Consider the following 71,012-nt stretch of genomic DNA (forward strand, 5'->3'; position numbering starts at 1 on the left):
ATCAGGCGGCGAGGTCGGCCTCCGGTGTCGCCGGAGTCGGCGTGCGCGGGCTTGACGGGGCCTCTGTGCTTGGCTACGTGGCTTCTGAGCTGCGGGCAGTCTCGGCGACATCAACGGCCGGGCTTGGCGGCGGCGGCGGCGTGTGCGTGGGCGTCGTGGGCGTGGGCGGCGTGGACGTGGGCAGCGTCGCCGAGGGAAGCTGGTCCAGGATGAGGCCAACGTGCGCCCTGTACCATGCCTTGACTGCCTCGTCGGTGCTCTGGAGCATGTCCGCCCCGCCCAGCAGGAAAGCCAGGTCGGTATTCCTCTTTTTCGCGGCGACGTTGGTCCGGAGTAGGTCGAGCTTGACGGCGTTGGTCGACATCAACGCCGACCAACGCGCCTCGGTCTTCTCTTCACGAAGGGCGGCCCGGACCTGTGCGTCGGCGAGGTAGTGCTGGATGGACTCCTGCACGCGAGTTGTGGCCGCGTCGGCGTGTTTCCCCTTCTTGGCACCTTTGTTGCCGTCCGGCTGCCCATCTGACACGCCCGGAGCCGGCGCGTCAGGCTTGTAGGTCTCCTTGGCCTTCTCGAGGGTGCGCCGGACTTCCGCCCACTTGTCACACTTGTTAATGCGCTTGTAGACGTGGATGTACTTGAACTCGGCGTCGTTGTTGCCCTGCCGATACAGGCCGAACATGCGTAGCAACTGCGCGGGGACGAACAAACAGTTGGCATGTGAACGGCGAAAAGAGGCAGGAGACCGGCGTAGCATACCTGATCCTCAATGCTGGCGCCGCTCTCCGGGCGACCGACAACCTCCTCGACGATCCCATGCCGTTTGTTGCACGCCCCCTGGATACGCCCCCAATGATTCGCCATCGCCTTCGCCCCGCGCTGCATGTAGACGCCTTTGAAGTAGGGGTCGATGAGCTTGCGCTCGTCGAACTCGGCCTTGATGCGCGCCCAGTACGTCTCGATGCTCTAGTTCGCGCCGGTGGTCGGGTCGAGGCAGACGACTTTCCATGCTTCGGCGAGGCATTCCTCCTCTTTGGACGCCCACTTGATGCGCGGCTCTGGCCTGGCCGGCGCCTTCTTCTTCTTGCGCCCCCTCGCCAGCTCCTCGTCCTCCTCCTCGTGCTCCTCGTCCTGCTCCTCCTGTTCCTCGTTGCCGTAGACGTAGCCGAGCTCGCCGTCTATGCCGCCGCTGAGATCCACTGTCTCGTTCGCGGTGAAACCGGGAGACGCGGCGGCCGCGGCCGAACCTTCCGCGATGATTTCGTCCATGTCGGCCTCGGTCTCGTCGGCGCCGCCGAGGTGAGAGAAGTGCATCGTGCAATGGCGAATAGGGGGCGTCGGGGAGGACGCGTACACGGACGGCGAGTAGTTGTATGGAGGGTACTGCACGCCGGCAAAGGCGGGCGAGGGCGTGCGCTGGGCCGGGTGGCCATGGGGGAAGGCGACGTTCGGGTTGAACCCACCATGTGCGTCCCCGTCGGCGTAGCCCGGCGACCCCCAGGGCGCGTACTGCGCGTGGTTGCCGGGGGGGATTCATCATCCCTGCGCGAGCCGCCTCGGCCTCGGCCTGGTCAGTGGCAGCGGCGCCCGCAGCCGCGCACGCCGCGTTGTCACGGGCCTTCTTGGTGAGGGCCCTGTTCCGCCGGTCGGCGGCGACGGCCTCCCGTCGCTGTACTTCCACCCTCCAATCGGCGTTTGACATGCCCGGTGACTTGGACGGCGGCGCCCTCGGCTTCCTCTGCTTCGGCTGGGCGACGGAGGCGGTAGCGGTTGCCGCGGCGCGGGGGGTGGCATACTTCTTCAGCGGCATGGCGGCCGGCTGGGAGGCGAGCGGGAGGGAGAATAGTGGGAAGAAAGGGGCAAATGGGAGGGAAGTGGGGGAAAAGCGGGAAGAAACGACGGGAAGAGGTGCTCGACTCGCTGACAGGGCGGACCCACACGCCCCTTTCGCTTGTGCCGGTGCCCCAGGCGCCCCCCAGGGCGCCGGGTTCTGCCTGGGTCCGCCGACACCAATTTCGGCCCGAGCCGGCGAAAAACGGGCTTCTGGGGGGGGGGGGGCGACTGGGCCATTTTTTCGTTGTCGGCGCGGAAAAAACGCCTGGGGAGGGCCTGTTGGGGGCGCGGCTGGAGATGCTCTTAGTCACGGTTTGTAACAAAACCGGCACTAATGTGATCATTAGTGCCGGTCCCACCGGTTAGGGGGCGAAGATCATTAGTACCGGTTCGTGCCACGAACCGGTAATAAAGAGGTTGTTGCAGTCTGTGGTCGGGCTGGGACCCCACCAGCACCTTTAGTACCGGTTCATGCCACAAACCGGTACTAGAGGTTTCTACTTGATTCATTCTGCAACGGTTTTTTAGTCACACCTCACTCCGCTAACAGAGTTTTTACCACCTTAAATATGTTACTTCTCAAACTATCACAACCACTTGGTCTTCATTGAACTCTATGTGTAAAATTTGTGGCCACAATATGAGTCTTCTCTGGTTTCTAAAAACCGGTGAGGACTCATATCGTCAATTTAGATTGTACACAAAAAGATCATTGATGATCAATATATTTTTGATGCATTTCTCTGTAGTAGTAGCGCGTTTTGGCTGAAAGGCGGTACTGATTAATGTATTTTTATGTATATTTTTACATGTTTACACAATTTTATTAACTTATTATAACTCCGAACTTTTTCTGCGTTCAGATGCACAATTCAAATCCACGTCATCAACTTTCAACCCTTTCTGACATAACTTTGACAATGTTTTGAGAGCTAAATGACCGTGAAATTGAAAAACACTACAAAATAAACTCTGAAAAGGTTAAAACTTGGAAAGGTATCATCATTTCACCCGCATATCATGTGCAAAAAAGTAGAGAGGGTTACAGCAAAAACTAGATACACTTCGTGTACAAACTGGACAATCTCTTTCGAAGTATCATGGTTTTGGACGAAAACTCATCTGTTACACCGGTTATTCAATATTTTAATAACTTATTACAACTCCGGACTTTTTCTACGTTCAGATGCACAATTCAAATCAACGTCATCAACTTTCAACCCTTTCTGACATAATTTGCTATTTTTGATGCATTTACTGATTTGTTTTGTGACCCAAATAACTTATTACAACTCTGGAGTTTTTCTGCGTTCAGATGCACAATTCAAACTATTCAAATTTAAATACAGCAAAAAAACTACTCAGAAATAAATATACAAACCACAAAAGAAAAAAAACTATACAAAAAAAGTTATTTCCACGCTGCCCAGTGAGCCTGCTCGGCTTTAGGTCTGCTTATGTAGGCCCATAAGGCCTAGCAGACTCACAGGGTAGCGCGGCAAAGTTAGGCCCAGAGGCCTGCATTAGAGAGGAGCTCGAAGGAACAGCCGCGACTGGGTTTATAAACCAGTGTGGCTGCCCTTCGCTCGGCGAGGTGGGACTAAACATTATGCACCGCGGAAGTGGAGCGCACCCACTTTAGTACCGGTACTAAAGGGGGTTGCTTCCCACCGCTTGGCCTAGCCAAATTCAACCTTTAGTACCGGTTCCTGACTCCAACCGGTACTAAAGGCCTCCCCTATATAAGCAGCACTTATGAAAATTTCAGTTATCATCTCTGTTCGTCTGTTCGTCGTGCCCGTCCCGCGCCGCCCCCGTTGCCATCGTCGCCGCCCCCATCGGTGCCCCGCCCCCGGCCGTCGCCGCCCCCAGCCCCGTCGCCGGCCCCGTCGCGCGTGTCCCGTCGGTGCCCCGGCCCGTCCCTGTCGCCTCGCATCGCCGGTCGTCTCCCCGCTGTAAGATCGATCGACCGGCGCCCTGGCCGGCTCCTTGCCGCTCGCCGGCAGCCTCTTTGCACATGCACACACGCGCACACACAACACACACACAAATGTTTTATGTCAAATGTTAGATTATATATGAATCAGATAATGTTAGATGAGTTAGTTTTTTATACCTTTAGTTATAGATGAATTTATATTAATATTAGATGAATTAGATATATATTAATTTTAGGTATATGAGATTTGATCATCTAATTAAAATTTTAGTATATATATATATATAGAACTAGCTACTTTATTTTTAGTAAGAAAATTAATAGAACTAGTTTAGTTGAATTAGTTGAACTAGTTAGTTGAATTAGTTGAACTAGTTAGTTGAATTAGTTGAGCTACTTTATTTAGGTATATTTTTAGTAAGTGCTTAGTTGAATTAATTAGTTGAACTAGCTAGTTCAATTAATAGAACTAGTTTAATTAGTTGAATTAATATAACTAGTTAGTTTTTTATACTTTTAGTATATAGAACTAGCTTCTTTATTTTTAGTAAGAAATTAATAGAACTAGTTTAGTTGAATTAGTTGAACTAGTTAGTTGAATTAATTAGTTGAGCTACTTTATTTAGGTATATTTTTAGTAAGTGCTTAGTTGAATTAATTAGTTGAACTAGCTAGTTGAATTAATAGAACTAGTTTAATTAGTTGAATTAATATAACTAATAAGTGTTAAATGTTTCACCTATGAACATAGGAAATGTCATCTGACGACGAAAATGATTTCATTATGTGCGAAAACTGCGAAGACCAACGCGGCCTGTGCGATAGAAATTTCCTAGTTGATGATAGGTGCTTCAACATCAAGCTGGATGAGACCTTCAAAGTGGATACAGTAAGTCACAACGACAAGTCTTTTTTCGTAATTAAGCATGACTTATGCTTCATTTGCTTCAACTTATTATTTTAAATTTTCACTATTCTACTAGTGTATCCCCTGTCATGCAAGAATTTTTTTTCTTAGATAAGATAGATTTCAGTCCTAACAAAACTATAGAGATAAAGAGAGTTTACTTGAAGACCGAGAATGGTTATACCTTCAACATCAAATTATACAATCAAGAAACCTACACCCATTTTGAATGCAAAACTTGACAAACACTATGCAAGGCTTATGCATTTGAGCCTGATATGTTTATCACCTTTGATTTTCGTCCCAAAAATGATATTGAAGGTAATAAAGACATTTGGGTCGATGTGCAGATGCCTCCAGTTCTACCATTATGTGAGTTTCTCAATTATATTTATGTCTTCGATATTGTTTTTTCAAAAAAAGTTGACAGCTAATTTCTATTGACAACTTATTTCCATTCAAGGAAACATTTCCAGCGCTTGGTAGACAGGACCGTCCACTGTCCTGGGGTTGAACTAAACTGCGAGGACATACGTCATTATGTTTCATGGCTTGAGGATCTTGATACTGTCAAGAGAAATTATTTTCATGAATTTGAAAATCTTAGTACTCAAAACGTGCGACCAATAGTGATCATATTGAACTACGATCACATCTATTTAGGAAAGATGGTAATATTTTTACTATTTTTCCTCAGTGCATCTTTTGCATACATTATTTTTTAAGCTAAACTTCATTGCTAAGTATGTTACTATACGATGTTCTTCAATAGGGACTCCCGATGAATATTGTGCCTCAGTGGATCGAGACTAAAGGTCGCACGAGAATGGTTAGCTTACGGCCAACACATCCTATAATGCACTTTAGTGCATTCAGGATTTCTAATAACGAGGAATGCTTAATAGTGAAAGACTGGAGCAAAATTGTCCACGATCACAGAGAAGTACTAGGGGGCAGCAATCAGAAGCACAACCCACGATCAGGAGACAGGTTCATCTGCATGCTCCAATACGATGAATCAGGAAAACTATACATGTTCTATGCTATTTTACCTGAGAGAGAGCAGCAGGAGTGATTAGCATGCTCTTAGTACTTGTCCTCTCATGTCCGTGTTTTTCGTCCTGAACTTAATCTCTCAAAGAGTGATCGATTTGCTTTTGTGGTCTTATATATGAACGCTTATAATCATGACCATGTTGAACTCGATGATATCTTTCCTTCTGGTATAAGTGGATGTTTCTTCTTTAAGCTAGTATTGGTGGTGATTAGATAGTGGTAATAACTATGATGATTAAATAGTGCTAATGACGACTATAATGATTTTTAGCTAGCTAGTATACCGTTAACTTGTTGGTGATGATATATGATGCAATAGTTTTTATACTAATATGATGATGATGAGTTATTATATTATTTATGAAAGAAACCGTAGATTAGTTTCAACTGGATATGGATCCTAGCTAGCTAAGTGATCAAGTATATGCCATATCCATACTTAGCTCATCTAATATAAGTGATCAAGTAATTAATATGGATATGGCATATATACTTTGATCACTTAGCTAGGATACATGCATGCATGCATCCAGTAGAAACTAATCTACGGTACTTTCATCTAATGATTTAACAACTCGTTATAATGTAAAAACAATCTCTATTTAAATTGAAAACGCAAAACTAAAGGAAAAATAAAAAATAAAACTAAAACCGCCCAAACATTTAGTACCGATTGGTGTTACCAACCGGTACTAAAGGTCTCCCCGCACCCGGCCCCGGTTCGTGCCACGTGGTGGCACTTTAGTGACGGTTCGTGCCGAACCGGTACTAAAGGGCGGGCGACCTTTAGTCCCCACCATTTACTGCCGGTTGAGGCCCTTACGAAATGGTGCTATAGCCCGGTTTTGCACTAGTGCCAGTCGCATCCCGTACAGGCCGAGGCTTTCCCACAAAAAAATTCGTTTGCCGCTCTAAATTAGTCTTGAGTCACGATTATCGGGTTAAGAGCATGTGTTATTTTCTCTTCGGTTACAACCCATGGGCTCTTTTACTAGTAGTTTTCATTACAATAGTTTAAGCAAACGACACAGGATCCCTTACTCGGAGTACTACATATCAGCCACACATAATTCAACTGCTCTCTCCAGCTAGTAGTGTAGGCAACACAGGCAGAAGCCCAGCAGAAGTTATTTTTTACCTGGAGTTACAGAACTAGAGGAGCCCCAAGATAAGAAGAGTGGCCATTATTATCATGATAATGAGCGGCACCTTCGCCGGCGCGGGCGCACCCGCTGCCTTCTCGGGCGCCCCCGCTGCCTTGTCGAACGTCTCGAACGTCAGCACGCCGCCGCCGTCACTGTGGATCTCGTAGGTCATTTTCCTGCCCGCCTGGAGCATGCTGCCGAGGACCGAGCCCTGCACGTGCTCGGTCGACGGCATTATGGTGAGGCACGTGTTCCCATCGTCAGAGGCTAAGAAGTAGTTCTCCACCTTGAGCTCCATGGCCGCGTCAGCGCCGTCGAACAGGAGCGCCAGCGTTGGAACCTTGGTGTTGGCAAAGTCCTCCGTGAGGAAGCACAGCTTCCCATCATCGTCGTCTGAGGCCTTCACCGGAGCCACGCCCTCGGACTGGACCCTGCTCATGAGCTCCTGCCTCACGACCCTGTACGCGTCCTCCACAAGGTAAGTGACGGGAAGGAAGGTGCTGAGAGACACCCCGCCGGAACGCGGGATGTCAAAGGTCCCCGCCGGGATGGCGGTCAGGAGCTTGTCGTCGACCTGCACACCGGTGAGATTGACGTAGTACCAGTAAGGGTTTTGTAGGTTTTTGGTTTTTGTGGCGGCCAATAGTGGCGTGCTGCTCGTGCCCCTGCTCCCCGTAGTCGTACTCGTCGCCTGCCCCGCGGCCACGGTGGCATCGTCGTCGGTGGCGCCGCCCCAGCTCCAGCTGACGAAGCTCTTCCCGCCGGCGTCATCGGGAGGCGCGATAAAGTAGGTGAAGCTGGAGATGTTGAGCTGCGACACGAGGGACAGGGGCCCCCTGCTGAAGCCGGCGAAGCCAGAGACGCCATCGAGCTCTGGCAAAGTGATGTCGCCGCTGCAGCCAAACACCATGCCCGGTACGTCCGTACGTCCCGGTCCGGTGACGTTCCCGAAGCTGAACGTATCGGTGGCGAGGAAGCCGGACATATAGCCCGTTCTATACCTGCAGATGTCGTCGCCGGTGCAGTTGTGGTAGCTCATGCGCTCGCAAGTTTGGGTGGCGCAGCCGACCTCCACGAAGGATTTGGAGTCCGCGGGACGGAACGTGGGCGTCGGCGGCGGCGAGAGCGTTTGGCACGAGGGGCAGGGTTCGCACTGCGCCCAGGTGAGGTCGCTGTTGATGTCCATGATGACAGGGAGGGTCTGCTGCGGCGAGCTCCCGACGGAGAGGTCGAAGATGAAGGGGCGGTAGCTCTCCCCCGCCGCGCTGCCCGTCGGCTGACCGTCCTTGCGCTGGCCGAGGCGCCGCTGCACCCTCTCTTCCATGTCATCCTTGACGGACTTGTTGGTGACGAACTTGCCGGTCTTGGGAAATGGTCCGACGGCGGCCGATGAGACAGGCGCCCAAGCCAGAGGAAGGAGAAGAAGAAAAAGAAGTGAAGCTCCCATTGCTGCTCTCACTGCCACGGCCATGCCTGTATATCTCTACACTGTATATACCTACACAAACTAGCTACTCCTATTTATACAAGGTATACTGGCTAGCTACCTAGTGGATGTCGCCCAGGCATAAACTATCGGCATATCAATACATATTATACTACTCTCTCCTTTCCTAAATATAACTTTTTTTAGAGATGTTCAATTAATAAAGACTGCATACAGACGTATATTAGTATATAGACATATTTTAGAGTGTAGATCCATTCATTTTGCTTTATATGTAGTCGGCATTTGAATCTGAAGAAAAACATATATGTAGGAATGTCTAGTGGGCACTCGACTGAATTGAGTTTTTGGTTAGTCAATTTTTCATCGTCGTAGGATAGAAAAGGAACAGTCGGGTCTCCATCTTCTACCTGGTGAAAATCTGTTCGTCGTCTTCCCCGTGATCTTGATCCTGTATCCAAATTAACTATGCATTAATTGCGCATTGTAGACACTGAAATGTGACGAGGAAAGCGACGGACGAAACAACTTGTGTGTTTGTCGGTATGGCAGCAGCATGCGTAGGTAGGACCGTACGTACGGGAACCATGGCCTTGTACTAAACGTGGCTTTGTTGGACAGCAACGAAAGTGTCCCTACGCATGCATGCAGGTCGTTGGAATACAAAAACCTAGACAGCATACACAAACCAAGACATTGTAAATATCACCGGGAGCAACTCCAACGCGTCGACTTAAACGGACCCCCACTTTGTCCGCCTTTTATTTGTTTGGATTGGCCCGTCCGCTCCGCGTCCGCCTTGTTTTTGTTTTGGGTCGGCCGTGCGCCCAACACGCACGATCCATTTTATGTCCGCGCATTAATTTAAAAGGCCCCCCTGCCATAGATGCCACAAAGTTCATGCCGGCACCATGCCAGCGGCCGGCATACAATGTCAGCCTACATAAAACCACCACGCAGTTCATGCTGACGCACTTGCCAGCGGCCGGCGCGCATGCCAGCACACAAAAAGGGACGGGGATTCGACCACGCCATCTCGGTCGTGGTCATGCCAGCACACTTGTTGCCTGCATACAAAAAAGGGCGGTGCTCTCCGCCGTAGATCATTACTCGTCGAACTTGAGCATCTCGGCCTGCATCTTCTCCAAGTCGAACCATGGCCTCTTCCTCGGCGACACGGTGTTCAGATCAACCTTCATGATCTCCACACCCATCTTCATGCTAGCGAGCGCCACTTCTTTCGCCTTGGTCTTGACATGGGCTGCCTCGATCTCAAACATCGTGGCTTGCTTCGTCTCCTCCAACTCAAACATCTTGGCTTGCTTCTTCGCCTCCATCTCAAGCCTCCTCCTTTGGATCTCCATGATGGCGTTCATTTGCTCTTTCTTGTCTTGTCGGTGCTTCTCCTTCCTCAAGTCCTTTTTGCTCATCATGCCCTCCACGGTTGCAAGCAAGGCGATCGACGTCGCGTCCCACTTGGCCCCTCCTTCTTCGAGTTGGTCTTCCCCGCCGACCGGGCCTTCTCGCCGTCGCCTTGTTCCTCCACGGCTTCCTTCCCCCCACACGCCAAAGAGGGTGGCATATTTCGCCTTGAACTTCTCCTCCCCGTTGGTGATCGTCCAACAATGGGAGAGGTGGAAGGACTTGTCGTCGTGTTGAACCTTGAATGCCTCCAAAGCTTGAAACACCTATAATTCAAACCAATCAAGCATATGGGCAAAATGGACATGCAATCAACAAGAATGGGTGGCACAAAACGAGAATGAGAGGGCATCTCAAACCTCGGCCAGTTGCAAATGCAATGGATCCAGGAGTCCGGAAAGAATTGCACGGGTGCCGAGGTCCACGGTGCTGTAAAGTTTGAGATGGCTGCTGGCAGGGGCCGATCATGAGGAACACCAGTGTGCCGGTGAGCTCGGCATGGAACCACCGAAGTCCATGGTTGCACCACGAAAGAGACATAATGGCAGCAAGCTTCAGGAGAGACACCAAGGTACTCTACTAGCTGACAGTTATAGTATGCTAGCTCCATGGTGTATCTGTAACTTGTAGCCCATGTCAACTTCACCCAAAAAAATTGTGACCGTGCGATAAAAGGTTGCTACTTAATTATCGCTATTTGGCTTTTCTTTTCCGTTATCTGTTGCTTCGATCAAATGTTGATGGTCTTCTATTTAGTCAAATTAAATGCTATGCATCTACCTCTTGGTGCCAAAAAACGTCTTACATTATGGGACGGAGGAAGTAGGTTACTGTCATAAATATGCTATGATTTATTTTTCTTCGGCTTCATATTGCATATGATATCTTCTTTTGTTGGGAAAATAGTGTATGAAATATAATAGGAGATCCATCTATATAGATTACTTGCATTGAATGGCATATTTAACTTTTACTGTAGTGGAAATTGATTATGCAAAGTGATTGTTGTCATTAGTGTCCTATGTGCTTTCTACATTGACTCGGGTTTTTTTTTTCTGAAGAAGGCATCTCTCATACTATAACTACTTTTGTAGCTAGAAGAATTTGAATTACCAATGTTCATCTTTAAGGCCAGCACTACCGCCCACGTGGCCAGCGAATTCAACAACTTGAGATATTTGAAATGGGAAGAAAGAAATGCCTCATGTCAGTATGTCACCCATGTTCAGAGTAGAAATTCATAAAAAAAAATGACATTTGTAATGTTAATTTTTGAAGCATGATAGCACATGTCACCCACCTACAGTCCCACCCGTAGCTTGAGTTACATGTGTTAGACTCAAACACCTAACCTTTTACTTTCTTCTCAAAAAGAAAACTAACCTATTACTACATACAAATATAATCGAGACATATTTCAACAGGCAACGATGGCTTTGTTCGTCCTGCCTGAGCCAAGTAATGTACGTCGTCCAACGACCTGCATCCATCCTGCACGTGCACGGACCACTTCAGTTGCTACATGGGTAGAGTAATCGTGAGTAGTTTTGTCGAACAAAACCGCGGTCGTTCAGTACAAGGCCATGGTTACTCGTACTCTTACGTACGGGCGGTCCTACCTACGCACGCTGCTGATATACCAACCAACACGGAAGTTTCCTCCGTCGCTTTCCTCGGCGAGCTGGGTTATCCGGTGCGCACATTTCGATGTCGACAATACGCAATGCATGGTTAGTTGGAGAAAATGACGGGTTATTTTATTCTGTTTATTTTAAGCTGGGCGTCACCCATGCATCACCCAGTGTTGCCATTGCCGATGCCCTCTTGAACCCATCAGATCGGACCCAGCGAGTATTAAAAAAAATGAAATCTTAAGTCGAAGGACTATATAAGCCTTAGACTTTTTTCCATCAATTCAGACCGCTGCATGAACTGATTATGTGCATAAACTTGCAAGTAAGAGGTTCAAGATCCAAAACTCAGTGAATGCAATAATTAATTGCAGCCAAATGAGGGGAGCTTTGACGTATAAGTGTATTGCCCACATTTTCTTATCAACATGTGCTCATGGATGAACTGGTTAGTTGCATAAACTTGCAGCCTGCCCACATGATAACCTCTAAAGGAGCATAGACGGATCGTACTGGTTTAAAATTGACGAAATCACATGACCAGTCAGAGAATAAACGTATGCTTCCATTGAGAGAGGGACTCACGGCGCTAAACCTGGGATTTGATCTCTGATATCGGGGCACAAGTTGAGTCCACCACGGAACGGATCAAAACCTGAAAAATAATCGCATGTGTTTCATCAAGGCGTCAATTTTTCACTGGTAGGGCGGCAGGCATTGTGTTTGTACTCCCTCCGTTTCTAAGTACAAGTCTTTGGAGAGATTTCACTATGGACCACATACAGAGCAAAATGAGTGAATCTATACTCTAAACTGCATCTAGATATATCCGTATGTGGTCCATAGTGAAATCTCTACAAAGACTTATATTTAGGAACGGAGGGAGTAGATAATAATGTCGACGTCTTGATATATCAGTCTTGCGTAGCGACGATATGAACGATGATTTGAAAATCAGCCGGCATGAGCTAGCAAAACCAGATAGTTTATGCCCGGCGACATCCACTATATAAGTAGCCTGCGACAGTATATTCATACGACTACCATAGTATAAATAGGAGTAGCTAGCGGAGTCAGTGTACATATATGTATATACAGTGCTTATATATACGTACATACAGGTATGGCTGTCGGAGTTAAGGCAGCAATGGCGGCTCCACTTGTTTTTCTTCTTCTCCTTCCAATGGTTCCCGCGCACGTTGTCAAGGAGATCCGTAGTAGAATCAACAACAAGTCCACCAAAGATTACATGGAACAGAGGGTGGGCCTACCGGACGTGGGCCAGCGGGGCAAGGAGGGCCAGCAGACGGGCAGCGGGGCGGCGGACATCTACGGCACCTTCATCGTCGACCTGTCCTTGGGGACCTCGCCACAGACTCTCCCCTTGGTCATGGACATCACCAGCGACCTCGTCTGGGTGCAGTGCAAACTCTGCCCCTCGTGCAAGACGCTCACACCGCCGACGACGCCCGTGTTCTTAGCCGACTCCTCCAAATCCTTTGGCGACGTCGGCTGCGCCAACCAGACTTGCCGGATTATGAGGGACACTGACTGCCCGGGAACCGACGACCTCTGCATGTACAAAACTAGCTATATGTCCGGCCGCCTCGCCACCGAGACGTTCAGCTTCGGGACCACGCAGGTTCCGGGCGTGGTGTTTGGTTGCACCTGGTCCGTCACCAGTGACATCACTGTGCAGAACCTCGACGGCGCCTCGGGCTTCGCCGGCTTCAGCAGGGCCCCCCTCTCCCTCGTGTCGCAGCTCAACATCTCCAGCTTCACCTATTTTATCGCTCCTCACGATGTGGTCCCACCCGGCAAGAGCTTCGTCGGCTGGAGCTGGGGTGGCGCCAACATCGACGGTGACGGCGTCGGGGTGCAGACGACGATTACACGGAACAGCAGCACACCCCTGCTGGCGGCCACAAAGAACCAAGCCCCTTACTTGTACTACGTCAATCTCACGGGCATGCAGGTGGACGGCGAGCTCCTCACCGCCATCCCGGCGGGGAGCTTCGACAGTCACGGTGGGGTGTCGTTGAGCACCACTCTTCCCTACACCTACCTCCCCGAGGCCGCTTACAGGGTCCTGAGGCGGGAGCTCGTGAGTAGGATCCAGGCGGAGGGCGTGGCTCCGATGAACGCCTCGGTAGAAGGAGGGGCAGGCGACCTCGACCGCCTGTGCTTCCTCACGCATCAGTTTGCCAACGTCAGGGTTCCAATACTCGCGCTTATGTTCGATGGCGCCCACACAGCCATGGGGCTCAAGGTGGAGAACTACTTCTTCGCCCAGAACGCCGGGCGGACGTGCCTCACCATACTGCCATCGGCCGACGGGCCGGTCCTGGGCAACCTGCTGCAGGCAGGCAGGAAGATGACCTACGAGATCCACGGCGATGGGGGTGGCGTGTTGACGTTTGAGACGTTCGACACGGCAGAGGGCGCGCCCGCCCCGACAAAGGTGCCGCTCATGATAATGGCCACTCTTCTTCTCGCGATGCTCCTCTAGTTCTGTTTTACTGCCACTAGCTCTACGTAAATAAACTCTCGGTGCTGGACGTTTGCATGTGATCGCCTAACGTATGCACAACTTCAATAAACTTTCCATTGTAATTCCCTAGTAGATTATCATGCAGAACTTAAATAAACTCCCCCCCCCCCCAATTTCTCTAGAATACAAATCCTATGGTTATGTTCTCTCAGTCCATGAAATTAGAGTAATTAAGATTTGTTAGATGCACGTACTGTATTGATTGTTTAACTGTTATCCGTATATAATCATGTATCGCCGTTCAGGACGTCGCCGATACGCTGATATGCCAGATACCACTTAGATATGGGTATCCCAGAAGTATCCCATTTTTTAATTTAAAAAAAAGAAATAAAATGCCGATATGGTTGGGACACGCGCGACATGTGTGGGACACAACGAGTCGGCGACGCAACCGAGCGCAGCGCCGAGCGAGCCCAATAGCCCACGAACACACCAGGAACGATCGAGGCCTGACTCAGGACAGCCGTCGACGCCAGCAGTGGATCACCACCGCCGCCGTCACCGCCTCCGCCGCCTGTAGTGGCTCATTGTCGCTGACCCGACTGCCTGGAATCGCCTCTCTACCTCGGGTCTTCTGCTCTTCTCCGCCGCCGCCGCAAGGTGAACTATTCCCCTGAGTCCTGATGATGTACTGATGTGTAGTTGATCTGTTGATGTTTGCTTGGCTGCTGCTGGCTTCTGTTGATGTATCATTGATACGTTGATGTAGGTAGTAGTAGTACTCTTTCATAATCATTGGTGTACTGTAGTTGTACTTCGATCTGTTGCTGCTTGCTAATCTAGTAATGTTGGTTGGATAAAATCATAAAATTTCTTGCTAAGGCTGCTGCTTGTTTATGTTTGTTGGATAAATTGCTTGCTAATGTTGCTGTTGCCGCCTATTGCTAGGGAAGGAGATACAAGTGTACACAATGGCATTTGCGGGGAGTGGCATGGCAGCAAGCCAATCTTCACTCGGTGGTACTGCAAGCAACATGGAGGTTGATGGTGTAGGTGAAGAGGCTGTGAATGGTGTTGTCAATCCGAAATATCCATTCTCAAAGCATGCTGCAAAACTAGAAATTTATATATGCTTGCCGTATCGCCGTATTGCTGTTTTTAAAAATTGTCATATCCCGTGTCGCCATACCCGTGTTGGCGTATCGGTGTCACCGTATTGGTGCTTCATAGCGTATGACTATATACGGAATACATGCCTATATTCTATTGATGAATTGAAGTTAGTTTTGCGTCGCCCTAGGTTATAACTATTGCATGATGAATGTCATCTGACATAATTATCCATCATTGATCCAATGCCTACGAGTTTTTCACATATTGATCTTTGCTAAGTTACTTTTGCCGTACTGCTGTTACAATCACTACAAATCTATTACTGCTACTGTTACTATTGTTACCGTTACTTCCATACTACTTTGCTACTAAATACTTTGCTACAGATATTAAGTCTTTCAGGTGTGGTTGAATTGATAACTCACCTCCTAATGAATATTCTTTGGCTCCCCTTGTGTCGAATCAATAAATTTGGGTTGAATACTCTACCCTCGAGAACTGTTGCGATCCCCTATACTTGTGGGTTATCAGCCCCCTTCGAAGTATTATATGGACGGAAGTGCTGAACTCCTCTGAATTGGTCAGAAAATGGGGAATGGTCACTCTTATGTCCGGATATTATCCAGCATGCGGAACAACAAGTCAGTGTTATTCGCGAGAATCTGAAGATTGCTCAGTCTCGTTAGAAGAGTCAGTATGACCGTCATCACAAATATATGGTCTATCAACCTGGTGAAAAGGCTTATCTTCAAGCCACACTGATGAAAGGTGCTCACCGCTTCGGGATCAAGGGCAAGCTAGCTCCTCGCGACATCAGTCCATTCACCATTCTCGAAAGACTTGGAAAAGTGGCATATCAATTGGAATTGCCGTCGAACCTTTCTCAGGTTCACGATGTCTTTCATGTGTTAGAGCTCCGCCGCTGCTTCAAGGACCCCATCCGAGCATTGGACCATGAAATGCTTGAGTTGCAACATGATCTCTCTTATAAAGAACAGCCGCTCTGCATTGTCGATCAAGCTGAACGTCATACCCGTTAGAAGGCGATCAAATTTCTTAAAGTCCAGTGGTCAAACCATTCTGAAGACGAAGCTACTTGGGAACGCGAGGATCGTCTTTGTGATGAATACCCCGTATTGTTTCCGTCTACCTCCTAAATCTCGGAACGAGATTTTTGTAGTGGATGAGATTTGTAACGGCCGGATAATTGAGCTACAGTGATCCCCTACTAATGGTGCCATGTCATCACAATTATTGTTGCTAAATCTCACTTTGATTCAAGCACAATTCAAATTCAAATTTAAATTCATGTTAAATATTTAAAGTTCTCAACATGAAAACTAAATTGTTCATAGTGTGGCAAATAATCCATAGATAATTATGGTGGAGAAATCAAATTTTTATAAAGTACTTAAATGCCCAAAAATAATTAAAATTGGGGCTAAATCAACTATTTAATTCTCTTTTGAAATTTATAAAAATCCAAACTAGTTTATTTAATTGCCAAAATTATTGTGGCAGTGGACTAAATTAGAACAATAATTTAGGTGCTAATTTTGTAATTTTTATAAAACTAATTTGTTGCAAAAAGAAATAGAAAACAAAACAATAAAAAAGAAAAAGAAAAAAAGGAAAAGGGGAAACCTCCCCTCCTGGGCCACTTGGCCCGGCTGTCCACCAGTCCAGCCCACTCCATGTCGTCCTCCTTCTCTGTTCACCGGGGGGGGGGGGTGGTGGGGGTGGTGGACATCACCGATGCTCGCCACGGCCCCGACCATCGCCGTGGCGGCCATCCAACGAGTCCGCCCCCGCCTACAAGTACCCAGGGCGCCCCGTGGAACCCTAACGCAACCCCCCCTTCCCCTCGTATCCCCATCCCCTCGGTCACGATCACCGGCACCAACCTCTGCCCGCCCAACTAGTACCAGGACAACAACGTGGGTAGGTGGTGCAAACCCGCCACGGAGGCACTTCGACATGGCCCCGCCGTCCTTCTACAAGCTCTCCCAAAGGGTTGCCAGTATCGTGCCCGTTCAGTTCCGCCGCGTGCCGTGCGAGAGGAGGGGCGACGTCCAGTTCAGCCGCGTGCCGTGCGAGAGGAGGGGCGACGTCCAGTTCAGCCTCATGGGGAACCCATACTGGTTGATGCTCCACGTCAACAATGTCAGTGGCAGCGACGACGACGTCATCGAGATGGTCGTCAGGGAGAAGGGCGAGCAGTGGGTGCAGATGACGCAGAACTGGGGGATCACATACCAGGCCTTTGCTGCGCTCGACAAGTCCGTGGGGGCTCGAGGTCAGGATCACCGGCGGCACTGACCGCAAGACCTTCATCGTTGGCGACGCCATCCCGGCCTGGTGGGGCCCCGGCCTCTGCTACCGGGGATGAAACAACTTCTGGTAGATCCATTCACCGGCCATTCATCCATGGCCACGATATATATTCCTACCTTACATTTTTTTTTTAGAATCCTACCCTACATACTTCGGTTGACCATCGATGCTGTTTGCAAGTGTTTTTGTTTCAGTAATTAATTAATCTCTTCCTTGTGTCCTCAACTTCATTTTTGTCCACTGGAGCTATCCCCATGACGTATATCTCTGTAATTTCTTGTACAATTCTTAGAGCTTGATTTGTTTCTACCCCATCTTATGATGCTCACGGCATCTTCAACATGGACCCTCAAATTCAAATAGTCCACAAGTTGTCCGGACGTCGGGAGCTGTCCGGATGCCCTTTGCCGTCCGTATTTGTCCATGCACGCGTCCGCTTGTCCGTTTCCTCACAAACTAGAAACAAAACTGATTGACATGCCTATATACTAAACAAGACATCAAGATATCCGATCAATCCCAACAAACGTATGCGTGACAATGACTGGCAGAGCGACAACTGTACAATCTTTTACGGTCTGGAGTATGAGCAAATGTAGCCTGCTAGCATAGGTACCCGACAAACTGAGAAAAGGGAAATAAGAAACCGATCAACATAATACATACATGAGTATCGTTGTATGTCTTCTGCCAGTACTTTCGGCACTTCGCTATGATACAGTCAAAGAGATTTAGCAACCAGGGAATTTATCATTTTGACAGAAAAAAATGTGGACGCATCCGTGGCTGTATGGACCGCACCAGCTTACGCGGCCTCGTCGATGATCGCAGCCAGCTAGTAAACTGGCATGGGCTTTAGCTGGATTTGTACTGGTCAGTATACTGTTTTCTCACCAGCCTCCCCTACAAAAAATTCTCTCACCGAGCCACCTAGTTTCATTATGCACAAAAATCTGAGAGATCTGAAAGATCGACTATGGATTAAAATTCAGGGATGGATTGAGCAAACTTTGTCATCGACTGGTAAGGAGGTACTGGTCAAGTCAGTTGCACAAGCAGTACCAGTTTTCTCAATGTCATGCTTCAAACTACCTAGGGGGCTATGCGAGCATCTAAATATGCTCATCAGGAAGTTCTGGTGGGAAAGCAAAGAAGAAAAACGCAAGCCAAATTGGGTCTCGTGGAAGGAAATGACCCAACCGAAAAGCATGGGAGGGGTTTCAAAGACTTTAAATTGTTCAATCTTGCTTTGTTAGCTAGACAAGCATGGCACATATTACATAGTCCAGACTCACTTTCAGCACGAATTTTAAAGGGGGTCTACTTCCCAACAACACCCTTCCTAGATGCAACAGTGGGTAGCCACCCAAGCCAAGTCTGGAGAGCTATTATGGAGGGAAGAGAACTGATGAAACAAGGACTTATAAAAAGTATTGGTAATGGTACTTCCACCAATATATGGACGGAGAGTTGGATCCCACATAATGAGATGATGAGGCCTTATGGATGTAAATGTGATAACCCTCCAACACATGTGTCACAGCTCATTGACCAGACTACGGCAACATGGGTTATATCGTTGCTGGAGCAAACCTTCCTGCCAATAGACATACTCTCCCCGTTTCAAAATAGATGACCCAATTTTGTACTAAAGTTAGTACAAAGTTAAGTCATCTATTTTGGAACGGAGGGAGTACTTGCCAATGTAAGACAATAAGTTTTGGGGAACCAGCACAACCCCCTAGGGGTGGCTTATCTCATTATATATAATGGTTGTGTTACAATATGTACCATATACGTACATAGGTACAGAAGCTATACATAGTCTAACACCCTCCCTCAATCTTAGCCACTTTCTAAAGAACTGAGAAGGGTAAGATTGCGCCTACAAGCCTCAAACTGTGGCAGCGGTAAAGGCTTAGTGAAGATGTCTGCAAGTTGATCCTTAGATGAGATAAACTTGATCTGGAGTTGCTTCTGTGATACACGTTCCTGTACAAAGTGATAGTCAACTTCAATGTGTTTCATTCGGGCATGAAATACTGGATTTGCAGAAAGGTATGTAGCACCGATGTTATCACACCAAAGAATAGGAGGCTGTGGTTGAGACAAACCCAACTCCTGAAGCAAAGACTGCACCCAAATAATCTCTGCAGTAGCATTAGCCACAGCCTTGTACTCAGCTTCAGTACTGCTACGTGACACAGTAACATGTTTCCGAGCACTCCAGGCGATCAAATTAGAGCCAAAGAATACTGCATAACCCCTCGTGGATCGCCTGTCATCTGGGCTACCAGCCCAATCTGCATCAGAGAAGGCCGAAAGGACCCGAGAGGAAGTCGGCCGAATATGCATACCAAATGTCAGGGTGAACTGAACATAACGAAGAATGCGTTTAACAGCAGCCCAATGAGTATCTCTGGGAGCCTGAAGATACTGACAAACCCTGTTAACAGCATAAGAGATATCTGGTCTCGTGATCGTCAAGTACTGAAGTCCACCAACAATGCTCCTGTACTCTGTGGCATCCGCAGGAGACAAAAGCTCACCATCAACAGCTGTTATCTTGTCGGTAGACGACATGGGTGTGGTGGTCGGTTTGCACTTCAGCATGCCAGCTCTCTGTAACAACTCCAAGGAGTACTTCTTCTGCGTAAGGACAAGACCAGTAGCACGAGAAGTGACCTCAACTTCAAGAAAGTAGTGAAGCTTCCCAAGATCTTTGACCGCAAAATCAGCACCAAGAGAGCAGACAAGAGCATCAGCAGCATACTGAGAAGAGCTGACAAGGATAATATCATCGACATATACCAAAAGATACATAGTGACTTCTGGCTTCTGTAGAAGAAATAACGAAGTGTCAGCAGTAGACGGCACAAACCCATGAGCACGAAGGGCAGAGGCAAGGCGGGCATGCCAGGCACGAGGAGCTTGCTTCAAACCATATAGTGCTTTGGAAAGACGACAGATATAGTCAGGACGATCAGGATCAGAGAAACCAGGCGGCTGTTTCATATAAACTTCTTCCTCCAAAAATCCATGTAGAAAAGCATTCTGCACATCAAGTTGACGAAGTGACCAACCACGAGAAACAGCAATGGAGAGAAGAAGCCGAATAGTGGTAGGCTTGACGACAGGACTGAAGGTGTCCTCATAGTCAAGACCATGACGCTGCCGAAAACCGCGAGCAACAAGTCGCGCTTTGTAACGCTCAATAGATCCATCAGAATGCTTCTTCACTTTGAATACCCATTTTGAGTCAATAACATTTACCCGTGGTGGTGGAGGAACGAGAGTCCATGTCTTGTTACGAAGAAGAGCATGAAACTCCTGCTCCATAGCCTCTCGCCAATGTGGAATGCGCAAGGCAGCCTGATATGAGCGAGGCTCAGAAGATGGATCCGCAACAGCAGCAGCCAAACAAGCAGCCAACCAAGCAACCGTACCATCCTTACGTTCCTTAGGTTTGAAAATGCCACTGCGACTGCGTGTATGTGGTCGGGACACAGGAACCACCGAGGTCGACGGAGCAGCCTGCAACGGGCTGGAGGACGGCGGCGTTGACGAGTCAGCCGGTGACGAGGAGCCAGTCACGGTAGCCTCGGACTCGGTTGGCGAAGAAGGCCGACCCACCGGCGAAACCGGCAGAGAAGACGAAGCAGCTGGCGACTCCGGCATCACAAACCGGGCCGATGGCGAGCTCGGCATAGTGGGCCGTGGCGCGGCCGGTGTCGCGGGCCGATCCGCTGATGAAGGCGACGTGAGGACCCGAGCCGCGGGCGAAGACGGCGTGACGGGCCGAGCCGCAGGCGAAGACGGCGTGACGGGCCGAGCCGCGGGCGACTCGGCGGCCGCTGGCGAAACGGACCGAGCAGTGGAGATGCTCGGCGCGACGGGCTCGTCGGGTGACCATGCATGGGCACGCGAATCGATGCCATGCAACATAGGGCGATCGACGTGCCCACCAGAAGACGACGATGATGATGGTGAATCCTCCAACAGCTCCAAACGAGCTCCACGTCCGGTTCCTGCACCATGGTTAGGTAACAGCAAAGGAGAGTATGCAACATCATCAAATTGGTCAGAAGCAACAGAGGATGAATGCAGAGATGGTGGTTCGACAGTGGACACAGGAAGGTTGGCAAAGGGAAAAACATGCTCATCAAACACGACGTCCCGAGATATATAGACACGATTAGTGGGAACATGAAGACATTTGTAACCTTTATGAAGAGAGCTATAGCCAAGAAAAACACACTTCTTAGAACGAAACTCAAGCTTGCGCTTGTTATATGGACGAAGATGCGGCCAGCAAGCACACCCAAATACCTTGAGAAAGGTATAATCAGGTTGTTCATTAAGGAGAACCTCAATGTGAGTCTTCATGTTTAAAACACGAGTAGGAGTACGGTTGATGAGAAAGCATGCAGTGGTGAAAGCATCACTCCAAAACCGAAACGGAACAGATGCATGGGCCAAAAGAGTAAGACCAGCTTCAACAATATGACGATGCTTACGTTCGACTGAACCATTCTGCTGATGTGTATGTGGACATGCTAAACGATGAGCTATCCCAAGCGACTGAAAGAAAGAGTTGAGGTTGCGATACTCGCCCCCCCCAGTCTGACTGAACATGAACAATTTTGTGCTTGAGAAGACGTTCAACATGTTTTTGAAACTGAACAAAAATATCAAACACATCAGATTTGCGTTTAATAAGGTAAAGCCAGGTAAAGCGACTATAAGCATCAACGAAACTGATATAGTAATTATGACCACTGACAGAAGTCTGAGCAGGACCCCATACATCTGAAAACACAAGTTCTAAAGGATGTTTCACCTCACGACTGGACTCCGAAAAAGGAAGTTGATGACTCTTCCCCTGCTGACAAGCATCACACACTGCTACATCTTTATGACTAGACAAACTAGGAAGCTCATGACGACGCAAAATATGACGGACAATAGGTGTGGCCGGGTGACCAAGACGAGCATGCCACTGTGACGGAGAGACCCGGACTCCACTGAAAACACGAGCGACACCAGGATGCTCCAGACGGTAGAGCCCCTGGCACAACCGCCCACTAAGAAGAATGTCCCTCGTGCCCCGATCCTTAATAAAAAAATCAAAAGGGTGAAATTCACAAAGCACATTATTATCACGTGTGAGTTTAGGAACTGAAAGAAGATTACGGGTCACAGATGGAACTCGAAGAACATTGCGAAGCTGAAGACTCCTATTGGCATGTCTAGTGAGAAGAGATGCTTGACCAATATGAGAGATGTGCATACCTGCTCCATTGGCGGTGTGGATCTTGTCGGAGCCATGATAGGGTTCACGAGTGTGAAGCTTCCCCATCTCGCTGGTTAGATGCTCTGTCGCCCCAGAGTCCATGTACCAGTGTGGATCGATGGAGTAGGACTGAGTGTGTCCCTGTTGCTTCTGCGGCGCGGGACGATCAGCCATGGCGACCTGACGGGCATTGTTGCGTGTATCTTTGTCGTCATTGCCAAGACCAAGGAAGCTTCGCTGGAAGCGCTTATGACACTTGGAGGCCCAGTGCCCATCGCGGCCACAAAGCTGACACACACGTGGACCGCCAGCCCCCGGTAAGGTCGCAGTAGGTGGGGGGCCGAGGCGGGCGACGGTGGCAGCCCCAAGGGAGACCGGGGTGATGAAGAAGAGCGGCCACCCTTGGTGGCGGCGTTGGCCGAGAGGGAGCCAGTGCCCCTGGTGCGGCGAGTCTCGACCCGTTGCTCAGTGAGAAGGAGCCGAGAGAAAACCTCGTGTGCCAGCATGGGTGTCGAGTTGCCCCGCTCGTTGATGATCTCGACTAAGGCATCATACTCCTCATCAAGACCATTGACAATAAACGAGTTGAACTCGGAGTCGGTGAGGGGCTGTCCAATGGAGGCCAATGTGTCGGCGAGGCCCTTGACCTTGTTGTAGAACTCAGTGGCAGTGGAGTCAAGCTTCTGACACTCTCCAAGCTGACGACGGAGTGCAGAGACACGAGCCTGGGACTGCGCTGCAAAGGTGCGCTCAAGGATGGTCCAGGCCTCATGAGACGTCTTCGCGAAGACAACAAGGCCGGCAACTGCCGGCGAGAGCGACCCCTGGATGGAGGAGAGGTTCGCCTGGTCCTGCCCCGTCCAGACGCGATGGGCCGGATTGTAGACCGGACCGTGCACGGTGTCTACCAGCGCGGGTGGGCAGGGAAGCGATCCGTCGACGTAGCCTAGCAGGTAGTGACTCCCCAAGAGCGGGAGAACCTGCGCACGCCAGAAGATGTAGTTGTCGGCGGAGAGCTTGATGGTGATGAGATGACCGAAGTGAAACGGCGGCGGCGAAGACAATCCCATCGAGGAGGCTGCCTGGGGTGCAAACACCATGGAGGCAGCCGGAGGCACCGAAGCCGATGCGGGAGGAGGCGGGACCGCAGCCAGGGCGGGCGCCGCAAAGCTCGCGGCCGGTGCGGACGCCGCAAGGCCCGCGGCCGGGGCGGACGCCGCCAACCCCGCCAGCGGGGCAGTGTGATCCGCTTGCGGCAGGAGCGGCGGGACGACGCCTGCGGAGTCCGCAGCGGACGGCGGCGCCGCGGTGTGGACCACGAGGTCACGCCCAAGCGAGGGCGCCGGCGGCGTGAAGGCGGCGGCGGCTGCGGCGGCGGTGCGGGTATTAGGGTTTAGAAGCGGAAGCGATCGTAACCTAGCGTGATACCATGTAAGACAATAAGTTTTGGGGAACCAGCACAACCCTCTAGGGGTGGCTTATCTCATTATATATAATGGTTGTGTTACAATATGTACCATATACGTACATAGGTACAGAAGCTATACATAGTCTAACAGCCAATGACGAGGATTCCTCTATGTACAAGAAATGTTGGGGACTTCTGGGTCTGGAACTTCGAAAGAAGCGGTAATTTGTCGGTTCGGTCAGCCTATTCAATGTTAGTGGCAACACAAAAGCGAAGGGAAGCATGGCTTGAAAATACGGCAGGGTCGTCAAGCTTTGACGCAGACGCTGGCAGTTGGAAGATGCTTTGGAAAACAGCTGTACCCTCTAAGATACGTATGTTTCTATGGAGGCTGTTCAAGCATTCCATACCGACTGAAGATGTCAGGGCCAAGAGAAACATGACAACGTGCCGGCCGCGCTGCTCTGGGCGGCCAGCGCCTGCGGCTACATGGGTTACCGCAACTTCCGCCTTCTCATCGACCAGGGCATCATTCCCCTCAAAGGTATCCTCCTAGCTATCCCTGCAATGCAAATTTGATTGTCTCAATAACTTTTCTTTTTGCAGATGAAGAGCAACTGACAAACGGGTTCATGGACATGCCGGTGGACTGGGCGCTTGGGATGAGCAAGCACATGCGGCTGAAAGACTTCCCAACCATTCTCCGCATGACAGACCGCGACGACATCGCGCTGAACTTCAAGCTACACCATAGGGAGCGTGCGGAGGCCGCGGATGCGGTCATCATCAACACAATGGACGAGCTCGAGCAGCCAGCGCTCGACGCGATGCGCGCCATCATACCGGCCATCTACACCATCGGTCCGCTCAACTCCCTCACCGGCCAAATCGTCCCCTGCATGGACCCCCTGCACAAGGTAGGCTCCAGCCTCCGGAAAGAAGACCACATCTGCGTGCAGTGGCTCGACGGCAGGAAGCCCCGTTCCATGGTGTACATGAACTTCGGGAGTGTAACTATCATGAGCAATCATGAGCTGGTGGAGTTCGCGTGGGGGCTGGCCAACAGCGGCCAGAACTTCCTCTGGATCATTAGGCCGTACATCGTGAAGAGCGAGGCCGCGGTGCTGCCCCCTAAGTTCTTGGAGGCCACCAAAGACAGGGGACTCCTGGCGAGCTGGTGCGACCAAGAGGCGGTGTTGAGGCACGATGCCCTATGTGTGTTCCTGACGCACTACAGGTGGAACTCGACGATGGAGGGCCTCTGCGGTGGCGTACCGATGCTGTGTTGGCCGTTCTTCGCCGAGCAGCAGACCAACTGCCTATACAAGTGCCTCGAGTGGGGGGTGGGCATGGAGATCGGTGACGACGTGCGGCGGGAGGTGGTCAACGAGAGGATCAAGGAGGCGGTGGGTGGGGAGAAGGGTAGGGAGATGAAGAAGAGAGCGGCAGAGTGGAGGGAGGTAGCTATTAGATCCAAGGTGACATCGTTGAATAATCTTGACTCACTCATCAATGATGTGTTACTATCCGGTAAAAAGACAGTTAGCAGTTCTTCTTAAGTACCAAAGGTGATGGGATAGTTTGGAACGTCACAAGTAATGCCCACAGCGTTTTGTATGGACCTTTGTAGATATGGATTGCTTGCTATTTCTCGACCACGCATTGTAAAATGTTTCTTCGTTAGCAATAACAATAGGTGAGAAGCTCTAGGCGAGGCCCTAAAGTTGTTTATGTGCTTGAGCAAAGACTAGGCCATGATTCCATGTATGCTTGGGCAGTGGCGGACCTAGAGCTTGACCACGTGGGGTGCCATCCTTATCACTCACGACAGAAACGCCATGTATCTCCCGCAAAAAAAAAAAAGAGCTAGAAATGCCATGTATGTAACCACGGCACTCCCACTAGATCCGCAACTATGCTTGGGTACAAATTCTTCAGTTCCCTTTCAGAATGAAACACTGCAATAATACAGTGGATACCAACGGCCAATTCATGAAATATATGATAAGAGCAATTGAGAGTGATAGCTGAACTACCACACCTGTTCATTAGTACTCTCTCCGTCCCTTAATATCAAAACGTATTTCAAGCTAACAAGTCTCATAATATAATCATAATAGAAGAAATTTTTTCAAGCTATGTTAGCTTAAAATCATTTTTATCCCTACAAGGCCATGCACATTAAAATGTAAACATGTACTGCCTGCTATACCATCTTGGTTTGAGCTTCCGGCTGGTGGTTCCTGACACCTAATTGAAATACAAGTACATAACAGGAACCAATTGAGAGATGCTTGAGCTGACAAACTTAATTTTTTTAGAATAAGTTCAGCTAGCGATCAACATGCATTATAGAAGTACTCTACGCGGCACACGTTAAACTAGGAAAACACATGTACCTGGTAGGGCCTGATCCCAACATTTGAGGCAGCCGGTTCAAGCACCCACGGTGGCCCGTCTAGCATCCCCGTGGTGGTCGATTCTAGGAACGGTAGCACACGCGGTGGCCCCGCATTCCGCCGTCGCACCTCATGATCACCGTGCACGTGGTCATGGCTGTTGAAGCACGCAAAGGCTGCGGTTGCAGCACCGGACATCACCCGTCGTTGCATCTCTGATGGTCGTCGACGTAGACAGCATGATCGTCGTAGCAGACTAGTTGCTGTGGCCATGGCAACCGAAGAACAACGGTTTGAGGCGCGCGAGGAAGAGAGGTGCTTGCAGCAGCAGGATGTCATCATGGGGGCCTTAACCGTCAGCAGCATTCTCCCTACCTACCTCTGTTGGCCGTCCTTCTTCACGAAGGCGTTCCAGCTCAACAACGCCATCTTTGCCGAGTAGCAGCCAAGGCAACGGAAGTGCCCTGTTTTTCGTGTGACAAAGACAAGACACATTTTTTCTGCAATTTAAGTATATATGTGTTGGGTCATTATGACCGGCCACATATTTTCATGCTGAATTTCGTCTGTCAATTCTAGACGTGTGACTTAAGAAATACACTAATGACTCATCCCATCGTGTGTCTAATGTCTGAGATCCAATCGTTCTCAAACACATTGCTACAAAATGTTGCTTGCCGAACTTCCTGCTCCGACTTCCTAAAAAAAACCTTCTTGTTCCGAGATTCCTGCGAGATTAACTTGATGCTTCCGATGAAGAGGAGCATGGATTGCATAGATAACATAGGAATAAAATAATGCCAGTGCTGGGAAAAGACAATTAGACCTGAAAGCGCGGATGGGCGACCTTTATAATAGCATGTTATTTTTAGATAATCCGTCCATGCTATAACAACAAGGGCCGTCCTACGCATTGACCGGGTGATAATCCTAAAAGACCGACTGCATGGGCTGCCGTTCGATGGAGCCGTGGACAACCGTCTGATCGCCTTCACGTGAGCCGCTAAGCCTTAGCAACAAGGCTCGTATTGCGCTCAACACTTTGCAAGAGAAGTCTTGTTGCAATCCCTGGACATGTTTTGTTTTTGTTTTTCTCCTTCCCTACACCTATCTGATTAGCTCACCAAGTCTTCGCATTGCGCTAAGCGTTTTACAACATGAGCCTTGTTGCAATCCCAAACATTATACCTTTTTTTTTCTACGCGACTGTTGTCGGATCTGCTTGGTGAACCTTTGCAGCAAGCCTCATGCTGTGTGCAGTGCTTTTCAACACGAGCCTTGTTGCAATTCTACAGACAGTTTTTTCTTGATATGCCTTCTGCGATGTGGTTTCTGCGCCCGCATGTCTTGCAACAAATGCCATGTTGCAGACGGCTCAATTAGGGGCACGTGGCGTGTGGACAACATTTCGTGTCGGATCGACCAGTTGACGGGAAGTGTTTCGGTAACAACAAGTCTTCTTTCCAAGCAGGTACAAATTTAGAACTTAAATGTGCAATACTTACGACACATCTAGATGTGCTTTAGCAAAACTGACAAACTTAACGAAGTGGACGAGTTTTCCTTCCCTATAACGGCAATATGGTACTGGCAATGAGATTGTTTCATTTCCTACAATGCACATAATGAGGCGGTAATAATGTGCATGAAGTATCCTGCTACATAAGGCTAGTCATAGTGGGAGTAACATAAGTAGTAACATAGATGGCACATAAGCAAAAAAGATGACGTGTCATGTAATTAAAAAGAAAAGAGACAAATAGAGTAACATAATATGTTACTATCACATAGCGGTTTTCAATACAAAATGAATTTACAAAGCAATAAACGAAGATATGCATGTTACTACACCTATGACACTTCCCACTATGATGGTAACATGGACTAGTAACATATGTATGTTACTAGTCTAAGTTACTCCCCACTATGACAAGCCTAATATAGCTGATTTATTCAGGTGTTGTCCACGGCTAATCATCACCAAATCAACTCTTCCATGGAATCAATGATAGAATTCCAGCGAACACCACTAGTAGTCATCAGAGCGTGGCGATGTAAGCGTCGGCAAGCATCTTGCCGAGCCGGACCTGGGCCTGTGTGGTGAGGTGCGTGATGTCGTTGGCAAGGGGGAGACCCATGGCGTCCACATACTTGAGGTTCGGCAGCCGCACCGCCCTCTGCTGCTTCCTTACTAGGTCCAGCCACTTCCCCTGCTTCTGAGCCGTCGCGATCCCAACCTACAACAAGATTATTGATGTTTTTGCTCACAGGGTTCACAGTGGAGATAACGCAGTCGGAGCAGGGGACCCATGCATGGATGCAGTGTAGCGACGGACCTGGATGACGAGGAGGTTGGGCATGGCGAGGTCCCGGCGGACGTCCCGGACGAATGCCTCCATCCTCCCGGTGTAGGCCATGGCGTCCTCACGCCGCATGGCGTCGGCCTCCCCCTGGAACCACAGCAAGGCTGCGATCCTGCCGGTCCCTGCGCCAGCGACACGGGCACGGGTCACCATCCGCTCGTACATCTCGGAGCCGCGGGACCAGTTGGCGATGGGCGTGCCGCCCTGCGCGCAGGGGACTAGCCCCACGACGGCGCCGCGCGGGCAGGCCGGCGCCCGGAGCAGCCCGTGCGCGAACGGCATCGCAGGGCCCACGCCCACCACGTTGCCGACGTCCACGCCGGCGTGCAGCGGCTCCCGGGCCTCCTCCCAGCGGAGGGATGGGGAGAGGCGGAGCATGCGCGGGGACGGCGCGCACTCGGGCGGCACGACGCCGTCCCAACGATTGCCCACCGTGGCGCCGCCCCGGCCACCCATGTTGGACTGCCCTGCCAGGATGAACACCAGCGTCGGCGCCCTCTCCGCGCTCACCGTCACGGCCGCCGCAAGCAGCAGCAGAATGGGTAGTGCTCGAGGGAGCATCGTCGCCGCCGCTGGCTCCATGTCCCGGCAAGGTCCAAGGTCCTAGCTCGCTGCTCACTGGCTGCCACTGATTCGCAGACTCGCAGTACTGGATGCCCGGAACGCATCGTTGGGACTGGATACATAAACACGGGAGCGCTCAATTCGCCATGGCGTGCTATGGCCTTTGTTTTCTTGTCCGGGAGGGAGTGGCAGTGGATCGCATGTGTGTTTGTCATGGGTAAACGCGCTTCACTCGAATCAGGCGTCAAATGAGTTGTATGCCTGTCTCAAGTTGGACTGGACTGTACAACATCACAAGACTAGTACTCTCCGTGTTTATTTACTCCGCATATTAGCTTTGATCAAAGTTAAGCTTCGTAAACTTTTAAAAAAATAATAGACAAAAATATTAACATATACAACAACAAATCAATACCATTAAATTTATTATTGAATATATACTTTCACATCATATAGATTTTCTATGGTTGCAGCTCCTCCCACGCTGGTCGCAACCCCTGCTTTCTCTGGTTCCAGCAATAATAGACGTCAGTTGTAGTATTTGACGCTGCTCGTTGCAGCTCCACTGTGTGCAGGTTGTAACCCTACTTTACCTGATTCTAGTAATAAATGGCAACGGCAGCAGTACTTGGCTCATTCGTTGCAACTCTCTTGCGTGCCGGTCGCAACTTTGCTATATTCGGTCGTAGCATCCCATGCAGCACGTCGCCGCCTCGCAAACTTTCATAGGGATACAGCGCCTCGCAAACTTTCATCGGGATACGGCGCCCAGAGTTGCAGGGCCTAGTCCCAGCATTTGGGGCAGCCGGTTCCGGCACGTACGGTCGCCCGTTCTAGCATCCCTGTGGTGGTCGATTCTAGCAACGGTAGCACACGCGGTGGCCCCGCGTTCCGCCGTCGCACCTCATGATCACCGTGCACGTGGTCATGGCCATTGAAGCACGCAAAGGCTGCAGTTGCATCACTGGCTGTCACCCGTCGTAGCATCTCTGATGGTCGTCACGTAGATAGCATGATCATCGTAGTGGACTAGTTGCCATGGCCATGGCAACCGAACAACAGCGATTTGAGGCGCGCGGGGAGAGAGGTCCTTGCAGTAGCAGGGTGTTGTCATGGGGGCCTTCAACGTCAGCAGCATTCTCCCTACCTACCTCTGTTGGTTCACGAAGGCGTTCCAGATCAAAAACGACATCTTCGCCGTGTAGCAGCCAGAGGCAACGGAAGCGCCCTGTTTTCCATGTGACAAAGATAAGACGCAGTTTTTCTGCAATTTAAGTATATTTGTGCTTGGGTCAATTTGACCAGCCACATGTTTTCTTGCGGAATTCCGTGTGTTAATTTTGGGCGTGTGACTTAGGAAATACACTAATGACTCATCCCATCGTGTGTCTAATGTCAGAGATCCAATCGTTCCGAAAGACATTGTAGCACAATTATATAATAGTGTTGGTGTTCTGAAACACACTGCTATAAAATGTTGCTTGCCCAATTTCCTGCTCCGACTTAAAAAAAAACCTTCCTGCTCTGAGATTCCCGCGAGATTAACTTGATGTTTCCAATGAAGAGGAACATGCATTACCTGGATAACACGGGAATAAAATAGTGCCAGTGTTGGGAAAAGACAATTAGACCTGAAACCACGGATGGGCGACCTTTATAATAGCATGTTATTTAGATAATCCGTCCATGCTATAACAACAAGGGCCGCCTAAGCGTTGACCGGGTGATAAACTGATAATCCCAAAAGATCGATCGCATGGGCTGCCGTTCGATGGAGCCGTGGACAACCGTCTGATCCCTTCACTTGAGCCGCTAAGCCTTTGCAACAAGGCTCGTATTGCGCTCAGCGCTTTGCAAGAGAAGTCGTGTTGCAATCCCTGAACATGTTTTATTTTTGTTTTTTCCTTCCCTACAGCCATCCGATTAGCTCACCAAGTCTTCGCAACAAGTTTCGCATTGCGCTCAACGTTTTACAACATGAGCCTTGCTGCAATCCCAAACATTATACCTTCTTTTTCTGCGGGATAGTTCTCCGATCTGCTTGATGAGCCTTTGCAACAAGCCTCATGTTGCGTTCAATGCTTTGCAACACAAGCCTTATTGCAATTCTCCAAACAGTTTTTTTTGATACGCCGTCTACGATGTGGTTTCCGTTGCGCCCGCATGTCTTGCAATAAATGCCATGTTGAAGACGGGTCAATCAGGGGCACGTAGCCTGTGGACAACATTTCGCGTCCGATCACCGGTTGACGGGAAGGGTTTCAGTAACAACAAGTCTTCTGCAAGAAGATAGGAACTTAACAAAGCGAAGAGTTTTCCTTCCCCGTAACGGCAATATCATACTGGCAATGAGATTGTTTCATTTCCAACAAATGCGCATAACAAGGTGGTAATAATGCGCATGAAATACCCTACATAGTATAGCTGATTTATTCAGTTGTTGTCCACAGCTAATCATCACCAAATTAACTCTTCCACGGAATCAATGATAGTATTCCAGCGAACACTACTAGCCATCAGAGCGTGGCGATGTACGCGTCGGCGAGCATCCTGCCGAGCCGGACCTGGGCCTGGGTGGTAAGGTGCGTAATGTCGTTGGCGAGGGGGAGCCCCATGGCATCCACGTACTTGAGGTTCGGCAGCCGCACCGCCCTCTGCTGCTTCCTCACCAGGTCCAGCCACTTCCCCTGCTTCTGCGCAGTCGCGATCCCAACCTATGACAAGATCATGGATGTTTTTACTCACAGGGTTCACAATGGAGATTAATGGAGTCGGAACAGGGGAGCCATGGATGTAGTGTAGCGACAGACCTGAATGACGAGGAGGTTGGGCATGGCGAGGTCCCGGCGGATGTCCCGGACAAACACCTCCATCCTCCCGGCGTAGGCCAACGCGTCCTCGCGCCGCATGGCATCGGCCTCCCCTTGGAACCACAGCAAGGCCGCGATCCTGCCGGTCCCTGCACCGGCGACGCGGGCGCGGGTCACCATCCGCTGGTACATCTCGGAGCCACGGGTCCAGTTGGCGATGGGCGTGCCGCCCTGCGCGCAGGGGACGAGTCCCACGACGGCGCCCCTGGGGCAGGCCCGCGCCCGGAGCAGCGCGTGCGCGAACGGCATCCCGGGGCCCACGCCCACCACGTTGCCGACGTCCACGCCGGCATGCAGCGGCTAGTGGGCCTCCTCCCAGAGGAGGGACGGCGAGAGGCGCAGCGTGCGTGGTGACGGCGCGCACTCGGGCGGCACGACGCCGTCCCAACGGTTGCCCACCGTGGCGCCGCCCCGGCCACCCATGTTGGACTGCCCTGCCAGGATGAACACCAGCGTCGGCGCCCTCTCCGCGCTCACCATCACGGCCGCCGCCGCAAGCAGCAGCAGCAGCATGGGGAGTGCTCGAGGGAGCATCGTCGCCGCCGCTGGCTCCATGTCCCGGCAAGGTCCAAGGTGACGCTGGCTCGCTCGACCAACTGGATGCTACCGGCCGGCCTCCAGCTAGCTACTCACTGGCTGCTACTGATTGGCAGCACTGGATGCTTGGATCGCATCCTGGGGGGGAGTGGATATATAAATACAGTAAGGGCCAATTCGCCATGGCGTGCTATGGCCAGGGAGAGAGTGGCAGTGGCATGTGTGTCTCGCACGGGCAAGCGCGCTTCACTCGAAACAGGCGTCAAATGAGCCAGCTCAACTTGGATTCCACTGCACAAGAGCACAAGACAACTACAGTGCACTTTTTATTAATATCTGACATAAAAAGACTAGTACTGGTGTCGGACGAACCAAAAGGCAATGCTGTCTAAGGTTTTGGCTACCAAATCCTAGAAAATTACCGAGGGACGGCGAGAAACACGGTAACCGTGGATACCAAAAAATATCGTTTAAAATTTTCAAACAAATTTCAAAATCAATGTTTTCCTGTACTACTACAGATTGGGAAAAAAAACTCAGGCATTTCTGAAGCTAGATGCTAGCGCAGTGGCAAGGGCACCGTCATGGTTATCTGAGTTTTAGAGTTCGTTTCCCTGCTTGGCGTCAGTTTTCTTAACAATATGCTAGGAAACATGCCGGTGCATTACAACGGGAGGAAAATAATTTTCATGTCCTTAGCTCAGGCCTCATGGACTCCTTCATTGCAACCATAAAAGAAAAGCAAAAAAAAGCAGTTGTTTTTACAATTCCATATGTTTTTTGTATATAGTTGTACACAATACATCGTAAGGGATATCCACAAATAGCACTACAAATATCCATCAGGTTTGATAAGGTGGTATTGCATTAGAATTATTAAATTTGATTATGGTTGTTCAAGAGAATATTGGTCTATAACTAATCCATATGTTAACCTCAACTAAATTCCAACTTAGCCATTATCATATCAAAAGTAGATTTAATTACATGAAACCTCAAACACATGGTGAGCAGTTCTAAGAGGTAATGAAACACTTATGTTAAATTGCTCATGTGTTTTCGGAAATGTGAATATTTTGGTGAGTAGTTTTAAGACTACATTAATTACTCGTCCTACCATGAATGTTTTGGGAAATTGCTCATGATGGCGACCATGTTGGCAAACCTTATGGACAGGAACTCAAGGTCTACAATGTCATCTCCCTCTCCAATTTCGCTCAATGTGTTCATGGTCCCGGTCCGGGCACCACCTTATTTTTATTTTTCCCTTGCTGATAAGATTGACTTGTTGAGCACTTTATCTAACAAATGATTCAGGTATGGTCAAGTTAAAGGTAAGAAAAATAACAAAGTATAAATGTATCTCTGGATCTACAGAACCATACAAATGACATGCATGTGAGCATCTAGACAACTGCTAAGACCGTCGACTATGTGGCACCGCTTGAGAGGAAGCTGTGCGCACGTTTTCATTAAAAAAATGTAAAGTCCTCGCCTCCGTCAAAAAAAAATCTAAAAAAAATCCTCATCTTCATCTAAAAAAGAGGTAAAAAGAGAAAAGGAAAATTTACCACACCAGCCTACCAGCGAGTGCCACTTTGCTTAACCCTCTATTTAAAAAAAAAACAGAGGGCCTCATCTCCATCTAAAAATACATATTTAAAAAATAATCCACACGTCATCTAAAAAAAATTGCAAAAGATTTCTCTACACGTTATCTAAAAAAATTGCAAAAGATTTCTCACCACGGCCAACCAGCTTGCGCCACGTGGCATAGCTGGTTGGCCGCCCTTCACGCGTAGCTAAATGGTTTTAATTTTCACTGCATATCTGCTGCCCTTCTACCTGCACTTGCAAATAGGCAAAGTTTTGATGAAACAATCAATTCAATAGAGAAAAATACATACGGCAGCACCGGTTATGCCCCACTTCAGTTGTCTCCACGCAGCCGCGGACACACACGACGGCATCGCCTGTTTCCGCCAGCTCGCATGGATGCTCCACTCCACGCTCGCCAGCTTGAAACCCATCCACCCTAGTAGCACGGTTGGAAACTAAGCATTTTTCTGGTCAGATTACATATATAAATTATTTTAATCCGAGTTACGGTTACAAAGTTATAGCACGACCATTTTAACATAATCTTTGTAAATAAAAAAGACAAAGGACCTAAACGGGCTGAAAAAAAGAGTGAACCGGGCATATTGCAGGTGAACGCGGAATACTAATCAGAGCCAAGTTGAGGCAAAGCCCAACAAATGTAGAGAAAGAAGAGGGACTTAATACTAGACCATGAGTTATTTAAAGTACACCAGGGGTCCTTTTATAAAAGGTACGACGACGGATAGGCAGAAGTTTTTTTTTACGTTCTTTTTATGGGAGTAGGTATATAAATAGCCTTGATTGAAACGGTAGACAAGTCCATGATCTGCCTAATCCAGCTTGCCCATCAAGAAACTTCGACTAGTATACAATGTACATGTGTCAAAGAAAGTCACCATCATCTCATATTATCTTTACACTATCAGATCATATCAATCCTTTTTTTTTTGACACTGGAGCAACCGATCAGTACCACGCTCATATTATACGACTATTCACAAAGAAACTAAAGGCCATTGACTAAAAAAACTAAAAAGAATTCAATCTTTCTTGGGGAAGAAGCAGCAACACCCACCGTCTGAATTCTGATTACAGTGGACATGAAGAACAACTCGCCGTTAGACCCCTATAAGTACCAGCGTGTTAGTTTGTTTAGGTAGGCAAGATATCAGCAAGCAAGCAAACCAAAGCAAAGATAAACCAGAATCTGCAAGAAAAAGCAAAGCAAAGATGGCTGAACCGGTTAAGCTCATCGGCACATTGGTAGCCCATTCGTCCACCGCACCGAGGCCACGCTGCGGCTAAAAGGGGTGCCCTACGAGCTGGTCCTGGAAGATCTCCAGAGCAAGAGTGAGCTGCTGCTGAAGCACAACCCCATCCACCAGAAGGTGCCCGTGCTCGTTCACGGCGGCCGAGCCATCTGTGAGTCCCTCCTCATCATGGAGTACATCGACGAGGCCTTCGACGGACCGCCTCTCCTGCCGGCTGATCCCTACGCCCGTGCCATGGCCCGTTTCTGGGCTCAGTTCCTGGAACAGAAGGTGATCTCCTATATCCTCCTACTGTCCATACAAGCTAGCCGCAATCTTTTTGGTTTTTTTTTCGAAAAAGAGGATAATTCCCGGCTTTTGCATTGAGCGATGCACACACCCACCTTTATTAATTATAGCCGCCATCTTTTTGTGAGCATCTTTTCTAAAAAAATTTGGTGAGCATGCACTTACCCAACATACACTTGATGGCCATGCAAGCAGTGCGCGAGGCCGTTCATGCTGGCCATGTGGCTGGACGCTGGCGAGGAGCAGAAGGGGTTCGTGAAGGAGACGAAGGAGAACCTAGCGCTGCTGGAAGGGCAGCTCCAGGGGAAAAGGTTCTTCAACGGCGACTCCATTGGCTACCTCGACGTCGCCGCCTGCGGTCCGGCTCACTGGATATACGCGATGGAGGAGGTGACCGGAGTGAGCTTGATGGGCGAGAACGAGTTCCCTGCTCTGCGCCGCTGGGCAAAGGAATATACCGAGAATGAAACCGTGAAGGAGTGCCTGCCGCCGAGGGAGCAACTGGTCGCCTTCCTCAGCGCGAACAAGGACAAATACAAGATGATAGCAAACGCGATGCTCCATCAGTAGTAGCAACTCGATCGGTGCAAATGCAGTGTGCCAGTATAATTATGCATGTTGTGTGCTAGAATAAATTTTTGGAATTGCGATTCCATAATCTACCGGGATGTATTCTTATGTGTGTGTATGGCATCAAAAATTATGAGTGCTTAATATTGGTGCTATATACTGCTTCGGCTAAGATTTGACCATACTATGTGTAAAATATATATTTGGAGTAATTGTGTTGGATAGTAATATTCAAAGAGCAATCATATGTTCAAAATTACATAAATTTGGTAGTTTCCCAGTTACTTATATTTTGGACAAAAAGAACTACATTCAACAGGAATATAGATCCTCGTGGTCAACTTTATGTACCGTGTGGCACGCAGCCGCCTCCTTCCCTAACAAAAGTTTAGGATTCCTCTGCCTTCCGTCGACGCCATCGCCGATCCGCCTCGTCTCCGGTGGCCTTAGGGCTATGGCAGCATGGTGGATCCTGACCCTGTCGGCGGGAGGATCTGTTTTTAGATGTTTCTTCAAGTTTTGTTAGGGTTTGTGTTCTGCTCAGGAAGATAAGACGGCGGCGGCTTTTTATAGATGGAATAAGGTTCTCCACACCTAGCCCTGTCCTGGTGGTGTGTCTAGCATCGTCGGTGCGCGTGTGGAGGTATGTATCTGGCAGATCTGTCTTGATGGATTTGCTCGGATCTGGTCATAGTACGTCTATGTTCATGTGTCTTCAGGTTGAATCCTTCCATCTACGTTACTCTTTATTGGTGGTGGTTGTTGTTCTGCTGTGTTGGTTCTATGGGGCCTTGGCATGACGACTTTCCGACTGTCTACCACAATAAGTTTTGCCCGGCTCCAGCGAGGGAGGGGCGATGACGGCGGCGCCGTCGGCTCGCATCAGTTCTTGTAGTCGACGCTAGATGGTCTGCGGATCTGAATGTAAGTTTTATTATTTCTGGTGTTCGTTGTACCGCCATAACTGAAGATTAACAGATCGGAAGTTTTCTCCCAAAAAAACTTTATGTACCATAGTCCGGTAGTAACCATAAAGTTACATTAAAAAAGGGACCTTGATAAGTGTTACAGTGTGACACGAACACATGGCAACTCCGATCGTTTTTATGGCAAGTTTAGTGACATGAGAATGGCAACTTCTTTTCAGATGGCAAGTTTCAGAAAAAATTGGGTTTGTTTTTTCTCTTCGGATGGCAACTTTAGTTGTAAAAATCGTCAGGGCCGGAGTGCTGCATGACACACATGTGACACTTATCATTTGAGAAAAAAATAGAGATGGGATCAGCATAATATCTTATTAACATCACTAACTTTTTCAAGTACATACTAATGGGAAGAAACAAAGAGAGTTGCAACTTGCAGCCCAAAGCAGTACGAGGGTAGAGCATGCCATTTCCGTGCTTCTTCCCAAATAGCACCTTTTACTTTTCTCTGAATAGCTGATAGTTGGATGGATATCATCTACTCCCTCCGTCCGAAAATACTTGTCATCAAAATGGACAAAATCTAGATACATCTCTTTTTACTCATTTTGATGACAAGTATTTCCGGACGGAGGGAGTACTTGTTCTGGGTGAATTGTCAATAGCACTAATCTGTTTTCTCAGTATTAGTACAGATAAAGATCGTGCATACCTACATATATCATCAATTTCCCTTATGCATTTTTAAATATTGTCAACAGCCATTCTATTCATCTGAATATGATATGAAGTTGCAGATAGGGTAGCATGCAGTAAGTGCAAAGTACTTCAGGACAAGGACAAGGTTCATCCTAAATGACATGGTTTGTTCACACACAAAATACATATCACCCCCTTACGGAGGGTCGGCCCATGCCACATGTTAGCTCGGTTGGCTACGTTCGACAGGTGACCTTATTGTGGTCTGGATTTGATGATCGACTTCTGTTTAAAAAAACAATGTTCTATAGTACATGGAGAAAAACAATTAGAAAACTACGGCAAAAACTTTACAATACTAGGTATTTAGGGTAAATTAAACATGCACAAGAGAGAAGAGATGTGCATATGTAATCTCACTATTTTGAATTTGGGCTGCAATTGCCGGATTGCCGATCTGCAGTTGGCTCCTTGCCGCTGGGTCGCCCAATGGAGGGATTGAAACATGAGAGATGAAGGGATTGAAACAATGGGAGATGAGGCGAGGGAGCCGAGTTGGGAAGCAAAAACGAAAGGGTGCCCAATTGTCTTGTACTATACATCTAGCTTTTTCTTAAGGAAATAAGAGCATCTGCAGCCGAGCTCCTCAAATGCCCCTAATACGTCCATGCGGACGGCCCAGTCACTGATCCATAAAAAACTCGACCCAGCTGCACCCCTTATACCGGTCATATACGTCGGAGCCGATCGACACCGCTCATATCGAACCCATATTTGAAAAGATATGGGGAGGCCAAGACACGCCCTGGGGTGTCCGCCACGTCGGACCAACCCACTGTGGCCCATGCCGTCTCCACGCCTATTCCCATAAATACGCGAAGCCGGACAATCAAACCCTAGTCAACCTTTCTGCTCCACTCGACTTCCTTCTCCTCCCCATCCTCTCTCCGCCCTACCCCCTCAACTCCGACATGCCCGGGAACGGATCCGACAGTGACTCTGACTCGATCAACTAGAAGAAAGAAGCTTGTCGAGGAGTCCTCGAGCTCGTTGGCGCCTGACGAGGAGGAGCTAGTGCTCCGCATTCCCCTCAGCCGATCGCGGATGGACCGGGCGGGAGCTCTTTATCCACGGCATCAGCAACGGCCCAAGTGGGCAGCTATAGCTCCATGGCGCCCCACGGCAGCCCAACACGGTCCCTGTCTTTTCGTCAGGCGGCAGGGGTCCAGTGGTGCTTGGCACCAACAGCAGCTGCTCCTCCTGGGCGAGGCTGGGTGCTCCTGCCCACAAGCTAGTTGTAGCCCGATGGCTGCGTGTATCAGCGCGCAAGGAAGAGGGCGGCGGAGGAGGCTACCAACTGTACCGAGTGCGGGTCTTGCGGATCCGCGCTTGAGCCGCTGCCCCCCTCCAGCGACGATGACGAGGCCCTCTATGACGCCGTCCGCCGCTCCTACACGTCCAAGGAGACGGACGCCCACTCACGTCGCCGCAAAAATGTGGCGGTGCTCCGCATTGGGATCCAGGAGTCCTAGCGGTTGGCAATGCAAACTGTGGTTGCGGCGGAGAGAGGCGCAAGGCTCGCGGCAGAGCAGAACCGCGTCGCCCGGCGCATGGTGGGGATCATCAGCTCCTCCTACTCCTCCTCTTCGGACGGCCAACGGGTTTGTGCGAGTGGCCAAGGAATGGGGATTGACCACAAGCGAAGCACGTCAAGGCTTAGGCTTAGGTGAACCTGTCGGGACTCCTCCTGGCAATAATCAACAACATCGACCACCCGAAGCAAAATGTTGCAATGGGAGCTAATACTGTCATGGCACTAGAATCTCACGTCATGGCACTGAGTTTCGAAACCGCTGGCATGTCACGTTTCCAAACAGTCTTTTTCATACATAGGATTTCTTTTTATCTTCTTTGCCACAGATACCTTTCCTAATATATTTTTCACGAAATTTCACACGAAAGTAGGTCGAACACCCAAGTTTGATATTCCCAAATCCCAGTTTTTACTTTAAATTTCTCAGTATTTTTTGAACTTAATGTTTATATAGGGGGTGGAGCACCCAGGTACTACAAATCCTCTTCCGGCATAACCGGAAGTACTACTAGTGGTGTTGGGAGCGGCTACGTCTCACCCGCAGCAAGACACAAGCTCATCTCGCCTCAACATCCCTACTAATGGGCCGGCCCAAGTAGCTTCAGGCAGGTTAATTCGTTTCCCTTCTCTGCTTTTTATTTGTTTTTTTTGTTTTTTACTATTTTGGAAATTAATCCAAACAAATATAATCAAAACTCAAAAAAATAAAAACCGCAAATTTGAAAAGTGCTAATGCAATGTAAAAATATAGAGGCTGCATTAATTAATTCGGATCGGAGGGAGTAGCATTATTTTTTAAAATGTTGATTGTATAAAAAAAACAAATTTAGACATTTAAAACGAGTTCACACGTTTCCAAAAATATTTCACGATTACAAAAATGTCAACACATTTAAAAAAATATTGACATTTATAAACAATATTTATACAATGTACAAAAAAATCGTGTAGTTTTAAAAATCCATATCAATCCAAAAAATGTTTCCATGTGTATTTGATAATTTTTCAACACGTATTCAAAAGATGTATTTGAAAAATGTTAATCATGTATTGGAAAAATGTTAAACACATATAAAAATGTATATGATGTATACAAAAATGTAAAATGTGTATGAAAAAAAGTAGACATGCGATAAAAAGAAAAGGAGAAAAGGAAAAATAAAGAAAGAAAAAACTGGAGAAAACAATACAAGAAAAGGGTGACAACCGAAGAAAGAAACAAAGAAAACCAAAAAAACCCAAAGACAAAAAAAAAAGGAAAAATAAATATATCTCACTTATCATATGGGAAGAGCTACCGTATGACAAGTGAGATATATTTATTTCACTCTTCCCATATGCATAGCTAGGCACCTAACTCGAATAGTACATGCCAAGAAGAATTAGTTGAGCGTGCCGAATTGAACTGATACGCTGGTCTATCAGTAGCGCATTTCGGTGTGAACTGAATTAATCTACTACTACTTGCTACAAGTTCCCACAAATTTGTACTAGTTGCTGAAATTTACACAACAGCATCACCTCAAAAGTGCAGAACAGAGAAAAGAACAGCACATGCCATGAACATGTTCTGGCGTTAAATGTTAACTGCAGTTCCAAACAATTGGCTGCTTGCAGTTTGTAGAAGGTTCGATTCGAGAGGAGAACCGAGTTCTAGATTAATTTCACCTGAAAATTTTCTTTTATAAAAGGTGCAATCTGAATTTTTGGCCACTTTCCAGTTGTGCTCCAATCTGATATATTGTTGTACTCCACAATATAGCATGCATTTCTGGTTGCTTTGTCATGTCATCCGTTTGCAACTATGACCCAGATTTGTCAAAACTAGACGAACCCTTGTCCTCGCTGAATGCCTTCTGAAGCGTGTCGTGCATGTCACCGAACCTCCGATTCCTCTCGGTGGATGTGTCTCTTTGAAGGGAAGCCAGCTCAGGTTCATCATTCATAATCTTGTCTATGACATTTGAACAACGCGGAAAGAAGCGTTTACAGAGTTCAACTGGTAAAAAAACATTGAGCTTGCAGTTAGTCCAGATCCATAGACTAGTGGGTTTCACACTTGAGCTATGCAAGCTTTCTTATTCAGAATGTTACAGCAGATAATCTAAATAAGTGAATACTATGATTTCGTTGAAAACATAAACAATGTAGAAGCGTCATGGTTATACAAAGGCAATCTGTGTCTCACCTGTTTTGAAGAGGGCACTCATCCGAGCTAAGTGTTCGTCATTCATTTGGAAACGAGTTTCATTTAGATCAATGGTTGCCACTTCTTTCTCCGAAGGAGGTTTTGCCTCAGAATCAAGGGTTAACTCCAAAGTGCAATCCACTTGAGCGATGTCCATTGCTACTCTTGCCTCAGTTGGAAACATTATCCTCATCAAAGTAACTACATAACAAGAAAAAAATTGAGTCAAAACACCTTCCAAGAGAAGAAAAAGGTAGCACACATTGGGTAATTGCACATGGAGAACTTCACTCCACATGCAAAACACCATAATCTGCAAACAATACCAACCACTAATTTTGAACACTTGACAATTTTTAAATAAATGTTACCTCGATTTTCGAGGTGCAACAGCGTCCCACGTTGACAGTCACCAGCTATTGCAAGAGAAACCGATGCTTCTCCAAGTTGTGGACCCCTTCTTTCAGCTTGCTCCAGTATCTCAATGCATAAACTATATTCAGGAGACGGTTTTCCTTCTTCAGTAATCCCAAAGTAATCCCCATGTTTTGTGAGTCTCTTTGAGATTTGTATTGCTTTTCTTCCATCAAATGTAAGATCGGAAGGCCGAGCTCCTTTGGTTAAAACAGAGACAAGAATTTTAGGATTTCTTCGCCTGGCAGCAATGTGAAGAACAGTATAACCTCTTTGATTTCTACGATTAACATCTGCAAGTTCGAGGTCCAGAAGTTCTGTTGTGATCTTTGGGTCACAATGTTCTACAGCATAGTGCAATGCAAATGCATCATCAAGATTAGTCTGCCCTTCGTAGAGTAGCAACCTCACTAGCTCCACATCATAAGAATCGAGAGCTCCGAATATCCTTCTTACATGTTTGTTAGGAAATCCGTTGTCCTTGGGTGAAATTAGCCCAAGACTTATCCGCGAGTCAGTAATTTGCTTGATAACATCTGGAGGCAATGCTTTCTCAAGAGTAATCATGTCAAGATTTGACCGGACTACCATCTCAAGGCATCTCTCAAGCAGATGCATGCAAGATTTATTGCATAAGTTTGCAACAGATAAGATCAATGGAAGGTTATCCACTTCAACATCATCAAGGACATCAAGGAGAAGCCGCTGCATGGAAAAGAAAGGCATAAGGTGGCTTAGTACCGTCTCAACGCGAAACAATGCGACTGTAATGTTACAAGTAGCAACTCGACAAGAATTATCCTCAAATGGTAGACACACAAGTCATCTGCAGCAAAGTCAGAACTATGAAAGCACAAATCCCAAATAAGAATCTGAAGAGGCAACAATTTCATTAAGGACCCATCTCAAAATTTCTAGCTTGTGCAGCTGCATTAGATGATGACTATTTACCTAGAACAAGGGGTCCCCTATCTAAGTACTGCCCCTTAAGAGAATATTCACTGATCTTACTGAAAATGAGAGGTTATGGAGCTAAATATGTATACAAGAATTAAGAATGTAGGCCCTATTAGGATCATTGTCAGTTTTGATATTTCACTTCACACACACACGCATCCAGAACTTTATCAAGTGAAAACACCAGATCAATATTATTGTAACGGACTCTAGTTTGCAAAATTTTCAGGGGGAATCACTGTATTTATATCTTTGGTTTTTAGTGTACATGTATCAACTGTCGGCATAAATGGAACCTAGATTTGGAAAGTGTTATCAAATCATGTTTGTCATGAACTGCCTATCATTGATGCATGTACCATATCAGCACCTCTCCATACTGCTTCAAACAGATTTTTATTGAACAAAACTGGAAGCACATCATTTCCATGCTTTGAACAGTTACCTTTCCTTTTCCCTATAGAAAAGTCAAAACAAGAATCCCTGAAATACCATTAAAATCACACAGCACCTTTCCATATTGAACACATTTAAGCGGACAGTTTTGAAACTGAAAGAGACACCACAGTTACGTCATCACTCACAGATAACTCAATTAATTTCCACGCCTACTTGGTTTTCAGCCTGGTTTTTCTTTATAAATGGGGTCAATTTGTTAAAGGTTTCGATCCGGTTTCCCTTATAAACTGGATCACTCTCCTGGCATAATGGACACTTTGAGTAATATATTCAGGTGGAGGGACTCCTCCCCAGGTGATTGTTGAACAAAAAAAAAAGAACACGCCTACGTCAAACTGAGTTAGGAATGGATTCTTAAACCTAAGTGAGTGTTGCACCGCAGTAGGTATCTCCAAATAACTCAACACATCCTAGCACTCATCAAAAACTTCACCAGTTTGACGACTACCATGTATTCACCACAAATGTAATGCTTGTCACTGTTTTGTAAAAGCATTGAAATTAATATTTTTTGCTGAAATAACTTGATAGTGTTCTTTCCCATTCTTTTCAAATATAGCATTGAAATGTCTGACCAATATGCATGCCAGCAGGCATAATAAACAAGTGATATGAAGAAATCATCGCAACAGATAAGAGGAGGAAGAGGCGGACCTGGAAGTGGTTGGTGAGCACCGCAACCTCGAAGATGGATGCGGCAAAGATGACCTGCGCCATGAAGGAGATGGCGGGAAGGCAACCGACGTGGGCGCAGCCGTCCACGTCGGCGCAAACGCATGCTGACTTGGGAAGGTCGCGGATGCGGCCGGTGTACAGGTACTCGAGCACCAACTGCAGTGCCTCATACCCGACCTCCACCTCCTCACCCAGAAGCTCCCGGAGGTCCAGCGGGTCGTCCTCCCCTTCAGCGGCACGACGCGCGAAGACGGCATCCAGGAAGGGACTCTGGACGGAGAGCATGGAGCGGTACGCACGCATGTCGACAAGGAAGGTGAAGTCTTCTGGAGAGCGAAAGGCGGTGGCGAGATTGTCGGAGAGGTGGCAGAGCGTCTCCACATCTGCGTCCCCGGAAGCAGCAGCACCCTCTGTCGAGACACTGTTGCAGTGGGCGAAGGCGGTGGTGACGTGGCTGGTCGGAGTCTCCATTGGCGTTGTGGCGGCCATGCGCGACTTGATCGCCGAGTTGGTGGGAGGTTTCTCTTTTGTCCTCTCGGCACCATAGAAAGTAGAAGTCACCAAACACACATGGACTCTAGGATTTCTCAGATGATTACTAATGACAGTCTTCACGGCATACTCTATAAGAGCAGCTACACCCCCAAATTTTACAGAGATCTCTTTAAGGTCTGGAATATGCTCGATGCAGATTAGTTGATGTTGGTCCATTCGGGGGATTGCATTGAAACCTAGCTTCAGCTTCCAGAGGTTAGGCATTGCATCCGCCTCAAATTTCAGCCATGGGATACCACTCGTGCACCTCAACTTGAAGTACTTGAGAACTGAAAACCCGGCCATCTTGTCAAAGAGGATCCTTTGAGCAGGCGCGCACCGCACATACAGCGACAGAGCAGTGAGGGCAGGCAATCCTCTGAGAATATCAACACAACTCATCTGCAGTTCCACCACTGCAATCTTCAGAATGCACAAGTTACCATGTTTTTTAATCCACCTAGGAATTCGGGAAAATATGACGCAGCTGTGTGGCGAGCATTCAAATCTCTGGAGAAGTGGGAGAGGTTCCAACTCATCCCAGGAAATGATTACTTTTGAGGCACCAGGAACCACAATATCTTTAACCAATGGGCCATGAGACACTACTATAATTTTCAGGTTGCCATGTCCTCCTAGTAAAGAACCCAGAGCTTCCATGTTTTTCTCTGGATGGCCAGAAGGATGTGTAGAAGAAATGGTAAGATAAAGATCTTGCAGGTAGTTCAGGTTGCCAAGGCTCCACAGACTGATGATGGAGCCAGTCATGCTGCCAATCCAATCCAGCAGATTTGTGTCAACAGGAAGCGTCAAGTGCAACAAGTGTGGGAGATATATAATATCCCACGGGATAGCAGTGACTCTTGGTGCATCTATAATATCCAGCGTTTCCAAACATTGCAGCTTTCGCATTTGGTTTGGTAGTTTTATGCACACATCACTTGTAATCTTCAAATATCTCAACTGAAACAGTTCTGAAATCCCAGTGAGGTCTATGGGGTCATGGTCGCCACAATGACCGGATAGTTGAAGGTTCAGAACACGGAGAACCTTGAACTCTCCAATACAAGGCATGCACTCGAACAATCCAACAAAATTAAGTGACCGAACCTGCGCCTTTGTGATGTTTACAGGTGTCTTGGCATAACTTGCATTGGCAAAGAGGAGAGATAGCCGACGGGCCTTATGAGAAAGTGATATATTCTTTCGATTATAATCTACTACCACAGACTTGTGTGCAAGAAGATCACGTACCACTTCATGAACAGTACATGACAACACCTTATTGTTGTAGTTGATATTTAGGGGTTGGATGAATCTTCTATCAACAAGTTCATCGAAATAGATTCCTGCAGCTTTCTCCATCCAGTTTTGATCTTTTCCTTTCCCTTTTCGTGTATTGATGAAGGCTTCAGCCACCCATTGCTTCACCAGATCATCCTTCCAGACTATGGAGCCCTCTGGATACATATGAAGATACAACAAACATGTCTTCAGATGATGAGGAAGATCATTGTAGCTGAGGTTCAGTACTTGTCTTGTTCTTTCCGAAGCAGAACTTGACCACGATTGTGACCTCAACGAATCACGTATGTATGTCAGAAAATCCAGTGATACTGCTTTCTGTTGATTTGCCAAATGAGTAGCTATGTTGATCGTAGCTAGCGGCAAACCACCACATACATCAACAATTTCATTTGAAACTTGTTTAAATTCTTCAGGACAGTCACTTCCAGAACCAAAAAGCCTGTTAAAGAATAGCTTTCTTGAGTGATCTTCGTCAAGAGGTTTCATCTCGAAAACATGTTCTGAGTGATCAGAGCAACATGTTAATGCAACATCTTCAATCTGTGTAGTTATTATTATTCTGCTGCCACGGTTTCCATTTGGAAAGGCATACTTGATAATATCCCATGCTGATGCGTCCCACAAATCATCAATAACAATTAGATACCTGCATGCCAGAAATTCACGCATATCAGATATATTGTGTCAGGCTAATAGTAGAAATGAAGTTTGATGGGTTTACAATAAACTAGAATAAATAGCATAAGGGAACTCGGTTAACAGTGCCTTTTATCTTGCAGATGTTTTCTGATATTAATGTCGCTGATGCCAAGCTCATTAGAATTGGCATGTAGTGGCCGCTTTTTCTGGTGGAGTTGTGAGAACAAGTCGCAGAAAAGTATCTGCATATCCGGCTTTTTGGGCATCCGAATGAAAGCTCTGCAATCAAATTGTATCCCAATTCTGTTGTACAACACTTTGGCAAGTGTAGTTTTACCCAGACATCCAGATCCAAGGACAGATACCACCTTGAGCTGCTGCTGATCTGCCACAATATCAGCCACCAGTGAGTCGATAAACTCATTCATCCGGCCATCAATTACAACATGATCATTGGTTTCTTCATAGTGCATTGGAAGCATATGGCCAGTGGACAAGAATGTACGTCTCCTCAAGTTGCTGCAACAATGGAGCATATATCTATCGTACCGTTCAATGGCCTCCTGGACATAGATCCTGAAATCTGAAATTGTTTCCGCAATCTTGGGCTTCTTGGGAAGACGAGGGACAACACTAACATGAACGCGTTTGCTGGTCTTGACACCATGTTCTGACACTTGCGTGACGTATGTGATCTGTTTGTACCATTTGAGCCTCTTCTTTATGGTCATCATCTTCTTGTTTTTCTTCTTCTTGTTTTTGTTGAAATGGTCAGGTGGCACAGATAAAAGGCTGTCAATGTAATCCTCCATGTCGTAAGACAGATCACGCGCCTCATTCATCCAGCACATGGCTATTGGGGGATGGTCATCCACCTCTGACAGTTCATCAAGGTAGGAGCTTAGCTCTTCCACATCATCTTTGAGGAGGCGCAACCCATCCATCACCCTCTTGGAGAAGAATTTCTGAGAAGATGAATCATCTAGCAGCAGCACGTCCAGCTTCCCAACAAGAGCTCTCATGGCGCCCAAGGAAGCACTGATCACCCAACAATGGCCCTGGAGGAGATGGAACTTGGCGGTGTTGGGCTGGAGCATGGAGAGAGTGTTCATGTCCCAGCCAGCAACAGCGCCTGAGTAGCTGCCTTCGTCCTGGATCCTGGGAGGTTTCCTGTCCGAGTAGCTGCCGGTGAAGCAGGCGGCTTCGTCCTTGACCCTGAGAGGTTTCATGTCCGAGTGTCTTCCAGTGAAGCTGGCGGCTTCGTCCTTGATCCTGGGAGGTTTCATGTCCGAGTGGCTACTGATTAAGCTGGCGGCTTCGTACTTGATTCTGGGAGGTTTCATTTCCGAGTGGCTACCGGTGAAGCTGCTGGCTTCATCCTTGATCCTGGGAGGTTTCATGTCTGAGTAGCTGCCGGTGAAGCTGGTAGCTTCGTCCTTGATCCTGAGAGTGTTCATGTCCGAGCCGCCCCCGGCGAAGCTGGCCACGTCGGCGTGGGCCTGGACAGCATTCATGTCCCAGGCGCTGGGGCCCATGCTGACGCCGGAGAGGCTATTACTGGGGGCGGCGGCGGTGGCGGGGAGACTGGGGAGCCCTGTAAGCTGGCTGAGGTCGGCGCGCGGGCTGTGCGTGATGGGGTCGATGCCCATGTGGAGTAGCTTCTTGCGCAGGTTCATGTTCCAGTAATTCTTGATAAAATTGCCTGTCCTTCCCGGCAGATGGGTTGCAATCGCCGACCACCTGTTTAAGGCTCAAATCATCAGCAGCAACAGAGTAGCTGGCACCGGAGTTGGAGAAGAAGATAGTAGATAGATATATAGTGTACAACAGAAGCAACAGAGAACAATATACATACTTGTTGCCGAGCATGGAGTGGAGGTGGATGGTGGTTTTCTCCTCATCGTCGGTGAAGGGTCCGCGCTTGATGTCGGGGTGGAGGTAGTTGGTCCAACGGAGGCGGCAGCTCTTGCCGCAGCGGTTGAGGCCAGCGCGCTTGGGGATGGTTCGCCAGTTGCCGCCGGTGCCATGCAACTTGATGTAGTCCACGAGCAGCCTGTCCTCCTCCTCCGTCCACGGGCCCTTCTTGACGGGGGCCTCACTACCGCAGGACGGTGACCTCCCCATTGATTATGTGTATTCTGCTGGCTCTCTTTGCATGTCCGACGGCACCGGTGTGCTGTTCTGATCGATGTTTGGTGTCTAAAAACTGAGCCAGCACTTTGCGTCCCTGATTTGGCTGGAGGAGCTCTCTGTCCTGGAGATGACGTTGAGCTAGCTGGACTGCAGGGGGGAGCTGCCTATGCCCTTGCTCGATTTTGCATTTTTTTTCCATGAGCTCAAATTTTTGTTATGAACCAAAAGTGCATCTGTCCACCTGTGCCTAAAGTCATGCTAATTGTTCAACTAATTGTATATGGGGAGCCTGATGTTTATAAAGTTGATAGTGCCTACTGCGATAGCAGAACATTTCAAAATCTGAAAACACAAACAGGGACCAGGATCTCTTCTAGGGTGTCAAATCTTCATTTATGAAAGTGGGACCATGCGTCAGCTCAGATTTTCTAAACCCCCCAAAAGGACAAATACAACATTTAAAGAACACCATATACTCCCTCCGTCCGGAAATACTTGTCGAAGAAATGCATAAAAATGGATGTATCTAGAACTAAAATACATCTAGATACATCCGTTCCTCTGACAAGTATTTCCGGACGGAGGGAGTACATTGAATGGCGCAATTTCAAGACAATTGAATGGCTGTGACAACCGGGGCGCATAGAATGGTTGCAAATCTCCAGATTTTTGTTAGTAACCGTAGTTGTTGATTTAGAAGCTCTAGATATGGCATGGAGGTTGATTTGTATGTGGTACATAAAATTCTTTCTGAAAAAAATAAATATTGTTGAGCATCTCATCAAGTGGCCACTAACGCCAATTCCAATCATGTTCCTACAAAGTTCACCCAAATTGAAATACTAGGGTTGTGTGTATACATAATACAGCATGCATCTGTGAGCCGCAGCTGTCTTTCCTCATAGTAGGAAATTTTCACCCATGTTACTGCAAGTTCATCCGCACTAAAATACAAACATCTACTTGCCTGCTATCACCTTGGTTTGAGCATCTGGTGGCTACTGACACCGGCCTAATTGAAATACTACCGCTGTGTATAAAACTATAAATATATAGCACACATCTTGAGGCACAGCTAGCTTTCATCATATAGTAGGAAATTTCCACCCATGTTACTTCAAGTTCATCCACATTAAAATAGAAACATCTACCTGCTATCACCTTGGTTTGAGCATCCGACTCGTGGCTACTGACACCGGCCTAATTCAAATACTAGGGTTGTGTATATATATAGCACACATTTTGAGGGACAGTTGGCTTTCATCATATAGTAGGAAATTTCCACCCATGTTACTACAAGTTCATCCACATTAAAATAGAAACATCTACCTGCTATCACCTTGGTTTGAGCATCCGACTCGTGGCTACTGACACCTAATTCAAATACTAGGGCTGTGTGTGTGTGTGTGTGTGTGTGTGTGTGTGTCTATATATATATCACACATCTTGAGGCACAACTAGCTTTCATCGTTGTAGGAAATTTTTACCACGTTACTATAAGGTCATCCATATTAAAATAGAAACAAGTAACTAACAGACAAGGCGTTTTCCATCCACCAGAGATGGCCCATTTGGGAAATGTAAGCCCGGAGAGTAGTATTTGGTTGTAAAATGAACCTTTTTCCATGTGTTCTCTTGAACTTTAACATTTTTTATTACTTAATATGTTTTGAATTATTTATATCTGGGACTTGTAAATCATATGTGTACAGATTTGTCAGTAGAAATACATTCATACCATCTAAATTTAACTACTGTATTTCATTAATAAATTATACTAGAATCTAGTGGTCCAAGTTATGTTTCGAACCATGCCCATGTGCAAAGGGGGCCAATGTGAAAAAAAAAATTGGTAGCATCATATGTAGTGCGAATAGTTAACTCCTCCATGAAGGAAGAGTGGAATGGAGGCAGGCACTTCTAGCTACCCATGAACCGGCCATGGCTGCTGTTGTGACCTCTTCTATATCCAGGAAAGTCCATAATCTGATCTCCCAACCAGAGTGAGAGAAAGGGGCCGGCCAGGGAGATGGAGGCTGCGGCAGCTACTGCTTTTGCCTGTAGGATTGCACCGAAGCTGTTGGCATTCTTAGCTGCAAATCACAAGCTTCGGCAGAATCTGGAGCATGATATCACCTATATCAGAAATGAGTTTGCGTTGATCTCTGCCGCCATTCAGCAAGACGACGACCACCGCTGGAGGAGTGGACCCAGCAGAGACTACATGCAGAGGGCCTGGGTCAAAATCATACGTGACCTGGCGCATGCTGTCGAGGACTGCATCGACCGCTTCATGCACCGGGTGACCATCTCCGGGACATCGACATGGCTTCGCCAAGCTGTCCACCGGGTGCAGACGGTGACAGTCCGTAAGGAGTTTGCCAAGACAATTCGTGAGCTCAAGAAGATATCACAGGAGTCATCCAAGCTGAGAGAAACTTATTACAGCGCCAGCATCGCTGCTGGCACCTCCTCTTATTCAGCAGCGTCGTCGTCAGTGGCAAGTGAGACGATGACACAGATGGCGAAAGATGACACTCTCTCAGCTGGCAGATCTGTTGGCATGGATGCGCCCCAGGATGAGCTTCTTGAGCTGATCCAGCAGCAGCAACAGCAGCTCAAGGTGATCTCCATTGTTGGTTTCCATGGTATAGGCAAGACTCTCCTTGCCAGGCGTGTGTACCACACAATTGAGAACCAATACCAAGCTCGGGCTTGGGTCTCTGCAGCAGAGCAAGGGTTCCCAACAAATGTTCTCAAGCAGATACTCCAGCAACTTGGCATCCCCAGCAATGGTGGAGGCAACTTCAACAAGCTCTGCACAGTCCTCAGACTATACCTTAGAAGCAAGAGGTAAATAATTTAAGCTACTTGTTTCCAAACCATATTGGTAATTTTGTCAACTCCATCTGTGTTAGACGATGTGACCTCGACCTACAGCAGCCTACATCTTTCATATTTTTGCACAGTCCAGCAATTTTCCTAGCTAAACTCACTAGTGTCATCTTCGTGGATACAAAATGGAATTTACTCTGAATTATACTTTCCACTTGATATCTCTCCATGTTAATTCTGTCTCATCATTTACTCCTCCTGGTAGGTTCTTCATCGTCATCGATGACATGCAGACGGAATTTTGGCATGATATAAAAGATATCTTTGTGGGGCTGAGCGGTAGAATTCTGGTGACGACGGCCATTCAGTCAGTAGCAAATGCCTGCAGCAGCTCAGCAGCTCATGATCATGTGTACGCAATGAAAACTCTTGCTGATGAACATTCAAGACTACTGTTTTTCAAGGAAGCTTTCCAAGACGACAATCCGCCAGTCAATAAGGAGGATCAGCTTGGCTCAGAAGCACTGAAGAAGTGTGATGGCTTACCCCTTGCTCTTGTCACCACAGCTCGGTACTTGCAAAGCACAGGTAATCCGACACGTGAAAACTGGGCAACATGATGCCACAACCTTGGAGTACATCTGGAAACAAAAGAGATGTTGGCAAGAATGAAGTGTGCGCTTGTCCATAGCTACACCAGCCTTGTTAAACATGATGTCAAGACATGCTTGCTCTACCTAGGTATCTACCCTACTGGTCGTACAGTCAGGAGAGGAAATTTAATAAGGAAATGGTGCGCGGAAGGGTTTATCCAAGGGGATTATATGTGTAATGCTCTGGATACCGCTGTCGCCAATTTCAAAGAGCTGGTCAACCGGAGTATCATCCAGCGTACAGATGCCAGCAGCAAAAACATCAAAGATCAGGTGAAGACATACCATACTCACGGCATGATGCTCGAGTTCATCCTGCACATGTCCAAGTGTGACAACTTCATTACCTTGTTATATGATCAGCTGGCTCCCCCACCCCCACCCAGTAAAATCCGTTGGCTCTCCCTCCATGACGCAAGTGCCAGAGTAGCTAATGATCTATCTCTTGTCCGGTCTCTAACAGTCTTCGGCAAGGCACATGAATCCGTCTTGTATTTTTCCAAATATGAACTGCTGCGGGTTTTGGATCTGGAAGAATGTGGCAACCACTTGGAGGACAAGCACCTTAGGGAGATATGCAACAACCTGTTGCTGCTTAGGTACCTAAGCCTCGGGGCCACTCTTACGGTTACAGTGCTCCCCAAAGAGATAAAAAAGCTTCAACTTTTGGAGACGCTGGATGTGAGAAGAACCAGGATAGAGATTCTGCCCACACAAGTCATGGAGCTGCCATGCCTGATTCACCTATTTGGAAAGTTCAAACTCCAACAAGGTGTAGGAGGCCGGAAAATGCATAAGCTACAAACTTGGAGCTCAAAGAATAGCAAATTGGAAACAGTGGCAGGATTTGTTGTGGACAACAACAAGAGCCAAGGATTTGCACAGCTCATGGAGCATATGAAGCACCTGACAAAGGTGAAAATATGGTGCCAGCAGTCCACTAATAATAGTATGGATCCCATTTCCAGCGGCAGCAGCAGCAGTAGCAAGTACACTCATCTCTCAGAGGCCATCAAGGGGTTCATCAAAAGAAGCACCGATAAAAAAGCTCATTCACTGTCACTGAATTTCAATGACAGATGGTGCCAAGACTTGCTCGTGAACTTATCCCTAGAAAAAGAAGAAGCCTCCTCCTGCTATCTTAGCTCGCTCAAGGTACAAGGGGGCAACATATGCAGCCTGCCTCCATTTGTTACCATGCTAGGTGGTCTTACTAGCCTGTGCCTTTCATCCCCTCATCATCAGCTGAGCGGGGATATTCTTGCTGCCCTGAGCAGAGTGCGCTGCTTGGCGTACCTAAAGCTGATTGCATCTCAACTGGGCAAACTTGTCATTGTAAAAGGTGCACTTGGAAGCCTGCGACGACTATGCATCGTGGTTGAAGTCATGACTGAACTAGAAGTCCAAGAGGGAGCTCTGCCGCTCCTTGAGTCGCTCCAGCTGCTATGTAAGGATCTAAATGGCTTTTGCAGCATGATGATCCAGTCCCTGGGACGTATTAAGGAGGTCACCCTCCATGATGGAGTCAATGATGAAACAAAACAGAAGTGGAAGGAAGCAGCAAAAAAGCACCCCCGATACCCAAAGCTCTTGTTTGTTAAGACAACAGAAGATGTTGATATGGGAAGTGAACCTGCAGACAATTCTGAGAGCCCTACGGTGCCAACCAATGGTAGGACATTACCAATGACAGCACCCCACGATGCCATTTCTACTGGACAGTCTGGTAATCAAGTATTGTGCATCTATTTTACTTATATGTTGGTACTTCGGTTAATTATTGGTGTTGAGTTATATATACTCCCTCTTCACGCATCTATGTGACATTTTCTATTGTGCAGTACAAGTTGATGGTGATGATCTGCAACAGGATGATGATGAGAAAGAAGATACAGATAAAATTGATATGCTAGCGGATTTTGCTAGCAAAACTTGTCTGGGCACTATGATGAACAAGGAAAGTTTTGAACAGGGGATGGAAGGAATGGTAGGTTTAGATGATCAGCAGATGGAAGATGTCACTCCGTCTACTGATCAGGCTGATCAAAGTCTTGTACTTTTGGTGGTGGGTGAGAATAGAAGAAAGAGGGCTAGGACTGTTGGTGAAGGCAACTCAATGGACAAGGTTTTTGATAGGGTGAAGCGCAAGAACCTGGAGGACGTCCCAGGTAATTTACACATTCCAACTATCCTAAATTTTCCGATGTTTCTTTTAGTGACATGGCTAGTAAAATTGGGGTGACGTTTGGAAGTAATATTCTGGAGGTAAATAAATCTATTCAAGTGATTAGAGATTTAGAAGCTGCTAGATAAGTGTTCTATAGCTGGCAAGGAGAAGTCCGAAAAGTGTGCCTCTGAATTTTGATTCTTTCTATGCCCTGTTTCTAAATATCTGTGGAGTGTGGTTAGTGGAAACTGAATATTCAGGCTATTCATGTTTCTTTTAACTTTCTGTGCACTTGGGTTCTGAAGTTTACTGGAGATGTTTGAAATCTGGTGGCTGTTGGAGATGTTGCTTTAATTTGGACTATATATGTGGATCTACAAAGTGCTCTCTCTTTAGAATATACTGTATTTCCTACTGATACTACTACGCGTTTTTAATTGTCACATTGGGTTATCATCGTTGGCTGGTTTGCAGAAACAAGGCCTACAAAACAAACAGCGCCTGGGCTCGCGGTTGCTATCTCTGATGGAAATTGAGTTTTTCCATGGAATAAGTGGATGGGGACCATTAGTTCCTCAGTTGGCAGATCCATGAGGATGTTACTGTTTTGCCTGGAGTATCCATGTTTGCAAGCTTGGGTAAATCTTGCTCGGGAGTCAGGACAGGACTTCAGTTTGCTCTGAGCATCAGGTTGGCATCTGGCGTTTCACATAGCCGTCATTTCTGTTGCTTCGGAAACTGGTCTGTCTTTTCATCCCTGGCATGTTTACATGCTACTGGTGAATCCCCATGTGCTGCCGCTTGCCGCGACACCATACCAAACTGATACGGCTATGGTGAAGACGGTTAAGTGCTTCCATTAAATTTCTACTTGTACTGCAACATAAGCTTACTTTCATGCATGTCGATTTGGTGGCTTTCTGCTGTGACAGAGTTCACCATGTATGTCGTTGGGTATGTATTTGGTGCCAGTTAACTTTGATTGACATCTGTTCCAAAAAAACTTAATAATCATCCTTCAGCCAGTTACAAGACCATATGTTGTTTATTTTGCTGGCAATAATATATGTTCTTGCATTTTGCGGAGAGCTTTTCTTTTCTTATTTCTTTCTAATAATTTGATTTCCCATGCTGGTATATGGTATGCGATCGTTGCCATGGTTTCTTCCTTGTTAATAACTTCATGGTCATGCCGGTATACGATTAGTTTGCATGAAAGTAAGGCTAAATAAAGGAATGGTTCAAGAGAAAACGGCTTGGTTCTAGTTTGTGCTGACCTGTCAGAACTCAGACAGAACCTATGCGCTGGTCACCGAAGATGGATGGTGTTCCTGACTGGAAGTCAGCTACAACCACCGGACACCGGCACAACTGTTTCCATCAGAGTTTCGGCGGCGCGCACAACGGCTTCTCCCACCTTGCTGACACGGGAGCTCTGACGATGACAAGCAAGTAACCATGTTGAAATTTCCTGCAGTAATGAAACTGAACCGTACCTGCAACACACTGATTGCTCGCCATTGTGCAGACTTGAGTCCCTTGGAGACAATCTGATGAGCGGTCGGGTTTGCCCCCTGGCTGAATCTCTAGCCTGTTGGAAATTCCAGTTCCAGGGTAGGGTTAGTCGCCGAACAAACGTAGTTGAATTGGTACATCATAAAATAGACAGGAGTACCTGAATCATCATCGGCGTCCAAGAAACAGCCGTGGAGCGAGGGGGGCTTGCGGAGGTCTCCGTGCCGGCGGGGATAGGCCGGAGGTGGACGGAGCTTGCTGAGGGGATGGGCTCGATTCCGACGGGAGCGCGGCCCTGCGGAGGCGGCGGTAGTGCTTCTGTCCTTTGGGCGTGCGAGATGCGTCGATGGATAGAGGTCGTGGTCAGCCGGGGAGCGCCGTCGCCGGCGGAGGAGGCCAGGGGCGCCATCGCGGACGCGGCTTCCGTCGCCGGTTCGGGCGAGGGGCGAGGGTCTCCTCGAAATCCTCGATGGGCCGCGGAGTAGCGCGGTGGTCTCCGGCAACTTGCTGCGGTGGTGGTTCGCCGCGGGTGGGCGGCGCCGCCGATGGTTAGCTGCGACCAATCCGGCGGGTGCATCCAAATGACAGGTGGGACCATGCCCTGGCCTGGGACAAAATCAAGGTCAACACTGGTCAAACTGGGGAAAGGGTAGCAATAGTGATGACCAATCGTAATTTTAACTTTTGGTTTGGTAAATCTCAGGCGCCTGAATTTTTTACTTCGGATCTTTCTATAGAGGCGTTTACTTTTAATGTCTCAGTTGGTAGGTCGCGTTCCGGATTTTATTTTCGTCCCACCTCATCCGGTCTTTTTTGGTACTTCTTTGGTACTTCCTCCCACCTCCCCCTCAGCTGTGAAAAACCAAAAAAAAACCCGCGATCGAGTCCCGCACACGCCCAAACTCCCGTCGTTATCTCTACTCTTAATGGAGCAGTTGGTAGCCTTGTACGGTTTATTTTCGCCCCACCACTTTCAACCGTTTTATTTCGCTGGTTTTTTTTCGTCCCTCCCCCACCTCATCGGTTTAGTTTCGCGTCACCCTCTCACACAACGAAAAAATCTTAACGGATCATAACTTTCCATGCCGGTGCAAGTTATTTTTAGTAATGTCTTTATGTGAAAGAATCAATCACGATCAATCTCTAAATATCAAATCTAAATTAATTAACCTTACCTTAAATTGCTCAATCACATTAATTAGGAAACAAAATAACCGATTTTAAGAAAATATCTACTCTTAATGGAGGGTATTACATACCAAACATAGGTACGTCATTAGCTCGCTTCCTTCCCTTCTCTTCCCTTCGTCCCTCAGTCCCATGCTCGTGGCGCTGAAGTGGCATCGACGGGCGATGGCGGCGAGGACAGCACGTGGCAGCCCCTGAAGCACGAACACGACTGCACCTCGGGTCTGCCGTCTCCCAAGATATGGGTGAGTTCTCGTGATGCCCACCCTAAACCCTCACGTCCTACAAATTCCTCAACCTCTACCATCTCGATTTCGTCCATGCTCTGATCCAAATGACGATGCAGCTCCGGCCGATTGACAATGGTGGTTCACCATCCTTCCTCTCAGCACCCACTCCTGGAGGAACGACACGCCATGCCGATCAAACCCGGTCGAGATCACTCACCAAGATTGTTATTCGAAAGTTTTTTGTCAAAAAGTGAAGAGTGAGCCACTTGTGCAGGTGCAGGTTTTGTTTTAAAAATCCAATTTGTTTATCCTTTTGTCGCTGAAATTGTTTACTAATTATGTCATTCGTCCCATCTCCTATGATTTTTTTGCTACCTCCTCCCACCTTCGCTGGTTTTTTTTGTAGATTTTTTTCGTCCCCTCCTCCCACTTCATCGGTTTATTTTCGCGTCACCCTCTCACACAATGAAAGAAATCTGAAAAGATCAGAACTTTCCATATTGGAGCAAGTTATTTGGTAATGTAGAATCAATCACGAACAATCTCTAAAGATCAAATCTAAATTAATTAACCTTACCTTAAATCACTCAATCACATTAATTAGAAAACAAATAATTGATTTTCAGAAAAGTCGCTCAATCACATTATCCTTACCTTAACTCACGGATGGTAATCAATCTCCAAATAAAGGAAACAATACATCGAGGGAGCAGTAAATAAACTCCCTTTCTTATGACATGTATATGATCTTCCCTTCCCTCTCCATTGTCGAGTGTTCTTGATTCTCGAGGCCGATGCTTGTGCTGCATCACTGGGTCGCGACGGTACCGGGGGACGAGGACGGCGAGGCCGGGTGCCGCGGCACCGCGTTGGCCGCGGCCGTGAAGGGGGCGAAGAAGGGCGGCTTCCCTGGCCCTGGGAGTTGGTGCGGTGGAAGCGGCACTTGAAGGATCCGACGTGGGTGGCCGGCGCGCAGACGCACTTGTAAGCGGGCCCGTGGCGTGCGCCGGATGGCATCGATGCCGACCCGTGCCACCTCCTCCACGTATTCTTGGAGCTGTGAACATTTTCTTAGTTGGATAAACACTTTTGAAAATACTGTGAACATTTTTTCGAATCATGGTAATCTTTCTTTAAAATGCCATGTACATTTTATAATGATACAAAATGTTTTTTGCATTACTAAAAAATGATTTAATATTGCATACAGTTATTTTGAAAATGTAACACAGACATTTTTGAAACTTGTGAACATTTTTTTAAATGTAAAATAAATTTTCTTGAACCTAAAAATCATTTTTCTTGAATTACACGAACATATCTTACATGATATAAACACTTACTTTAAATTTGATTACTTTTTTTTACATGTGTGACATTTTTTATATATCACACAAAACAATATTAAATATTATTAATTTTTTATACTCCTAATTAATAAATTTAAATGGATGATTAACATTTTGTGAAAAAATTATGTAAATTGTTTTTTGTAAGATATATATTTAGAATATTTATAAAGATAAAAAAAGAAAAGGAAAACTGAAAACAGAAATGTGAAGTAAATACGTAAAAACATAATGATGTTAGAGTTGCCGTCCGTTTTATTGTTCTATTCCTTTGTTTGGTTGGGTTCTTTTCAATTTGTTTCTTCTTTGTTGGAACAAGGGTATGCGCAGTAGCCTTGGCAGACGTTGGGCTGCCATTTCTTGTGTTCTGCTGGGCTGCCATTTTTACGGAGAAGGGAGGGGAAATTGTCACCATTTTACATGCTTCTGTATCCTTAAAAAACAGACTTTTACAAGAAATTAAGCCAAAAATTACAGGATCCTGTACACTTTGCCCCAATCCCCCTCATGTTTACTGAAAAATGGTCTTCCCGTATAATTATGGCAGGCAAGAAACTGCCTGAAAATTCATCGACGGAACGCCGGCCCACCCTTGCGCCGTCGTTTGAACACAAGGCTGCCGACGCGCCAACTCCGTCGGAACGCCACGTCACTGCCGTCGGAACGCTGGGTCGCTGTCCATGGATTGCAAATTCCAATTTCAGATGGAGATATTATTCTAGAAAACATGGGTATTTTCTTATCTTTTCGTTATTACTTGAACATGGCAAAATAACGAGAAAACATTTTCACACAATAAATAGATATTTTTCCATGAAAATCTTTGGCAAAACTACAAATTTTTAGAAATTTATTAATAGTAAAATAAAAATTGTCAAAACTATGTTTCTTGTGCCATGGCAAAAAATAATCTGACTTTTTCATGATGGCAACTTTTTTTGTTGTACCCTTAGTAATTTGTTATTTGGTACTATGGAAAATTCCTTTTTACCTTATTTTTAATCATAGAAAAATTATTTGTTGTCAAATGGCATTTGTTTACCATGGTAAATTCCATTAAAAAACTATCACTATGGAAATTGTTTTTTGTACGATGGGAGTTTATTATAGGTACCATGTCAAATTATAACATTTGACCATGGAAAATTATACTCCCTCCATTCCTAAATATAAGTCTTTCTAGAGATTTCACTATGGACTACATACGGATGTATATAGAGATAGTTTAGAGTGTAGATTCACTCATTTTGCTCCGTATGTAGTCCATATTGAAATCTCTAGAAAGACTTAAATTTTGGAACGGAGGGAGTATTATTTTTTTCTTTTACTTTTTGCATGATGAAAAAAATTAATTTTTAGTACCATGGCCTTTTATTTTTTAAAAAAATTCCAATTTATCATTTGGCCCATGGAAAACTTTATTTCGTTCATACCTCACAATTTCTTATTTGTTACTATTATACAATGGTAAATTTCTTTTTAGTAAATTACCATTTTGGACGATGTCAATTTATTTATGTTCACATCATTGAATTGTTTTAACAACCCATGGCGAATTTAGTCTTAATACCACTGTAAATTATTTTGTTTATAGCACGTCAATTTTATCTTAACAATGTGTTTTTACAATGGCTTACATAGCATTGTTAGTTTAGGAATTTTTTATCATGACAACTTATTTGTTTGTTCTTTCAAGATGAATTTTCTTGTTAAATACATAATCTTGATCATGGTCAAACATTTTTTTAACACATAGGTGTTTCTTTTATCATGAACCTGGAACTTTTCTCATGCGTATGCACATGTCATTTTTTTTAATTTTTCCCACAGTACATATAGCAAAACAAACAAAAAAATCATTGTGTGGTTTTTTACCTATATATTTGCCTTCCTTTTGCAATGCTTGGAGGCCCAGTAGAAGAGGTTTGACCGTTGGTGGGCTAGTAGAGGATGTGTTCGCGCAGTGGAGTGTGTTGTAGCGAACTAAACGGTTCGGTCATTCCCCGCTGGTAGATCGAACGAGTTTTTCAATCTGACCATGTCCTCTGCTCAACGTCGGTTTGTTATCCGGCTCCGCATTTAATCTTAAATCTTTATATTTATTCTTTGCCATATTTTAAATTGGACTATCAGTTACATGTCCATTCATCCTAGCCCTTCCCTCCAAGCATGGATGCCATATGAGAGAGAGTTTCAGCTTCTATCTGAACTCTGAAGGTCTTGTTGCGGCAAGCCGTTTGTCCCCAGCAACGGCGAGACTTAATCTATTCCCTGAAGAAACCAACCGCATCATCCACCAGTAACATATTTAGGGAGGGCTCGCTTGGTTGGTTTTTTTTTTGAGCATCAGTACAGACATAAGCGCTCATATACACGCGCATACACTCATCCCTATGAACGCACACACGCACACCCTACCCCTATGAGCACCTCCGAGAGACTGAGCCGGCATATCATCTTGAGATTTACGAAGTCACCGTAGGCGCTCCGTCGTCGACGGGAACGTCTCCTTCCATTGAAAGCGCATCGCCGGAAATTCTGAAATAAATCCAAGAATAATGCGAGCACCAGGATTTGAACCCTGATGGGTTGGGGATACCACTGTCTACCTAACCAACTCAACCACAGGTTGGTTGATATGTTAGTCTTCCTTGGAGCTTCCTCAGAGTCGGTTCTGATTTAATCCTTTTTCGACGGCTAATGCACCCTTGCAGTAAGGGCCAAAAATTAAAGAAAAAAACTGCACGACCAACCAAACCCCAGTCACACCGAGTTACTTACCACGTAACTTGTTTATGTTGGAAATGTGCCTTCAAGTTATTCACTTCAGTAGTAGATAAACAAAAGTGCTCTGCACACGGCGTCGTAGATAAATATCAAGTCCGGCGTTACTTGGTATTGTCATCAGTCAACCACTTACACCGTGTGCCCCATCCTCTATCTATGGCACGTCCCAGTCATTTTCTAGCTGCATTCATCGGTCAACCACGTCAATAATTTTTGCTGCATGCACCTTTTATTTTGAAACGAGTGCGTGTGCGGCGCTCCGGCCCGTGACGGGGAGGTGCATGCAACCAAAACGTCTCAGACATTCCACGCTCTCCGACGCTGACCGTGCCACTATGCAGCCACTTCGATTTCATTTCATACACGCCGCGTCGCATGCATGCGGGGTGGAATTTTTTTAGAAACTCATTGCTGATGCAGACAAGCACGACAGGCACGAGCACTCACTCTAAAACGTACACACTTTGCTCAAATGTAGGAACACCCGATTGATCGACGGCGCACGAGGCAGACAAGGCTCGTGCCCCGTCATGTGAACGTACACACTTACATCCTATCTCTAGGAGCATCTATGATGGACAAAATCGATCAATCTTAAAATTGACAAAGTCATAAAAAACATCTGAAATAACTTCAGAAAATACACAAGCATCGGTGCCAAGTTTAGGATTTGAACACTCCTCGATCGGTTTCAGCACAAAGAAGCTAACCATCTTAGTCATGTTAGTTCATGCATATAGGTTTTATTTGAAGCAAGCATTTTTAAATTCATTTGTGAATGCAATTTCCTTCTCGATCAGATAGTCTAATCGCATGCATGTTTACCTAGAAATTAAGCTGAGATAATACTACATGCACTTCAACAAAAGCAGCAGCTCGAAGAGTACTACTAGACAGTGAAGTTGGTATCCCTCCAGAACTTGATAGCAAAAAATTTCAAGGTACAACCCTTGACCGAGGTCCACTACCAAACTTTGACCGTCATCTACTGTTTTCCAGTAAACAGAACAACGCAATGCACACAATTTCTTCTTTTGGCACAAAAGTAGACTATTATTTGAGTTCCATGTTTCCGTTCATGGATAGTAGTGTCTGTTCACTTTCAACAAAAAATCAGCCATTTCGGTAGGTATACTACGTTGAGCACCCAATCACTCAGTAAGTGCTGAAATGAAAACCGAAATCTTTAAATTCAGCGATTTTGGCCAAGGCTGAATTTTTTTTTGAAACTTTGAATATTTCAACCAAATTTTTTTAAACTGATACTCAAAGCTGGCGGCCTCTCCATCAATGATTATACGGGATAATTCGCAAAAGAATAATGATCATATGGGATACATGTAGCAAGTGGAAGTGGAAGGAAGGTGACGGGATATTTCTTTCTCCTGTTTTTTGGTCTTTGAGGAGGCGAATAGTTTGGATAATACCCTAGAAAAACGTGCCAAGTCAATTTGTAAGACCATTCTGAATGTTTGACGGCCATGTTCCATGTATGTTAGTTTATTCATCTCTATATAAATTGACCAAGAAAAAGCTTGGTTGCACATCACTCGGATGAACTCCAGCAGTTCTTGACGTTGCTGTGGAACATTAATGAGGGGGTAGTACCCTTATCCTTTGGGGCCGACCGGCGCCATGGCCGGCGGACGAGGCAAAGCCAAGCCCATCGAGTTCACGCCGACATGGATCGTCGCGTCCGTCTGCTCCATCATCGTCATCATCTCCCTGCTCTTCGAACGCTTGCTCCACCGCCTAGGAAAGGTACGTACATGCTTGAAAGTGGGCGTCCACCATTAGACCGGCCATGAGTTAGCTGCATGTACAAAGTACAATCCATCACCAGCTGACTATTGTTTCATTTTAACGCAGAGTTTGAAGAAGAGCCGAAAGAAGCCGCTGTATGAGGCCCTCCTGAAGGTGAAGGAGGAGCTGATGCTACTGGGGTTCATATCGCTGCTGCTCAGCGTGTTCCAGGGCCCCCTGGGGAAGGTATGCGTCCGCCGGAGCGCCATGCGCCACATGCTTCCCTGCAAGCCACCGCCGCGTCGGCCGCGCAAGACCGACCACTTCGCCGATGCTGTGTTCACCGGCGTCATGGGCGGGGCCAGGCGGCTCTTGGCTTGAGGAGGCGCCTCCGATGAATACTGCCTCAAGAAGGTACTAACTTGAAAAATTAATTGGCCGCGGAGGTGCTTGATTTGGTCTTTGCAACTCCTGTTTTCTGTTTTCTTTCCCAAGTGTGGACTTCTCCTCGACTCAAAATATTTGGTTATTTTTTTATGAGAACCAAAATATTTGGTATTTTGTAGTATTTGATAATCACTTTCCATATTTCATCGCTTCCTCTAATGATTTATTCTATATGTTTACTTGGTATACGTAGGGCAAAGTTCCAATACTTTCATCTGAAGCTATTCATCAGTTACACATATTTATCTTCGTGTTGGCGGTCACTCATTTTCTTTTTAGTGCTATTACAGTTCTCCTAGGAATTGCGCATGTACCAATTAGAAAACTCAAACTAGATGTTTTTAGTACTACTAATAAGTACTTAATCGATCATGCTTATAATAAAAAAATGTTGTTGGTTTTCCAGACGAGAAAGTGGCGAAATTGGGAGACCAAAATCCAAAGAAATGATGATAGTGGTAAGATACATACACATTTCAAATTTGATGAGTGATGACTTCACAGATTTTCCTCATTATAAGGTTATGTCATATTATTTCATTATGAATGTTTGTCGTAACTTGCAGCCCCTCGAATGATCAAGCATGTCCAAGAATTCAAATTTATTCAAGACCACTTTAAAGGTGACAAAAAACGATGGAAGACATTTGGTTGGCTGGTATTTTTTTTTCTCTTGAACTTAAAGCGTCAATGAAAATATATATTGCAATTGTTGTTGACTATAACTGAAGTATAAGACAATCAATGTGATTTTAGCGTTCCTTCTTCAAACAATTTTATGGATCTGTCAGCGAGGAGGACTATACAATAATGCGACTTGGTTTCATCATGGTAATCATACATAGTTGTCATAAAAAAGAAGTTGCTTCCAAACTTTTGAGCATGCCTTGTTAGTGGATGAGATTTGAATGTTCTCCTCCCCTTTTCACAGAAACATTTTAGGGGGAACTTAAAATTCAAGTTTTACAGTTACACTATTAGAGCATTGGAGGTTGATTTCAAGAAGGTTGTCGGTATTAGGTAAATAGTCAATGCTACCACCACACAATATATGGCATGATGTTCTTCCATTGGTTATATCAGTTATTACCCTCGCAAAAAAGAGAGAGGTTATATCAGTTATTGGTATACAAAGTAACTAATTAACTGGCATGTTTTTCGATGCAGCTGGTACATTTGGACTATGTTGATGATATTCCTATTGTTCAATGTTCAAGGTATTTATTTTATGTTGTGCCCTACTTACATATTTAGCATGAATTATTGTATTAATATATTTTTGGCTAAGTTTACTAATTAACCTTTTATTACTTCATGGAAAATATAACATCACTGTATGGTTGCCTGTTAATGTAGGATGGTATGTCTACATTTGGATATCGGTGGTTCCATTCATTGTAAGTAAACATAGTATATTGTCCATGACAAAAAAATGAAAAGGCAAAATTTTATTTAGTTTATGCATGTTTTCAGGACTTTATTTTCTTTTTGGTATGGATCCGGTTAAAGGCACAACCTTGACATGAAATTATGCATTTGTTTTGGCAGATGCTACTTGTAGTTGGAAGTAAGATGGAGCACATCATTACGGAACTGGCTTATGAGGTTGCCCGGAAGCATACAACAATTCATGGGGAATTATTGGTAGCTCCTTCAGATGATTTCTTTTGGTTCCATCAGCCTAAATTAGTCCTCTTGTTGATCCACATTGTCCTCTTCCAAAATGCATTCGAAATTGCATTTTTCTTTTGGCTCCTGGTAAGACAAAACGTTAATTGGCCGACCATCAACACATATTAATTTATATTTCATTAAAGTATTATAAAAATGATGTATTTTCAGGATTATAAGATATGGACTTGATGGTCCTAAATTGCAGTCTATGAGTACAATTAGAACTAACTCTTCATTTATGAACCTTGCAGGTAACATACGGCTTTAATTCCTGTATCATGGGAAAACCAGCATATGTTATTAGTCGAGTTGTCATAAGGTACAACAAAAGCACTAGCGTGCAATAATATTTCGACACGTCTTGATAACCAGCATACTCATCACTTCTTTCTGTTTTTCTTTTCTTTTCAGTGTCATTAGCCTATTCATATGCGGCTATAGTACCCTACCACTATACACCGTCGTCTCTCAAGTAAGTCTGCTTAATTATATTATCTTAGCTTATCATAGTTAATGCACACTTTAATTCGAAGTATGATTAGTTAATGCCTGATTAATATAGAGTTCTTTTCCACAATTAGATGCCACAATATAGGTATTTACTGAAATAATCTAAGAACGACCTTTTGATATGTAATCTTATTAATTTCATCTTGCTATTATTGCAGATGGGGGATTCATTCAAAAAAATCTATAATTGATGAGAATGTGAATGAAGGCCTTGTCAACTGGGCTGATAAGGCAAGGAGAAGTACAGGAGTCCAAAACAGAGAAACTATAGATGCAAGTAGTTCACCAATTGATGAGGCAAATGGCGGCACATTTTTTTGCGAAAAAACTTCCAATCTATTCATCTTCAATCATGGCAGTACAACGAATACTAAAAATAAAAATTACATCCAAATCCGTAGACCACCTAGCGACGACTACAAGCACTGGGCGGCACATTTGAAATGACAAATATGCAGGGAAAATCATCAGTGGAGCAAGGGACAGCTAGGCTAAATTGATTGCATACTTAGGCTCTAGGACCCTAGTAGGGTGCGAATGTGTCCCCACTAGCAATTAGCACGATTACATGCATGTATGCGTCGTAAATGCAATTTTTGAAACTTCAAATGTTTTATCTCTCAAACTATTGATCCAATTATGATCCTCTCTTCATGGTTGACTTTGTCTCAATGAGAGTTTTGGTACTATATCTCATATGTCTATATTTTCCAATGAAAAAATTGTCTTAGAAGTTGCCCCCCGGTGATTAATTGCATACATAGTCGTGTTTTAACCAATGTGTTGGCACACGTGTACATGATATAGGACATTTTAATCATACAACACGTGTACTTTGCTAATCACGAATAGACTTTTCTTAGAGATCGGGAAAAAATTCTATGAGGCAGGCTCTTTTTTCCGCTGTAGCCTAAAGTGAGGCCCAACTCTCGGAGTGTGCCCTGTGGCAACACATACCTGAAAGCATCTAAATCTTCTTCTCCGCATTCTAAACACGTCTGTGATTTGCGGGGAACACTGTTTTTCTCAATTACTATTGCACAGGCGAAAGCCCAATATTTCAAAGGAAAAAGTCCAAATAAACCTTGAACTTGCAGACGAAAACTAAACTGAACCCTGAACTCCCAATCTCTGAAATCAACACACCAAACTCTACAAAGACCACACTACAGTGAGCGCGCGAGTGACTGCTTTAACGGGCCGGCCCGATTTGATTTGCCACGTAAGCGAATACCAACGAAACACCGTCAATGTTCAAAATAGATCGGGACCGGAGAGTTTGGTGTGCTAATTTCTGGGATTAGAAATTCAAGGTTCGATTTATCTTTCGTCTGTGAGTTCAAGGTTTATTTTAGACTTTTTTCTATTTCAAAGGAGGGCATGACATCGACATGGCGAGGACTCGGCACTAGGTCCGGCACACTAGTAGAAAACATGGCATTTGTCCCGGTTCGTAAGGGCCTTTAGTCCCGGTTCTTGAACCGGGACTAATAGGTCGTTACTAATGCCTCCCCCCTTTAGTCCCGGTTCTTACACAAACCGGGACAGATGGGCATCCACGTGGCCGCTGCGGGCAGCCCAGGCAGGGGGGCCTTTGGTCCCGGTTGGTGACATAAACTGGGACCAAAAGGCATCCACGCGTCAGAAGCTGGCTGCAGCTGAGGTTTTGTTTTTGAAAGTGGCTAGTTTAGGGGTTTTGGGGGTTAATTTAGGTTGTTATTAGCTAGATAATAGAGAGAAGTGTCCTCTCTTATCTTCGTGCTTGGTTTACCAACGCTACTGCTATGTTCATTTCATCCGCTGATATATAATAACTCTTCATGCTCGCATCATACATCATCATATATAATAACAAGTCCTACTAATCATGCATCATCATACAACTTCTACTCGTTATTAATAACAAGTCATACGATCATCATACTCATAGTTATCGAACCCAATCCTACATAATTGTTTTTAGCACATCATCAGTATCAGGTAGGACCTGAACACACTTAAGATAAAATAGCATAAAACAATATAGACCGTGACTCTCCATTATGAAGAATGAAGATCATCCTGTCTCCAATTCTTGCGCTTCGCTTCCTTTTGCTTCCAAGAAGCTCCTTACGACTGTCCATACATTTTTTCCATTCTTTGATTGTCATGTCTCCACTTCTTTTAGAAATCCGGTATGGACAATTGAGATTCGTAGGACGACCTGGTTGTATGTTCAAAACATCAAGGCGACCGTGCGTATACATCAGATGAGGCACACAATCATTCGGGATCATCTATTGAAAAACATAGTAATAACTTCGTAGTTAGCAATGATGTACTTGTTTTAGAAGTATGCAAAAAGATGCACGTATGTCGTAATAGTAAAAAATCTTACCAGGGTATCTCCATGGTAGTTACCGTAGTTCAACACGTGCACTAGTGGCACGTATTGACCATAATGTTGAGGAGTTCGATTGTAGACATTGTAATTCTCAAGATCAGTACAAAATGCGATCAGATGATTTTTCTCCTTATAAGTTAATTCGGAGCCATCGGTGTAGTAGGTTTTGTCTACCATCTTCCGCACATTCTTTGAAGAATGAAAATAAGCTGTCAACGAAAATAAGCTGTGAACTATTTTGAAATAAACAATATAAATTACTTAATAACTATGTTAAGCTCAAATGGGGGAAGAATTGGAGGTGTATCCACAAGGACCCAAATGTCCATATTGTCTTGCTCGATTGTAGGATCACCAAGATCCATGGTGACAAGCATACCCTCATCAAAACCATACATCTTGCATAGTGCTTCCCAATTTTTGCAACCAAAATGGGTTACACTCTCAGCATTGTACAACTTTACTTCAAAATCCACACCATGATGGGTCCTTAGGTGAATTTTTTTGGTTTCCATATTTTTATGGTCTTCAAAACCCATCCTCTCCAAGACATAGCGTCTTGCATAGCATAGGATAAGATAGTCGAATTGGAAAAGATGAAAAATACACGTTAAAATAGTTGAAGTCGTGCTTAATTACAAAAAAAATTATTGTCGTCGTTGCGTACCGTATGAACATCGAAGGTCTCCTCAAGCTTAATGCTGAAGCGCCGATCTTCGTCCAGCTCAAGGAACCTGTCGCACATACCTCGGTCGTCGTAGTCGCACTCCCACCGGCGGTTTTCGTCGTCCGAGTACGACATTTCTGGCCTATGTTCATAATTCAAATATTAAACTTGTACAATCAAATATATGTACTAAAAAACCTAAATTAGACCATTATTATTAATCACGGGTTGACTATCGGTGATGGTAGCTCCTCCTTTCATTCCCGAGTGCATTATTATACTAAATTGTCTAGCACACGGGAATGAAGGAGAAGCTACCCCCACGACGGTGTGGATGATGGAGGGGGCTCCTAGATTTCTGCATAGAGTGCTCTTCAATTTTAGCATTCAAAGTAGGAGTATTTTTTCAATATGAGCATTCAATAAGCAAAACCAAATCGTAAAATAAAGTAGTATTCGAATTAGCATGCATTCAATTATAAACAAAAATACATCATCTCTTGTGTTCGCACATCGTCGAATATTATCACTAATACTCCTCGAATACTATCATACATATAGCATCACTAATACAGCTAGAACCGTAGCGCCCGACGGGTATCGTCGCGGGCGGTGGACACCCAAAGATAAGGGAACCATCACAAGATCATAGCTCCAGTGAGATCCCTAAATAACCTGCCAAGTATTGTCGAACCTGCCTTCCAATGCATCCATGTAGCGACGGACGTGCTCGTCCTCCTCGCTGACACGGTGACGTACCACCTCCGCGGTGTCCGGAAGCCTCGACACCGTCACCAGGCCCACGCGACCGCCACCAAACAAGGATCGGGTCAACAACGGGCTGCCTCCTCACCAACCTACGTCCCCCGGAAGGTAGCACCTCCCAATACCAGCCCGGCGGAGCCCAGTCCCGAACATGGTCCTGATCAAGCAGGCCTCCACCGCCGAGTCGACGACGACGAGGATGCGGGATAGGCATCGTCGACGTCGATGCGGGAACTACTTCTATATATGGTTAAATAAAGTAGTTTTATTAATTAAATCAACTAGTTCAACTACTAATCACTTACTATAAATAAATAAAGTAGTACTTACTAAAAATAAACTACTTCTATATATAGTAAAATAAAGTAGTTTATTAAATCAACTAGCTAGTTTAACTATATATATGAAGCACTTACTATATACTAGTATGCATGCACGCGCTATGCACGTCTTTTACGTTGCAGAGTGATTTTGGCGAAAATAAGTCATGAAAATGACTGAGAAATGAAACAAATGTTCATGTGCATATACTCGGAATTAGCATAAGAAAGCTTCTCATGTTCTTACGCAATCACTATCACATGAATATGTAATTGCACAAAAATTGGGGTACCTATTGCGGAAATTAAATAGATGAACCCTCTTCGAAAAATTTAATTATAAATGACAAAAAATTCTGAAAAAGTACATGTTAGCTCACTTTGAAAAACACATTCTGAAAAAAGTACATATGAATTCACTTCGAAAAACACATTTGTAAATGACAAAAAATTCTGAAAAAGCTGCACGCATTAATCTCCCACCATGTTCCACATGAGAATAGAAAGTTCCATGGAAGAATTAAACAACTTTTTTTGCATGTGCAGAAAGACAGAAAAAGACGTGTTGTGAAACGCTATTTAGAAGCACTAAAATTGATCTTCTGTACAAAGGCAAAATAAAAAGGCAATTATTTATAGAATTTTGTTTCCCGCACATATTTTGTGAAAATATACGCATGAAATTTTGTTTTGTAATTTTTATCATTTTCAAACATATTTGAAATACATTTTGAAAAAGCGGGTACATATATAGCTAGGTTTAGGTAGCATTT

At 46.2% G+C, this 71,012-nt stretch overlaps 5 protein-coding genes and 5 pseudogenes across 5 annotated transcripts; 6 read left to right on the forward strand and 4 right to left on the reverse strand.

Moving 5' to 3' along the window:
• Window positions 1-6,884: 6,884 nt before the first annotated feature.
• LOC123084488 (aspartic proteinase nepenthesin-1-like) lies at window positions 6,885-8,348 on the reverse strand. Its single transcript, XM_044506065.1, has one exon. The coding sequence runs from the start codon at window positions 8,346-8,348 to the stop codon at window positions 6,885-6,887; it is 1,464 nt and encodes a 487-aa protein (XP_044362000.1).
• Window positions 8,349-12,524: 4,176 nt separating this feature from the next.
• LOC123084489 (aspartic proteinase nepenthesin-1-like) lies at window positions 12,525-14,025 on the forward strand. The gene has a single exon (XM_044506067.1). The coding sequence runs from the start codon at window positions 12,525-12,527 to the stop codon at window positions 13,884-13,886; it is 1,362 nt and encodes a 453-aa protein (XP_044362002.1). The 3' UTR covers window positions 13,887-14,025.
• Window positions 14,026-16,961: 2,936 nt separating this feature from the next.
• LOC123084490 (expansin-A17-like) lies at window positions 16,962-17,388 on the forward strand (annotated as a pseudogene).
• Window positions 17,389-24,173: 6,785 nt separating this feature from the next.
• On the forward strand, window positions 24,174-25,659 carry LOC123084491 (7-deoxyloganetin glucosyltransferase-like). The gene is made up of 3 exons (XM_044506068.1): window positions 24,174-24,256; window positions 24,439-24,563; window positions 24,626-25,659. Exons 1-3 carry the CDS (start codon window positions 24,174-24,176, stop codon window positions 25,576-25,578), a joined length of 1,161 nt encoding a protein of 386 aa, XP_044362003.1. The 3' UTR covers window positions 25,579-25,659.
• Window positions 25,660-28,457: 2,798 nt separating this feature from the next.
• Window positions 28,458-29,363, reverse strand: LOC123083521 (probable carbohydrate esterase At4g34215). The gene is made up of 2 exons (XM_044505547.1): window positions 28,755-29,363; window positions 28,458-28,655 (listed from the first exon to the last, which is right to left on the reverse strand). The coding sequence occupies exons 1-2, from the start codon at window positions 29,361-29,363 to the stop codon at window positions 28,458-28,460; spliced, it is 807 nt and encodes a 268-aa protein (XP_044361482.1).
• Window positions 29,364-31,755: 2,392 nt separating this feature from the next.
• LOC123083522 (probable carbohydrate esterase At4g34215) lies at window positions 31,756-32,734 on the reverse strand (annotated as a pseudogene).
• A 2,850-nt stretch (window positions 32,735-35,584) lies between these two features.
• On the forward strand, window positions 35,585-36,656 carry LOC123083523 (probable glutathione S-transferase; annotated as a pseudogene).
• Window positions 36,657-41,097: 4,441 nt separating this feature from the next.
• On the reverse strand, window positions 41,098-49,437 carry LOC123088485 (uncharacterized). The gene is made up of 7 exons (XM_044510689.1): window positions 48,729-49,437; window positions 47,000-48,613; window positions 46,666-46,880; window positions 44,372-46,386; window positions 42,259-43,006; window positions 41,888-42,088; window positions 41,098-41,698 (listed from the first exon to the last, which is right to left on the reverse strand). The coding sequence occupies exons 1-7, from the start codon at window positions 48,995-48,997 to the stop codon at window positions 41,502-41,504; spliced, it is 5,259 nt and encodes a 1,752-aa protein (XP_044366624.1). The 5' UTR covers window positions 48,998-49,437; the 3' UTR covers window positions 41,098-41,501.
• A 1,284-nt stretch (window positions 49,438-50,721) lies between these two features.
• On the forward strand, window positions 50,722-55,197 carry LOC123088486 (disease resistance protein RGA4-like; annotated as a pseudogene).
• An 8,146-nt stretch (window positions 55,198-63,343) lies between these two features.
• LOC123083526 (MLO-like protein 1) lies at window positions 63,344-66,584 on the forward strand (annotated as a pseudogene).
• The last annotated feature ends 4,428 nt before the right edge of the window (window positions 66,585-71,012 follow it).

Source organism: Triticum aestivum, chromosome 4A (assembly GCF_018294505.1).
Source record: "Triticum aestivum cultivar Chinese Spring chromosome 4A, IWGSC CS RefSeq v2.1, whole genome shotgun sequence".
Classification (NCBI taxonomy): Eukaryota; Viridiplantae; Streptophyta; class Magnoliopsida; order Poales; family Poaceae; genus Triticum; species Triticum aestivum.

What these genes read in the sequence shown, in the direction of transcription:
- LOC123083521 (XM_044505547.1), bottom strand. Translation starts at nt 29,363, where the DNA reads ATGGAGCCAGCGGCGGCGACGATGCTCCCTCGAGCACTACCCATTCTG. An exon ending in CCAACCTCCTCGTCATCCAG is followed by an intron (nt 28,656 to 28,754) that starts GTCCGTCGCTAC and finishes ATCTTGTTGTAG; the next exon opens with GTTGGGATCGCGACGGCTCA.
- LOC123084489 (XM_044506067.1), top strand. Translation starts at nt 12,525, where the DNA reads ATGGCGGCTCCACTTGTTTTTCTTCTTCTCCTTCCAATGGTTCCCGCG.
- LOC123088485 (XM_044510689.1), bottom strand. Translation starts at nt 48,997, where the DNA reads ATGGGGAGGTCACCGTCCTGCGGTAGTGAGGCCCCCGTCAAGAAGGGC. An exon ending in CACTCCATGCTCGGCAACAA is followed by an intron (nt 48,614 to 48,728) that starts GTATGTATATTG and finishes AGCCTTAAACAG; the next exon opens with GTGGTCGGCGATTGCAACCC. An exon ending in ATTCTTTAACAGGCTTTTTG is followed by an intron (nt 46,387 to 46,665) that starts GTTCTGGAAGTG and finishes ATATGTATCCAG; the next exon opens with AGGGCTCCATAGTCTGGAAG.
- LOC123084488 (XM_044506065.1), bottom strand. Translation starts at nt 8,348, where the DNA reads ATGGCCGTGGCAGTGAGAGCAGCAATGGGAGCTTCACTTCTTTTTCTT.
- LOC123084491 (XM_044506068.1), top strand. Translation starts at nt 24,174, where the DNA reads ATGACGAGGATTCCTCTATGTACAAGAAATGTTGGGGACTTCTGGGTC. An exon ending in AGCGGTAATTTGTCGGTTCG is followed by an intron (nt 24,257 to 24,438) that starts GTCAGCCTATTC and finishes TACCGACTGAAG; the next exon opens with ATGTCAGGGCCAAGAGAAAC. An exon ending in GGGCATCATTCCCCTCAAAG is followed by an intron (nt 24,564 to 24,625) that starts GTATCCTCCTAG and finishes TTCTTTTTGCAG; the next exon opens with ATGAAGAGCAACTGACAAAC.